Below are 71,890 nucleotides of genomic sequence, written 5' to 3'. Positions count from 1 at the left end.
AACAGCAGACACCGGCTCAGGAACAGCAGACACCGGCTCAGGAACAGCAGACACCGGCTCAGGAACAGCAGACACCGGCTCAGGAACAGCAGACACCGGCTCAGGAACAGCCACAAGAACTGTAATAGTCACAAAAACAGACACAAACTCTGGAACAGACACTGGCTCTGGAACAGACACTGGCTCTGGAACAGACACTGGCTCTGGAACAGACACTGGCTCTGGAACAGACACTGGCTCTGGAACAGACACTGGCTCTGGAACAGACACTGGCTCTGGAACAGACACTGGCTCTGGAACAGACACTGGCTCTGGAACAGACACTGGCTCTGGAACAGACACTGGCTCTGGAACAGACACTGGCTCTGGAACAGACACTGGCTCTGGAACAGACACTGGCTCTGGAACAGACACTGGCTCTGGAACAGACACTGGCTCTGGAACAGACACTGGCTCTGGAACAGACACTGGCTCTGGAACAGGCATTGGCTCAGCCTCCGGCTCTGGAACAGGCATTGGCTCAGCCTCCGGCTCTGGAACAGGCATTGGCTCAGCCTCCGGCTCTGGAACAGGCATTGGCTCAGTCTCCGGCTCTGGAACAGGCATTGGCTCTGGAACAGGCATTGGCTCTGCCTCCGGCTCTGGAACCGGCATAGGCTCTGGAACAAGCATTGGCTCTGCCTCCGGATCTGGAACGGGCAATGGCTCTGCCTCCAGCTCTGGAACAGCAGACACTAGCTCCGGCTCTGGAACAGCAGACATGGGCATGTCCAGGATCCGAACCAGACGCTCCAGATAGTCCAGATCCAAGAAGGCAGACGGCACTGGCTCTGCCTCCGGCGCTGGAACGGATACTGGCTCTGCCTCCGGCTCTGGAACAGGCATTGGCTCTGCCTCCGGCTCTGGAACCGGCAATGGCTCTGCCTCCGGCTCTGGAACCGGCAATGGCTCTGCCTCCGGCTCTGGAATGGGCACTGGCTCTGCCTCCGGCTCTGGAACGGCCATTGGCTCTGCCTCCGGCTCCGGCTCTGGAACAGCAGACACTGGTTCCGGCTCTGGAACAGCAGACACGGGCATGTCCAGGATCCGAGCCAGACGCTCCAGATAGTCCCGGCCCAGGAAGGCGGACGGAACGTGAACAGTCTCTCGCTGGGCAGACGTGACGTGAACAGTCTCTCGCTGGGCAGACGTGACGTGAACAGTCTCTCGCTGGGCAGACGTGACGTGAACAGTCTCTCGCTGGGCAGACGTGACGTGAACAGTCTCTCGCTGGGCAGACGTGACGTGAACAGTCTCTCGCTGGGCAGACGTGACGTGAACAGTCTCTCGCTGGGCAGACGTGACGTGAACAGTCTCTCGCTGGGCAGACGTGACGTGAACAGTCTCTCGCTGGGCAGACGTGACGTGAACAGTCTCTCGCTGGGCAGACGGAACGTGAACAGTCTCTCGCTGGGCAGACGGAACGTGAAGATTCTCTGACTGGGCAGACGGGACGTGAACAGTCTCTGACTGGGTAGACGGGACGTGAACAGTCTCTGACTGGGCAGACGGGACGTGAACAGGCTCTCGACCACCTCCTCCACTGCGACCTCCACGGGTTCCACGAAACTTAACTAATCGGGTCCCCTTAAAAAACTCCCTTCTCTCCCGCTCGGTGGCTGGGGAAGAGATATTGAGAAACATACCGCTGGATCTTGTGTGACGGAGTCCTTCTGTCACGGAACACACACTGGAGGCAGAAAATCCAAAAGCAGTAGTTTAATATAAAAGGGCAATCCAAACTCTTAGTCATCCAGGCAGGGGTCAAAAGTCCAATAAGGCAATCCAAAACATAAAATACAAACGAGAACCAGTATGATACCAATAACGGAAGTGTGGGGACATAATACAAGGACTCCGTGACACATACTGAAACAGACAGGGTTATATACACAGGGAATCGACAATGATAATGGGGAATTGGCTGAAAGCAATGATCAGTGATAAGAAACAGCTGAGTGCAATGATGAGACAAAGGATCGTGGGAAATGTAGTTCATAAGTGAAGGACACCGTGGGAAAGGAGGACATCTAGTGGACATCAGGGGAACACAAACCCAACACTGTGACACTGTTTTTCAGGCAGGGAAGATTAACGTACATGTTAATACTGGGTACCCTCTGCTTTGCCAGGGAAGTGTTTTATCCTCTATAAAGTTAGGGAATATTAGCATCAAGTGCTAATATATTGTACCCTCTGTTTTTCAGGCAGGGAAGATTAACGTACATGTTAATATTGTTTTACCCTCTGCTTTGCCAGGGAAGTGTTTTATCCTCTATAAAGTTAGGGAAGATTAGCATCAAGTGCTAATATATTGTACCCTCTTTTTTCAGGCAGGGAAGATTAACGTACATGTTAATATTGTTTTATCCTCTGCTTTGCCAGGAGGGTGGCAAAAGTTTTTTTCAGGCAGGGAAGATTTTAGCATAAATTGCTAGTAATTTGTGTATCCTTTGCTTTAGGCAGAGAAGGTTAGCTTAACAACAGTAATGTGTGTTAACGAGTGTACCCTCTGTGGATCAAAGAAGTTTTAGTGTCTGTTTGTGTTGGCAACAAAGAAAACTCACAACAATGTTTAGAAGGAATGCTAGACTAATCCTCACAACAGAAAAAGGTGGTCTTGCTACTCCTTTATGGACAGACAGTGAGTTCAGGTCATTGTTAGGGGAGCAGATGGACTCCATAGTGACTGAATCAGTCAGATTGGATTTGAGAAAGAAATTTGGTATTCACCCAGAAAAAGTATGGTCTATTGAAGAATGCAAGAAGGTGTTTGGTGTATCAGGAAGAGAAACATAAAAGGTATTATTTTCTGTCACATGGAATTTAGCTTATCCATTGCACAAGAACAATCTAGGTGTATAGCTAAATTAAAAGAGCAGAACAAACAATTGCACACTAAGGTGGGCCATAACAAGGCCTCAACCAAATGTGACTCAGAAGACCAACAGTCAGATGAAACTTATCCTGACTTACAAGCATTCTTTGAAACAGATGTAGACATCCCATCAGTAACTGATAAGCCTGTAGATTCAGTAAAGGTATGTGTCGCAAGAAGATCTCAGGGAATTGGGGGGACTGAAAGTGTTCCTCCCAACTCTTCTGTTGTCCAAAACCAAACTGTTGCCAAAGCACTCGGACCTAGAGACATAGAATCTCTACCCCAAAGCTTACCTTCAGTACGCACAGATTTTTCTGAATTTAGAAGGGCATTGATCAGTAAAATGCGTCTTTACGACATGTCGTTGGCAGAAGTCACACAGCTGATGTCACAAATTCTAACTGAATCTGAATTCAACAGTTTTGAGTCTGCTGTACTTCTGAACTACAACATGCCAGAAAAGATAAATTGAGAGAGGGAGTTCTAAAAAACATTAAAGAACATTGTTGGACCAAACATGGACTGGTCAAAGATCACTAGTTGTGTACAGAAGAAACATGAGAATGTTAGTGAGTACACTGAAAGATTTTGTCAGTCAGAAGCAGCATACAGTGGTATAGCTGACACTTCAGAGAAGGTGCTAGAAGATAATGGTCCCCTAGTTCGCACATGGTTTGATGGTCTGTTGTCAGAGCATAGAAAAGCATTGCCTTTCTTAGAAGTCACATGGTCCACTAGAACCCTGCAAAACAACTTGGACAGGTTAGCTACTTGGGAAAGAGATTATGATGTCAAGGCAAGAGTAAAAATTGCAGCAGCATCCTTTAAGGTCAACACAGAGAATCAGCAGAAACGCAAATGTCCTAAGAGAGAGGGCAGCAGTTGTTATTACTGTGGTAAACATGGACATTGGGGAAAAGAGTGTAGGGAAAACAAAAAGAACTTTAAACAAGTTAACAATGTTACTCAGCTCCTACTCAGTCTGCTTGCTACTCTGAAGCAGCCCCTCCCCTCATCATTAAACTGGGGCAGCTGGTTGATGTGTTAACCATTTGGGCTGTGAGTGCTTAATTTCCCCAGTAACTTACAACAGAGATAAAATACTTATCTTTGTTTAATAGAACAAAAGGAAAGTGACTGTCTCAGCCTTCCTTTTGGGGACACTAGTTAAGTAGACTCACAGCCTTAAATGTTATGCTACAGCACAGGCCCTTCATCAGTAATGGTGTTAGGTCAGACTGTAAATGTAAAATGCCTTCATGCAGTCTCCACACTGATGAATGACAACGTGCACCTGTCACAAACCCATCCTCATGTATGATGTCTGCAATGACTGAATTTGTGTTAGGGGATGAAGGAGAAATGACTCTTGATTGTGTTACACTTACATACACACCTTCGAGGGAAGTAAAAGAAACTCCCATAGAGAATTCAGAATTTGAGTTGTTTGTTGATGGATCAGCTCAAGTAATTGAAACTAATTCAGAAACAAGCCATTAGAGTGGTATGGACCACATTAATTGATGTTGATTACAGCAGCTGCAGGATTGTGTCAGGGAAGGAAAAACCTGGACTAATGTCGCACTGTAAAGTGTTCCCCCACCTACAGGGATAGGTTAGGACACAGAACCAGTGAGGAGCCCCGGGAAGAACCGAGTGCAACAGGCTTCGGGGTTAACCCTGGGGTGAAGACTTCCCTTATAGGCCCTATCCTAGTCCATCCTTACCTCACTGTTCCTTAGGTGTCAAAGGAATTAAGAAATAGGGAAAGATGGAACAAAAATACCAGACTCAGAAAAAGTTCACAATCCTAGTGCTTGAACAAAAACTGCTCTCCTGTCTTTTATTTTCTTTCTTACTCTGTGCAGATACCACTTGATGATGGCTGTCCAGGACCCATACGCACTGACCTCGTCATCTGCGTATGAAGCCACAAGAAAACCTCAAGAAAACGACTAGACCCACTGCCGAACCAACTATCACGAAAGAAAAAAGAAAACACAACGCAGAGACTCACATATGAAACCTTCAGTCATCCATCAACATGATCAAGATTGTCGTACCAGTAACATCACAGACACTCTCGCTTCGCACAAGATAATGATCTTACAGAACAGAGTGGCCTTGGATTAAATTCTAGCAACGCAAGGAGGAGCCTGCACCATCATCGGACCTGAGTGCTGCACCGGGTTAATGGACCCAACAGAGAACTTGAACAAAATCCAACAAGACATTCTTGATCTTTCAGCAAAATTACTCCAGATGACTGAAGATAATACTTCATGGTTCGGAAACTTGTAAGGTAAACTGTGGATATGAATAAAGGAAATAGAATTAAGGAAATAAAAAAATTCTGCTGTTGTTTCTTCTACTAGCGTACCATCTATACGTCCACAGTATCAAGTGTTTCATTCAACAAATGACTCACGCTCACAAAGAAATGACAGTTCCAAACAGAAAAGACTATTACCCTTAAGAACTTCACGGACCCTAAAATTGCATGTTTGTTTCTGTGTCAGCATGCAATTTGCAGAAACAGCAACACAGAAGCATGTGCCTGTAATGATCACAAGTTACGAGAATTAACTTTTACGTGTCTAAATTTGTATTTTGTGAGAGTTATTTAGAACTCTCAAAGGGGGAAATGTAGGATTACAAATTTTATTTAAATGTTTAATTTAGATTTCCAATACAATCGTATTTTATATTGAGAAAGTTTATAAATGATGAGACCAGGAAATCTCTGCAAACGGTAGGGGTTCCGAGCGGGATATTCCTGAGTGTCCCGTCTCAATATGAGAAGGCTAGGCTTTTCCTGTTCTCATTGTTTTACCGGTTGAGGAGTCATGCTGAGCAAGCACCTGCTATATTATTACTGAGACCGTTTGTCTTGGAGTTCTTTTCTCAGTGCGAGAAGTCCTGCACCGTTCTGTTCTCATGTCTCAGCTCATTAACATGCTTTGTTCATCACAATGTAATCCCTCCCCCTTGAAATGTATATAAACTACAGAGTAAAGTTCCCTTAGTTAGACTTGACTTGACTTGGGTAAGATTTTGGACGAACCAGACTACAGCAAATAAAGAATCCTGCTTAAATAAGTCTCCTGGTTTTCGCTTCTGAGTTTTTCTACACTGAAGAAGGAAGAAGTTTACAACACTATATTCACATCTAGAGTGTATTCAACCATAGCTATGTCATATGACATTACATTTTGTTTGTTTTATTGAATTATATTTTCAGTAAAAAGTAACATAATTAAGTATTGGTCAGCATTTATCGTTGTTATAATTGTATGTTTTGGGGGTGGGATAGTAATGCAATTTACTCTGGGGTAATATTAATTTTTAATATTAATGATACTTAAATTTTTCGAGTATAAACTCAACAGTTCCCTTTCCTGGGAACTCCTACGTCTCGTCGGAGGAGTTTCCAATGAATTGGGATCACGCTAGGGAGACCAACTGCCTTCGAGTGAACTAAAACGAGCCAATAAACATTGGCATGCAAGATTTGCATTCCGCACGCCGCCTACCAGTGCTGGTATAAAGCGGAAGCAAGCGCATACACATTTGCTTTTTGCTTCGGAGCCGACCGGTTGTGTCCTCTGAGTGAATGAGTTTCAAGAAAGTGTTTTCTTTGTGCTCAACGAGTCTGCTCTTTTTCTGGATCTCTCTGTGTTGGTGTGACGGCGCTTCAGTGATCTTCGCGAGCTCCCGGCAGCCGGTGGTGATTCACGCTATCTACATCTTTCAAAAGAGCTGGGCTTGCAGTTTCCCCGCTGTGTTGCCGCGTTGATCCCTGCGTGCTTCAGCACAATAAGAGAGCATTCTCTAAAAGAGTAACACGGGTGAAGACACGTTTCATCCGTGTGTTTCTGGATGCGGTCGATATCTGCCACCGGTTGATGGTCACGATCGCTGTCTCTCGTGCTTGGGCCTCGCGCACGCTGAGGCAGCGTTCGTGAACGAGTCATGTTCTCACCGCGGGAACATGACCGTTGCGATGCTTAGATCGAGACTAAGATCCCTCAAACGAGGGGGAGTCCCTTTGGAGATTCCCTGATCTAGTTCTTCTTCTGGTTCACTTCAGAAGAAGGCTACTTCGGCTAATCCCATTGGTGGTCTGAGGGTTACAGTAAGGAATGTCCAGCCGGGTGAAAGACCCCCGCAGGCACCTCACTCCTCCGCATCACTGCCATTGGAGCCTCCGGAGGAGCGCACTGGGCCATCTTGTGTGGTCCCAGTCGTTTCCTTCGGGGCTCCGCCGGAGGACCAGACGTCGATCGCTGCATCGGAGGGAGAGCGGTCATCTTCTGGAGATGACGACCCGACTGCGTTGCCCCCTTCTGGTGTGGTAGCGTTAGCCGAGCCGGATCCGGAAATGGCCGCTATGCTTTCCCGGGCGGCTGCGAGTGTCGGGCTCGAGTGGAACCCTCCACCACGTCCCGAACCCTCGCGGCTCGACGATTGGTATCTCAGGGGGGCTTGTGCTGGTTCTCATTGCCCCGCCCCGGTTCCTTTCTTTCCGGAAGTGCATGACGAGGTGACGAGGTCGTGGATGGACCCTCTGGCGGCCAGACACAGATCGACTCCCTCCTCCTCCCTCACCCTCCCTCCCTCCTACCGCCGCCTCCGCCCCTGCCCAGCCTAGGCAGCAGCCCCCTAGGCAGCAGCCCCCTAGGCAGCAGGGTGCCGGCCGCAAGAGAGCTGCCCAGCCCGCTCGGGAGTCGTCTAAACCTCCCGGGAAGAGGAGAGGCAAGCGACCCTGAGACGGGCGACCCAGAGGATGCAGTGGCTGCTCATCGGGAGGGACCCTCTGTTCCTCTCCTTCCCCCGGAGGAGGGCCGGGCGGAGAATCTTTTTTTTCCTTTTCTTTCTGTTCTGGCGCTGACCATGCAGTTTCAATAAAAGATCAGTTTCTACTTCCTCTGGGTCACTCACGGTCGAGTCTGACAGCCGAGGTCGGCTAAGTGCCTCGCCACTCCCAGTCTCCTCCGTCCAAGAGGGTCAGAATGACAGTGTGCGCCGCCACGCAGCCTCGTCGCTCTCATTCCCCTCACCCCAGCACTCGGACGCCAGTGACGCCGCTACGGCCTCGTCGCTCTCGTCTCCCGCTGGGCAAGGAGGTGCGGAAATCGGGATACGACGCCTCTGGGCCTCCCTCCCCGTTTTCTCCTCCTTCCTTCGCCTCGGGACAGCCATCAGCTGAGCGCCTCCGGACCTTCCCTGTTGCCTGCCCCCGGTGGAAGCATGTAGGTGTTGCCCCGCACACCCAGACCCCTCTCTCGGCCGCAGTAATGCCTCCGGAGTCCGGTCCCTGCCTTCCACCTCGCTGCCCCTCCGCGGGTACGCCGGTGGTTCGCGTGGGCTCGTTGGTACGGTCTCTCGAAGCCTGGCTAGCGCTTCCGAGACCGTCCCGATGGCTCATTCGTACCATTCAGCTCGGCTATGCAATTCAGTTTGCCCGCCGGCCTCCCAAGTTCAGGGGCATCCGCTTCACCAGTGTGCGGAGTGTCGATGCCCCTGTTTTGAGGAAGGAGATCGACGTCCTGCTGGCGAAGGACGCGATCGAGCCGGTCCCTCCAGCCGAGATGAGGTCTGGGTTCTACAGCCCTTACTTCATTCTACCCAAGAAAGGCGGTGGGTTACGGCCGATCCTGGACCTGCGAGTTTTGAATCGGGCCCTACACAAGCTCACGTTCAAAATGCTCACGCAGAAACGCATTTTCGAATGCACCCCCCCCCCCCAGGATTGGTTTGCAGCGATCGACCTGAAGGACGCGTACTTTCATGTCTTGATTCTTCCTCGTCACAGAACGTTTCTTCGGTTTGCGTTCGAGGGTCGAGCATATCAGTACAAGATCCTACCCTTCGGCTTGGCCCTGTCGACCCGTGTCTTCACGAAGGTCGTGGAGGCGGCCATTGTTCCCATGAGAGAACATGGCGTTCGCGTTCTCAACTATCTCGACGACTGGCTTATAATTGCTCACTAATTTTTTCTAGATTGCCTTTTGCCTCTTGAGGCACATGAGCAAAATGTGCCAATGTGCCACTGATTACATTGAGATGTCAGAAGGTAAAAGGGCAATTCTCATCGGAATCGATGGTGAGTCCAGTGTAGAAAAAACTAATATTTTAATGATTGTTTGTTTTGTTATATTACAAATACATTATACATACACTGTTACATACAATGTCAGCTTGCCACACTTCACATGTCCAAAATGTCTTGTGAGCAGATTAACCAGCATCCCGCAACTGATCAAGTCTGGGTACTGGCCTGCCACAGCAAGCTGTGAAACATTATATAAAATAGATGTAATTGTGTCCTATGACCACATGAAACTGACTGCTCCTGGAATGTCTAGACAGTCCTTCACCAGTTTACTAGAACAGCGGACAGAGTTCTTTGGCCGAGTATTAATTGAATTAATAACCGATTATTTATTTTTCATCTTTTTTTTTTTGGAGTGAGCTTTTTCTTATATGGTTTTTGATTGTTTTGTTTTATAGAATGGAAAGATATGCGCAGATGCTTTTCAAAGAAGTTTTTTTGGAATGGAGATACTGCCAATTCGAAATCGATCAGCTCTGTGGACTGAAAGTGTTTGACTATCCAGCCTGTTCTCCATTTATGCTTGCTGTGGCAGTAGATGGTAACAGGAAAATGTATCGCTTCAAAAGAAGGTAGGGGAAGTTATATAATTGTCTTTCAAAAAGCATTTCAAAATAGTATTTTATTCCAGTTAGTTTTTCATTAGATAATTAAATGAAGCCCTTCTAAATATTTTCAAGGGATGAAGATCATGGTCTGTTTAATGGTGTCTTTGTCTGTGAGGATGAAGATGTTTCCAAGTTTGTGGACTAAATTAATGATAAGACAAAGCATGTAAGTAGTATTGCTGTTTTGTCTTTATGATCTTTGAAATTGTATTGTATATCCTGAACAAAAATAGGAATGCAAAGTTTCTACAATAACAAAATTAAAACTACAATAGCAAAATTAAGAAAAATGAATTGAATTGTAAAATATTGACATCTTGCATGGCTTGAAATTGCAGTAAAGCAAAAATTCCCTTGTGGCAATTTGAAATGTGTAAAAAAAAATGCTAACAGACTGACATGTTTTTACACATATGTATTTAGACTTTTATCCATATAGGTAATTTAATACTGTGTTGTTAAATAATCACATTGTTTTTCTTTCACTTTGTTCTCATCTTGATAGTCAGTTGGAAAAGGTGTCTGTGGATCAAGTCAGTGGACTGCAGCACGGGAGTCCGTCCCAAAGACAATCAACAAGTTTGATGAGGAGGGCATGGAGGTGGCTGTCTGTTGACATGGTGTGCTTCCGAGAAGTCTCAACATGATGAGGGCAGAAATATTTGCATATCCCATGTTTCTACAAAAGGAGTTGACTCGAAGGAATGTGCAGTTCATGTGCACGGATGTAATATGCAAGTACTGGCCATACCTGAAGAGAGTTGTTAATGATAGTCCAGAGCTCTCTCCTCTCCTGGACATGAAGCCATTCCTGTCAGTGATGCATGCAAAGGCCCACTCTTGGAAATGTGAGGTAAACTGCTTTCCAGACAATAAAGATACCAATTTGTGACTTCTGTATTTATTTTCAGTAATTGCTGCTTATATTCTAAAACACATTGTTGAGATTATTTTAACCCTTTTAAATATATGTGATCCATGCACACGATTAAGTGGGGTGGTCGAAACCAAGATGGAGCAGTCACCACCCTGGGTGAAGAGGTCGAACAAGTGAACAGCTTCCTGTCAAGAACTGCAATATGCAGCAAATACATGACCAAAGGAGGTAAGTGTATGCTGCAAACATACAATACAAAGTTACCAAATATAAGTTAAAGGTACACACAAAATACATTAGTTTTTGAATGGCATTAGTATTAAACTTTAAAAAAAAGTCAAGACCATTTTCATATTTGCATTCTAAATAAATAAAAAATGAAAAAAGTAACATTTATTTATTTTTTAACACTATTTTTTTTTTCATGTATTGTTTAGCTAGAACAGACATGATTACTATCCAGGCCATGGCATGGAACCAACGTAAAATTGAGAACCTAGCAAAAGTGCTGTCCCGAAGATTAATGAAGGTATATTTCTAAATAACCCTTATCTTTCACAGGTGAAAGATATTTTTTAGTGTTTAACTATGTCTATCGCAGTTTGTAGTGCAAACAAGTACTGTAGGTAAGTGTTATAGAACAAACACTAAAAAGTCAAAACCTTTGCTACTTATAAAATTGTTTTATGCTGTTTTCCGTGCCCATTTTCATTAATCATGTATCCATCTGTCAGTACTTTTAATGTTTTAATAAATGCACTTAATGGTGTTTTGTTATTCATTAGACAAAAGCAAAAATTCCGGAGGAGTCCTTAAACCTTGATGCAATGAAGACAGATTTGGCAGTAACGGATGATGAGCTTCAAGGCTGGATCAGTGAAATCAAGCAGTGGGCTGATACAGGTAGTCATGTTTTAGATTACCTTAGCACTGTACTTAAAAAAAACTGTATGATTTTTCTGTTTATACTTGAATTTAAGCTTCATCCTTATACCTCTGATGTAATCATAGATGTATATTTTTATTTCTATTGTTAAAAGCATATCTTATCAATAATTTAGCAACAAGTGAGGAGAACACACGCAGTCAACAGGGGCTGTAAAAGATGATTGAGACGCTTTATGTGAGCATCAGGCAGAGGAAGCAAAACCTTTACCGTCAAACAGGTTAGAGCACTTTAAACATTAAATAGTTTTAAAGCTTTTAACAATTTCAACATTAGGTTGCATTGTTTTATAATAGTGAGACCCTGGATGGTACTAAACTCAAGAACTTTGGGCAAAAAAAATAAATTGTATGTATTTCAAACATTCATTATTAGAAGGCAGTATCCAGCAGCAAAATACATATTTAAATACATACCTTTTTTTGTCTTTATATAACTTTTACTCTAGAAAAGTCTTAAATAGAACATATTATGGCATGCTTTTGTCTTTTTAGATGGAAACAAGAGAAGACACAAACTCCGCAGAAAATTTTTTGAGGAAAAAGCCAAACTTAGTGCAGCTGTAGATGAATACAACAAGGCAGCACTTGAAAAACTGCAGTCAGCTGATGCAATTCTGGCATCTAAGAGTTATGCATGGCCATGGCTACTGAATGAGCATGGTATGTCTTGTCTATCTAAAAAGACAAAAGCATGCCATAATAACTCATTTAAATTCTTATATATGTATCGACCTATCTGCTTACAGTGGATATTGTTTATGCCTATTGTTCATCAGCATTTGTCTCAGCTGTACCAAGTTATTACTTGCTCTGCAGCAGTGTAAGCATATCTAGTCCCTCAAGACCAAATGCAGTAAACTTACCCATCATAACTTATATCCATAATATCTAAATTATATACTAAAAACTTATTTTGAAAGTTGTCATTAATGAAATGTAATATATTCACTAAAACTCAATTGTAGTCATTAGGATTGTTTCTGTTTATACATGCAAGTGTAAAAATATTTATGTTGATTCATTTATCATTTAAATATTTAACATACTTTGTACAAAGTAAATTGATACACTATTCCTTGCATTATTTTTGAAAACATCTTCACAGATAATCTTATCACCAAAAAAAAAAGGCCTTTGACCAACTGATGTTCCTGAACCGGCTTACTGAAGAGGAGTGCATTGTCCTAAAAGAGATCAAAAATCACTGGAAACGCCTCAAAAGAGAACATTCTGTTCTAAACGATCATTCAAGCCATATTGCTATTGAAATGAAAAAGAACAGTAAGTACTACATAATTTCCTGTTTATCTTGTGTAAGCAATAATAACATCAATACAGTATATTCACAATATCATGCTCTTTAACTGAACCTGTGGTAATTAGCCATAACTGCTGCTCTATACTGGTGAATAAGTTAATTGATGCTGTAAATTCAGTAGAAAATTACTGCAGAACACAACATTACATAATTTATTTTGTGGTTTTTGTGTTACTTGCAGAACAGGACTGTGGATTTTCTGAAAGTGGAATTCTAGGACTTCACTCTCTTCTTATAAAAAAAATATCCTACCGCAAAAAAGTCACATCTCCTCTGTTCATCAGCTGTACAGTAGTGTACTAGACAATTGTGACCTGAAAGAAGATGATTACATGGAGGAGGAGGATATCCAGTATGGTTTGGAGGAGGAGGAGGAGGAGGATGAAGACGAAGAGGATTTTTGAGGACAAGCTAGTTTTCAATGGATTTTACCTTCTCACCTTGGCCTTTTATTTTACTGAGGATGGAATACACTACACCAGGGATGGGCAACTTTGGTCCTGAAGGGCCACTGTCCTGCAGAGTTTAGCTCCAACCGGTACGGCTCGCTTCGGCTCGCTCTAAATGGTACCACCTCTGTTGAGGTTCCAAGCGTACCGTACCAATACTAAAATTTGACGTGAACACACTGCAGATCACTGATTGGTCAGACAGAATCGTCACTACCAGCGTCATTGTATTTGTGAGACATCAAACCCACTAGATTTAAAGAACAGCCAGTAACAGCCACCGCTGTAGCACCTGTTTTAAAACTACTTGCTTGACTTGCTTGAAGAAAAAAGAAAGAAAAAAACCTTCCAAAAAAGAAATGGCTGAATCGTGTTCAGTGGACGAAGTGCAGACGTTCCTCTCGTTTGTTTGCCGAGGAGGGATAAACTATAACGGTCAGACTATAATCCCACCCACTATGAAGCGGTACTAACTGCAGTGGAAAAGCAAACCGCTAAAGCGAGCCGTGCCGAGTCGAGTCGTACCACGCAGTGGTAAAGCGAAGCGAGCCAAGTTGTACTGAGCCGTACCATGCAGTGGAAAAGCGCCATAAACTCTGCAGGTGGCCCTCCAGGACCGAAGTTGCTCATCCATGCACTACACAATATTTTTTAAATCTGAACAGATTATAAAACTTCTGACTTTTGGCAGCTAGCATCAACTTGTCCAGACTTCAAATCAACACAAACATCTAGCCAAAAGTTGTATTGTGTATTGTGTGTTATGTTTGTTAAAACTTATATTTAATACCTGTTTTCTTTTATCATATTTTGACATAATGAGGCTAACACATGAGACCATGAACACACCCTGAACATCAAGAATATACTGTAATTTCATTTCCATTAAATCTCTACTGTCTTTGTTACATGATGAAACACAGACAAGGTGTGCTAATATGTAATTCTACAGTTAAGTGCTTATGTTTGCATATTAAAATTCATAATTGACATTGTAAAACATCACTAGAATTGCACTCACTATTGTTATTTTACTCAAATAACTTTGAAAAATGTAATTTACAATTCATGACCCTCTGCACAATGTTTTACCAACATGTCATTGTATATTCATATTCTCTGTCACAAATAAAAATAACATCTAAAAAAGTGTGATGCTTAAAGTTTAGATGTCTAAAAAAACATGTACTGTATTTATTGTTGGGGGGGGGGGGGGGGGTTGGGGTTCAACATTAGCTTATTTCTACATCAAGTTAAACACAAAAAAGGGATTTATAATTTTAAAATGTTAGTTTATATTTAATGGAGAGATGTATTTTAGAAACCTATAAGTTCATATAAAACCGGGAGATCCTGTCAAAAATTACCATATATGGATAAGGAAGTGTGGCGTCCCTGTTAAAACCGTGTTGTCATTGGCTGTCCAGCACTGGCATGACTCTCTCTGGATGTATTGTCTTTAAAACCCATTTTAAAAAGAGCCTCGTGCTCCAAGGTACGTTTTGCTGTTGTTATTAGGTCAATAATACGGTCAGTTAACAATATTGCGTTGTATGTTATAAAGAAATTATCCCTTTACCGAGATCCTAACTCTGAGCCTACATACTTCAAAAATTACAAGTATCAGCGCAATGTTTTCCCGTTCCAGTAGTAGAATGAGAGAGGCTTATGGGTAAGGTAGTTTACAATATGTAGGGATTAAATTAAATAAACTATATCCTTAATGAAGATTTTTTTTCCATAAATATGTTAATTGGACAAACCTCTGTAAGATATATGAGAGGTATGCTGTAATTTAGTATTTTACTGTGCACACTTTTTAAAACACATTTATACCACCTTTCCATACATGTCTGGCAGCTGTGTCCAACATTATTTATCAAGCATAGTAGTAGTAGTGTTACAGAAGCAGACGTACAACAAGGTAAGTAGTGAAGATCAAGTTTAATTAAACAGCAGAGTGACAGGGTATCTCAACGTGCAGAAATGACTGAGTATCCGAGTTCCGATATGGATAAATCTTGAGTGCAGTCCGTGAATGAATGATAGATATTTCATTTGCAGGAACGGCGAGAGGAGATTTCCAGAATGGATACACACTCCGTTAGAAGAGGCTGACAGGCTGACGGTACACACTCACGCACCACTTGGCTAGACTGAATGGCTTACTTCCTCTTCGTGGCCAGGTTCTGTGGAGGGAATAAGAGGTTCGTGAAAGGGTTTGAGTAAGGAAATGTGAAATGTGGGGTGAATTCTGTATTGCGGTGGTAGCTGGAGTTTGTAGGTGACGGGATTGACCTGTTCTAGGATGGTAAAAGGGCGAACAAACCTGGGTTTTTTGGAGGGCAGACGCAGACGCATATCTCGAGTGGAGAGCCAAACCTTATCTCCCGGAACATAGACTGGGCCCGAAATCCTCCTCCGGTCAGCGATCGTCTTGGATCTGCGAACTGCCCTCTGCAGATGATGGTGAGCTTCGTCCCAAACTCTCTCGCTCTCCCGGAACCAGTAATCCACTATGGGGACCTCAGATGGTTCACCATCCCAGGGAAATAGTGGAACCCAAGAACCTAATAGTATTAGTGGAAATAGTTGGAACCCAAGAACACACTGGAATGGTGTGAGGCCGGTCGTGGGTTGCCGCAGTGAATTTTGGGCATACTCTGCCCAGCCCAGAAACTGGTTCCAGGAGTTCTGGTGGCCATTACAGAAGGTCCTGAGGAACCGCCCCACTTGCTGGATCTTCCTCTCCGTCTGGCCGTTGGTCTGAGGGTGGTAGCCAGAGGAGAGACTGACTGTCACACCTAGGAGCTTGAAAAACGACTTCCATACCCGGGAAATGAATTGGGGTCCCCTGTCCGATACAATGTCTTCTGGGAACCCATAATAGCGAAAAACATGATTGAAGAGAAGTTCGGCGGTCTCCAGGGCAGTGGGAAGACCTCTTAGGGGTAATAGCCTGCAGAACTTAGAGAATCGATCTACTATGACGAAGATGCAGGTGTTTCCATCCGATGAAGGTAGGTCAGTCATGAAGTCTACTCCTAGGTGTGACCAGGGGCGGTTAGGAATTGGCAAGGGATGGAGCTTTCCTGCAGGTAGATGTCTGGGACTTTTGGACATTGCACACTCCTTACAACCTCGTACATACCTCTTCACATCCCCTACCAAACCCGGCCACCAGAAGCGTTCAGATAACAGTGAGAGAGTGTTGTTGGCCCCGGGGTGCCCAGTGCCCAGAGAGGTGTGAATGAGATCTACCCGTTGTGCCCTGGGGATGAACTGACGATTAGGTGGGCAGCCCGGCGGAGATCGTGGATTAGGAGTTGCGACGGCTAGAGGAGCAGACACTTCGATGGGACTGATGATGATATCTTCGGGTGTAATGTTGGTGGTTGTCTCGAAAGTTTCTGTAGAATCATGTAACCTGAATAAAGCATCGGCACGGACATTTTTAGGACCAGGACGGTAAGTAATGGAGAAGTGGAATCTTGAGAAGAATAATGACCATCTGGCTTGATGGGGACAAAGTCGTTTTGCATCACGGAGATACTGGAGGTTCTTATGGTCAGTGATAACTTGGAATGAATGGGTGGCACCTTCCAACCAATGTCGCCACTCCTCCAGGGCGAAATTGATGGCCAGGAGTTCACGGTTGCCAATGTCGTAATTCCTCTCTGCCGGGTTGAGCTTCCGGGAGAAGTAGGCACATGGATGGAGAAATTTAGGTGTCCCGTGAAGTTGAGAAAGGACGGCTCCAACTCCGGAAGTCGAGGCGTCCACCTCCACTACGCAAGGAAGCTCAGAATCTGGATGCGTCAGGAGGGGTGCTTGTGTGAAGGCAGATTTGAGGGATTGGAAGGCTGCGGCCACTTCAGGAGTCCAGAGGAGACTTTTCGGTTTACCTTTGAGCAAGTTGGTGAGTGGAGTGGTGATGATACTGTAACCTCGTATGAAACATCTGTAAAAGTTGGTGAATCTAAGAAATCTCTGAAGTTCCTTGATCGTGGTGGGTTCTGGCCAGGTAGTTACTGCAGTGACCTTCCTCTCATCCATGCGGACCCCCTGACGATCAATGAGGTAACCTAAGAACTGTACTGATGGGAGATGAAAAGAACACTTCTCTGCCTTCAGGAAGAGGTGGTGAGTTCTGAGTGTGTGGAGGACCTCCGCAACGTGGTGACGATGTTCGACTTCACTCCGGGAGTAGATGAGAATGTCATCTATATAGACGACCACGAAGCGATGCAGAAACTGGTTCTGGTTCTGGAGGGCTGGCGGTTTCAGATGGGCGGTTTCTAACATGGCAGTCATGTTAGAATGGGACTAATAAGATTGCATACGGTCTGAGCATCTGATGGATTGTTGAATAAACTTTTCGAGCCTCATATTATCCAATGCGGCCAGTTGTAGACGGAGTTGAGGTGTGAGACCAAGCCTGTAGGTGGTCAGTAAGGACCGCTCGTTCCACCCACTGGCTGCAGCTAGAGTGCGAAAGCGAAGGGCATATTCATGAGTAGACATCTTTCCTTGAGATAAATGATAAAGTTGCTCACCGGCTGATATCTCTCCATCAGATCGACCGAATACTTCTTTGAAGTGGGAAACGAAGGCTTGTATAGAACTAAGGGCTGGGCCAGCTTGCTTCCAGATCGTTTCGGCCCATTGGAGAGCTGGACCGGTGAGTAGTGATGTGATGAATGCTATTTTTGATTGGTCGGTAGGATATAAAGTGGGTTGCATTTTAAATATGAGAGAGCATTGAAGCAAAAATCCGTTGCACTCCTCCGCCCTGCCAGAGTAGGGCGCTTGTCGGGTCATGGGACTGGAACATGCGGTGGCCGAAGAAGTGCTCGGTGGTGGTGGTGCTGGTGGTGCGGGAGGCATGATGGTAGGAGAAGATATTAATACCCTCTTCAATGAATCCACCAGGTCTTGAAAGGGATCTGGAACACTGTTACGGAAGCAGACGGACAACGAGGTAAGTAGTGAAGATCAAGTTTAATTAAACAGCAAAGTGACAGGGTATCTCAACGTGCAGAAATGAGTGAGTATCCGAGTTCCGATATGGATAAATCTTGAGTGCGGTCCGTGAATGAATGATAGATATTTCCTTTGCAGGAACGGCGAGAGGAGATTTCCAGAATGGATACACACTCCGTTAGAAGAGGCTGACAGGCTGACGGTACACACTCACACACCACTTGGCTGGACTGAATGGCTTACGGCTCGCACACCTCTGAAGAGAAGATCTAGACAGACCGGAAACAGCACAGAGAACTAGTGAGTAGACACAGGATAGTTGGGTTAGTGACACTCGTAGAGAAGAGCACTATGAGTCCGCTTTGTATGAACGAGCCCGGACAATGAGAGGTGCGTGGTGTGTGCTTATGAAGCAGAGTGGCTCTCGTTAGAACTCAGGTGACTGTGATCGCTGAGTGATTGTGGTGGAAGAACCTGGCCAATCCGTGACAAGTAGTTGTCTTACCAAGTTTCTTTTAAATACACTAATCAGACTTTGATTTTAGTTTTTTGGCTCTTCTGTGGGGCACTACTGGGCCCCTGGGGGTGGAAGGGCACTAAAACCGACATGTAGGCCTATTCTACTCATTGTGTACAGGAAACTGTTAAATCACATTTATATTGAATAAATTTATATTATATATGTCAAAGGCATTTTCTGGAGTCTGGTTACTACTGTGCAGGAGGTTATGTGGGGCACTAGAGATTCTTAGTTATAGTGGCCATAGGGAACAGAACGTCACACTCTCAGAAAAAAGGTACAAAAGCTGTCACTGTGGCGGTACCTTTTCAAAAGGTACACCTTTGTACCTAAAGTGTGCATTTTAGTCCCTAAAAAGTACATATTCGTACCGGTGAACGTGATTTCACCAAGTACCACATGTTCCTGGATCAACTTTCCAATCAACCAATCAGATTTGAGGGACAAGTTTACAGTTTATTTCAAGTTTAGGCTTAGAACCAGGGTGAGGTACTTAAACATCAGTGTTATTCACCTTTCATTACCCTATGCTTTTAGGGAAAAGTTATGGGTAGGGGTAGGTTTAGGGGTAGGGATTGGGTAAGGACTACATTTTGGGACAGGAATGTTAATCCAGGATCAACAAAATATGATGATCCAGGACCGTGTCTTACTTGGCAAAATCACGGTGACCTATTGGTACCAAAAGTGTACATATTAGAACCCTTTTGAAGGGTACTGTCCCAGTGACAGCTTTTGTACCTTTTTTCCTGAGAGTGTACCCAACCTAGAGTGGGGTCAACTTGAGGATAAAAGATTGAGCAGCATAACATCTGTTGTGTCTGGGACAGACACCTGCTAGCTTAAATCATGAGAATATGTGGAATATTTATTTAGCAAAAATGAATATATAGGCTACAGATTATCTCTTTATATTTCTTTCTTTGTTTTCTTAAACGGTGGTAATGGATGAACCTGCAAGAGCTTCTTGTTATCCAATTCATAGTTAACAGAAATCAAGTCACCTTTATTTCTATAGTGCTTTATACAATACAGATTGTTTCAAAGCAATCACTCTCGCAGTAATAAACTAATAACAATACTGCAAAAATAACAGAATGCTGCATTTCAAATATGACACAAATTCAAATTCTGCTGAAAAGCAGCTCTAACAATAAGTTTCATTATTCAGTTAAATTAATTTAAATAACTGTGAAATTCAGCAATTATGAACTGATTTCAAAGACCTTGCTTATAAAAAAAATACCTCTCCATATCCATGCTCTTCCTCAAGTGCTGGACATCAATAATATACATCCTCTTGATCAGTGGCGGAGCCAGAGGGGGGTCCGGACACCCCTGACATGCGATTGGCCACCCCGGGTGCCACCCCAAAATTTTATTTGCTACTGGCAGTTGCTGATGCTGATTTTTTTTTAAATTACGTTCGCCGGCAGCGCGGCGCGCGCAGTTTTCAAACGGACGAGCAGAGGACGAGAGACGGTTGCAAGATACCGAACTTCACCGAATAAGAAAACATCATATTTGAAGTAAGCTTTTAAGGTTTAGCATCAGGGTGGTTTGCTCCCAATAGCCTACATTAGGCCTAATACACGCATACAGTACCTTGCCGTGTGTAGCCTACGTTACAGTATACAAATGTTCTAGCTAATGTGAGGATAGGAGATCAAAACGCAGGCAAAGAAGAGCAGAAACAAGCGATATCATAATGCGATCACTATAGGACTATGAAGCTTTATGGGTGTAGGTTGTTGATGGACTCGATCTACTGTGTTTTGATCATCATTATGAATCTTATCTAGATGTAGTCTTTGATAAAAATGCGATTTTCTCAGCTTTTTGCTCATGTTGCTTTTTATGAAACTTGCCAACATTCAAGTGTTGATTAAAAAAAAAGATGCACGAAGCTAGAATAACATTATTTTTTTGTTTTTGTTTTAAAAGCACAGGGTTTGTTCTTTCTTTTGGTATGTACAGATATTCATACAACAAAATATTCTGGGGTGCCATGAAATTGTGAAAATTACCAAAACCACTTTTTTTTTTATACTGGCAAGAAAGAGTTAAATGTTGGTAATTGGATGATGATTAGAATGTGATTATGATTGGAATCATATTTTAAATTTGTCATATTTTTGAACAGGGTCAATTAAACATGAAAAGAAAGGGAGAGATATCAGTTATTTTAAAATAAGCACAAACATAGTCCAGTCATTTTATGAAAAAAAGTTTGAACAAATTGCAACAGAAGCAAACTCAAATAATTTTGTATCCTCATTATGTCCTGAGTAAGGAAACAAAGTCCCTAAGAATCCCATTAGAGGAAAGTTTCAAAATCTGTTTCTGGGGATTCACTTTTTATTTTACTTACCTTTTGTCTTCTGCATTCTCCTTACCCTTGTCTCCTGTTCTTCCCTTAGACTCGTCCCCCAGAAACAGTCGCACAGACCCAGCCCCAAACCCCATCTCTTAATAATTAAAAAAGGCTGGTTTCTAAAGTACTTCTTCCTGCCTCTACGTATTAATGCTCATGGGTAGCCTAAATGGGTTCCATTCAGACCTTATTTACTAGTATTTTACTGTTATGTGTCAACAAGATTCAACAAGACATTTTCACCTGGCTAGACCCAATGTTTAGATCTGTTGTGGTATTTATGCAAATTAGCACATACGTAATTAGATTATGCACCGTTTCTCCATCTTAACAAACAATTAAAAAAAAACTTGGAATACATTTTTTTGTTTGTCTTGATGTAAGTAATCAACTCAGTAATTTTCATGGTGATATCTAAAGGTTAATCTTTTTACCCTATTCTCGTAAGAAAAAGAATGAATAGGCGTATGAATAGGCTATATTTGTTTTTTTTTCTAAACTTTCCCTAATGGGATTCTTTGGGACTTTTTTTTCCCTTATTCAGGACATATTGAGGATACAAAATCAGTTGAGTTTGCTTGTTGCAATTTGTTCAAGGTTGACCCCGATTTTGTTTTAAAATGACTGGACTAACAGGCAGATCAGGTGCAAACGGTCAGCCCTTGCATCACCACTGGCTAGTCAGAGTCAGTGTGGTCAGACTTCAGAACCAGCAACAGGTCAGAGCATCTACCAGACACAGGCAGTCAATCACATACCCAAATCAGGAATTTAAGTTGAGATGATTTTGCCAGATTAAAAGGATAGTTCACCCAAAAATGAACACAAAAAATAATAATTATAAATTAAATAATTAGAATTAGAATTATTATAAATTATTATAAAGAAAGAATTATGTTGTATTTAATCTTCCCAGGATAAGATTTTATATTGATGGGCAATAAAATTGTTTAACTTTTTCAAGGACATGTCTGCTTGATGCCTGCTATATCTAATAAAAGATAAAATAAAATAAAAAAATGTAAATGTGAGTTTTTTTGTAAATAAATGCAGCAGTTCATAACAGACACATGCGGTATCTTATCTACTTGGTGGTTCAGCTTTGTTTTCTGCAAATATGTTGGATGTTCAACACTTATAGACACAAACAGAGTGACCCAATTCCTTCCACAAGCTTTTCCACTGTGTGTGGGTGTGTGTACTGTGTACCCCCGAAAGTAGCAGTGGCCACCCTCTGGCCACCCCATGTATAAAACTCTAGTTCCGCCACTGCTCTTGATTGTATAGGTTCCATGTTGATGATTCAAGTTGTGCCAAACGTGTAATTTTAAGCACCATTTTAAGCACCTTCCCTTCATGTAACTGAAATTTGGCGTATTTGCCACAGCATGTTTGTTATAAAATGTTGGTTTATTATTGTCCCAACTGTCATTAATATGACAAAAAAATAAAAAAACGTTTCAAGTAAAAAAATCATGGTTAACGTTTATATATCTATATACTGTATATATATATATATATATATATATATATATATATATATATATATATATATATATATATAAAGAAATAAAAAAACATTATGGCTGTACAGGTCCTTCTCAAAAAATTAGCATATTGTGATAAAGTTCATTATTTTCCATAATGTAATGATAAAAATTAAACTTTCATATATTTTAGATTCATTGCACACCGACTGAAATATTTCAGGTCTTTTATTGTTTTAATACTGATGATTTTGGCATACAGCTCATGAAAACCCAAAATTCCTGTCTCAAAAAATTAGCATATCATGAAAAGGGTCTCTAAACAAGCTATTAACCTAATCATCTGAATCAACTAATTAACTCTAAACACCTGCAAAATATTCTTGAGGCTTTTAAAAACTCCCAGTCTGTTTCATTACTCAAAACCGCAATCATGGGTAAGACTGGCGACCTGACTGCTGTCCAGAAGGCCATCATTGACACCCTCAAGCAAGAGGGTAAGACAGAAAGAAATTTCTGAACAAATAGGCTGTTCCCAGAGTGCTGTATCAAGGCACCTCAGTGGGAAGTCTGTGGGAAGGAAAAAGTGTGGCAAAAAAACGCTGCCGAACGAGAAGAGGTGACCGGACCCTGAGGAAGATTGTGGAGAAGGACCGATTCCAGACCTCGGGGGACCTGCGGAAGCAGTGGACTGAGTCTGGAGTAGAAACATCCAGAGCCACCGTGCACAGGCGTGTGCAGGAAATGGGCTACAGGTGCCACATTCCCCAGGTCAAGCCACTTTTGAACCAGAAACAGCGGCAGACGCCTGACCTGGGCTACAGAGAAGCAGCACTGGACTGTTGCTCAGTTTTGCATGTCATTCGGAAATCAAGGTGCCAGAGTCTGGAGGAAGACTGGGGAGAAGGAAATGCCAAAATGCCTGAAGTCCAGTGTCAAGTACCTACAGTCAGTGATGGTCTGGGGTGCCATGTCAGCTGCTGGTGTTGGTCCACTGTGTTTTATCAAGGGCAGGGTCAATGCAGCTAGCTATCAGGAGATTTTGGAGCACTTCATGCTTCCATCTGCTGAAAAGCTTTATGGAGATGAAGATTTCATTTTTCAGCACGACCTGCCACCTGCTCACAGTGCCAAAACCACTGGTAAATGGTTTACTGACCATGGTATTACTGTGCTCAATTGGCCTGCCAACTCTCCTGACCTGAAACCCAAAGAGAATCTGTGGGATATTGTGAAGAGAAAGTTGAGAGACGCAAGACCCAACACTCTGGATGAGCTTAAGGCCGCTATCGAAGCATCCTGGGCCTCCATAACACCTCAGCAGTGCCACAGGCTGATTGCCTCCATGCCACGCCGCATTGAAGCAGTCATTTCTGCAAAAGGATTCCCGACCAAGTATTGACTATTGAGTGCATAACTGAACATAATTATTTGAAGGTTGACTTTTTTTTTGTATTAAAAACACTTCTTTTATTGGTCGGATGAAATATGCTAATTTTTTGAGACAGGAATTTTGGGTTTTCATGAGCTGTATGCCAAAATCATCAGTATTAAAACAATAAAAGACCTGAAATATTTCAGTTGGTGTGCAATGAATCTAAAATATATGAAAGTTTAATTTTTATCATTACATTATGGAAAATAATGAACTTTATCACAATATGCTAATTTTTTGAGAAGGACCTGTATATCTCATGACATCTATGAAATTGTTTTACACTTCAATACACAATATTCACCACACTTACATAACAACACTCCACAAACAGAACTTTATTGTAGGATACACTGTATAATACACATGTTGTTTAAATAATGCTAACCAAATGTATATAAGCACAATTAGTACACATACTTTGTTAATTTCTTTATATGTATCGCCATATTTGTGTAAGAATTTAAACAGACAGTATTGCCCTATAGTAACTACTGCATAGCTTCCTCCGAGACCCAGGTACTCCTCCACTTCTTGCCACTATGGAGAAAAAAATATGGACAGAATTGTTATTATGAAATCACCCCATGCGGTATCTTATCTACTTGGTGGTTCAGCTTTGTTTTCTGCAAATATGTTGGATGTTCAACACTTATAGACACAAACAGAGTGACCCAATTCCTTCCACAAGCTTTTCCACTGTGTGTGTGTGTGTGTACTGTGTACCCCCGAAAGTAGCAGTGGCCACCCTCTGGCCACCCCATGTATAAAACTCTAGTTCCGCCACTGCTCTTGATTGTATAGGTTCCATGTTGATCATTCAAGTTGTGCCAAACGTGTAATTTTAAGCACCATTTTAAGCACCTTCCCTTCATGTAACTGAAATTTGGCGTATTTGCCACAGCATGTTTGTTATAAAATGTTGGTTTATTATTGTCCCAACTGTCATTAATATGACAAAAAAATAAAAAAACGTTTCAAGTAAAAAAATCATGGTTAACGTTTATATATCTATATACTGTATATATATATATATATATATATATATATATATATATATATATATATATATATAAAGAAATAAAAAAAACATTATGGCTGTATATCTCATGACATCTATGAAATTGTTTTACACTTCAATACACAATATTCACCACACTTACATAACAACACTCCACAAACAGAACTTTATTGTAGGATACACTGTATAATACACATGTTGTTTAAATAATGCTAACCAAATGTATATAAGCACAATTAGTACACATACTTTGTTAATTTCTTTATATGTATCGCCATATTTGTGTAAGAATTTAAACAGACAGTATTGCCCTATAGTAACTACTGCATAGCTTCCTCCGAGACCCAGGTACTCCTCCACTTCTTGCCACTATGGAGTAAAAAATATGGACAGAATTGTTATTATGAAATCACCCTTCGCCAAAAGGTGTCCAAACAGAGGGTCTCATTCATGAAACACGAGCAGAACAAATTTTTGTGTAAATCGTGTGTAAAGTGGTTCTGGCGTAAATTTTCCGATTCATTAAAATGTTCGTATTTTCCAAATGTTAGTTGGTACGCAAGAAATCTACACCTGCTCCCAGCCACGCGTAAATAGTGCGCTTAACACCCGAACGTTTTGCTCATTAATAAGGCTGCATTTTAATTCACCTTAATCGGGTACATATTTACACAGCATTTTGAAAAAATATTATATATAGGAGGACATACGGGTTTTCTTATTATGAAAGCCAGTAATAGCATCTGCGATGGTGGTCCTTCTCCAGTTTTACGATTTTTCCGAAGTGAACTAATTCGTTTTTTGCTCTCAAGCTTAATGTCGAACCATTTTCTTCTCACTTCTGGGAATGTTCGATTAACAGATGAAACTCCATTGACTGCAGCTGTAATATGCTGCCAAGCTTCCTTTTTTTTTAGGACCCGATACGCCACTATGTACGCTTGAAAATAAAATGTGCCGTTTTGAATGAACGTCCCGGGTTACGTATGTAACCCTAGTTCCCCGAAGGGACGGACGCTGCGTGTAATCGCAGTGGGAACGCCCCCCAGCGTAACGCGTCTGAAGCATGAATGAAATCAGTCAAAGGAGAAAATGGAGCGTCACAGCAAGTGACGTCATTGACCAGGAAGCTATAAATATCCCCTGAATACACAAGCCGCCAGCTTCTAATGTTACTGAAGCAAGCGACCCAAGGGGATGCCGGGAGTATGGCAGGACACGCAGCGTCCGTCCCTTCGGGGAACTAGGGTTACATATGTAACCCGGGACGTTCCCCTACAGGGACTACCGCTGCGTGTAATCGCAGTGGGAACGCAATACCCACATCCCCATACGAACAGGTCCCCGTCGTGTGTGACTAGGAGACACAAGCCGAAGAGAGAACCTGAGCCCCAGGAGTGGAGCTAAAATCGAGAGAATAAAACCTGACGAAAGTGTGCGGTGAGGATCAGCCTGCCGCATCACAAACGTCCTGAAGAGAAGCCCCTGAAAGAAGAGCTGTAGAGGCAGCCATACTCCTGGTAGAATGGGCCCTTACAGCCAAAGGTGAAGGCTGACCGGCCGAAACGTAAGCGAGTGAGATGCCCTCGACCACCCACTTGCTCATCCTTTGCTTAGATGCAGGACACCCCTTCTTAGGTGACCCAAAACAGACGAACAACTGTTCCGATTTCCTCCACAGGGCAGCTCTGTGGACATAAGCATCTAAAGCCCTAACGGGACACAGCAAATTCAATTTCTCCTGGTCTGACGTCAAAAAAGGCGGCGGACAGAAGGCCTGCAGTACTATAGGTCTAACAGAAGTGGTTGGCACCTTAGGAACATACCCTGGTTTTGGACAGAGAAAAGCCTTAACCGAAACCAGGAGCAAATTCCAGGCACGAGGGAGCCACCGAGAGTGCTTGAATATCTCCAATTCTTTTTAGAGACGAGATAGCGAGAAGAAGGATAGTCTTAAGTGTAAGGAACATTTCCGAAACTTCCTCGATGGGCTCGAAGGGAGCTAGGGAGAGACCCTCTAAGACAATGGCCAGAACCCAAGACGGTACCCTTGTGCGAACTGCAGGGCTCAGCCTCAGGGCGCCACGAAGGAAGCGAGATACAAGTGGGTGTCTCCCGAGAGAACCTCCGCTTGAAGGAGCGTGGTAAGCAGCTAAGGCCGCCACGTACACCTTCAGTGTGGAGTGAGATAACCCTGTGGAGAGACGGTCCTGCAGGAAATCCAGCACTGTACCAACTGGGCAGTTAACTGGGTCCTGCTGGCGCTCTCTGCACCAAGAGGTGAAAAGTTTCCACCTCGCGGCATATAACTTCCTTGTGGCGGGAGCTCTGGATTGGAGGATGGTCTCAACGACCTCAGTCGAGAGACCAGAGTCTACGAGCTGGGCCCCCTCAGAGGCCAAGCCCACAGCCTCCATAGTTCTGGGCGGGGGTGAAGGATCGACCCACTCGCCTGAGGGAGTAGATCTCTCCTGATCGGTGTCTCTAGGGGAGAGCCATCGAGGAGAGACACTAGGTCCGCAAACCATACTCGGGCCGGCCAGAACGGGGCTATTAACAGAAGACTGAGCCCGTCCCGGCGAACCCTCTCCAGAACTCCCGGGAGCAGAGCGATTGGGGGAAAACCGTACAAGCGTGACCTCGGCCATGGATGTACCATCGCTTCCAACCCCAGGGGGGCTGGTTGGCTGAGAGAGAACCAAAGTGGACAGTGAGATGTCTCTCGGGAAGCAAATAGGTTCTACCTCGGCACGACCGAAATGCTCCCATAGGAGCTCCACCACCTCGGGGTGAAGACTCCATTCTCCGGGCCTCGGCCCCTGCCTCGACAGGATGTCTGCCCCCTGATTTAAATACCCCGGGAGATAAATAGCTCTCAGAGAAAGAATTTTCCCCTGGGACCATCGAAGGATCTGACGTGCCAGTTTGTACAGCGGGTGAGAACGCAGACCCCCCTGATGGTTGATATAAGAGACCACCGACGTGTTGTCTGTTCGGACAAGGACGTGGTGGCCCCTTAGGTCTGGGAGGAAGTGTTTCCGAGCCTGAAATACTGCCAACATCTCTAGACAATTTATGTGCCATAGACGGTGATGGTCCTTCCACAGACCCGAGCTGGGCGACCACTCATGATCACTCCCCAACCCGTGAGAGAGGCATCTGTCGTTAGCAAAACGCAACGACAAGGAGCTCCCAACACAGGTCATTGGGACAGAAAGCAAGGATCTTTCCACATAACCAGGGCGCGATGACACCGTCGCGAAGTCATGATCATGCGAAAAGGATCTCCCCTCGGGGAGAAACCCTTGGTTCTGAGCCACCACTGTAATGGTCTCATTTGCAGGAGGACAAAGGGTATCACGTTGGACGCAGTCGCCATGAGACCTAACAGTCTCTGGAACTGTTTTACGGTGGAGGAGTGGCCTAGCTTGACTTGGTATACTGCGGCGAGAATCGAAGCAACACGAGCAGGTGACAATCGTGCCTGCATCATCATCGAATCCCATACTACACCGAGAAAGGTGGTTCCCTTTCAGTCGATAACGTCAGACGTAGTCGACGTCGACTGAATTGGGATCTCGCTAGAGGGCCTATCCTCTTCGAGTACTACTGAACGAGCCAATGTAATTGGCGTGCGTGATTCGCATCACACACTCCGCCCCCGCGGCGCGGGTATAAATACGGAAGTGGATGCACGCACTAGTTGCCTTTCGCTTCGGAGCCGATCGTTTGATGTCTCTGAGAGTGCTGTTGTCTACAACGAGCGAGTGTGTCGGTGTTCTTCAGGAAGACTCTCCCAGTGCTAGTGTTCTACAGCGCGAGTGCAGCGTTGATCGCGAGCTTTGAGCTCTCAACTGCTGTTTTAACAGCAATAAATTTCTAAATGTTTGTGTGTGTTGATGGCTGGTTAGAGGGCGGAAAAGTGAGTGCTTCACTGTTTCAGTTCTCTGTTCAGTGTTGCCGCGGTCATTCCCCTGTGTGCTCCGGCACTGGTGACGGTCCTATTTTCTGAAAGAGCAACACGGGTGCGTTTGCGTCTTTTTCAAGATGTCATTCCGCCCGTGCGTTTCTGGGTGCGGTCGTTCCCTGTCTCTCTCTGATGGTCACAACTGTTGTGTCACGTGTCTGGGCTTACAGCACGCTGAGACAGCTTTTGTGGACAGCTCATGTTTTCACTGTGGGAACATGACTGTCGCAGTGGACTGGAGGATAGTGTTGGATGTCCCGCCCGGTAACCATTCCCTGTGGGCTCCTCACTCCTCCCTTCCACTGCAACCAGCGGAGCCTCCTGTGTTGTCTGCTGGTCCATCTGTAATGGGTGGGCCAGCGGTTTCACTCGGGGCTCCCCTGGAGGACAGGACGCCGATTGCAGCATCGGAGCGTGAGCTGACTTCTAGAGATGATAACTCGGCTGCATTGTCTCCCTCCGGGAGTTCAATGTTGCCCGAGCCGGATCCAGAATTATCAGCTATGCTGAAACGGGACGCCGAGGCTGCCGGGCTCGAGTGGAACCTCCACCGTGTCCCGTTCGGTCTCGGTTGGAATCTGGAGTTTGGTATCTTGGGGCGGGCCGCGCTGGTTCTCACCTCGCCGCCCCAGTGCCGTTCTTTCCCGAAATGCAGCTTATCAGGTGGTGAACAGCATCTTTCTCTGCCAGAAACTGCCTGAATAGCTTTTCCCCCTCATTACCCTTGATGGAGGAAAGGTGAAGGGTTGCGAGGTGTCCCTCCATTGGAGCGGTCTGTCGACACAGGTGCACCTGTGTCCGGCGGCCGCTGCCTTTTGGGGGGATCCTCGTCTCCCCCCTAAGGCCTGTGAGTTTTCGTCCGTTCCGACGGGCAGAGCTTACAAAGCCTGTGGGCAAGCCGCTTCCTCTTGCGTGCCATGGCGTTGCTGCAGGCTAGGGCACCCATGGCATGCACGAGGGTAATCCAGACCGTGCGCTCATAGGTGAGCACCGCAATGCATCCGACCTCACCCTCCGGGGCACGAGTGTCGTAGTGTGCGTGATCGGTCTGGCGGTGTCCACCTTGGTGGTCCAGTAGCGCCTTCGTTGGCTCAGCCTGGTTGGTATGGCGGATGCGGACAAGGTTCGGTTCCTGGTCTCCCCTATTTCCCAGGTTGGGCTGGTCGGCGACGCGGTGGAGAACTGCATCCAACAGTTCTCTGCCGCTCAAGCGCAGACGGAGGTCATCCGGCACATCCTGCCCCGGTGGCCAGCTGCTGCCTACACCCGCCGCCGGTGGCAGCTCCTCCGCCTGCTTGTCGCCGTGGGCGTTCCCCGGCCGCCGCTCCTGCTGGCCCTCCGCAGCAGCCTCCACCCAGGCCTCAGCATGGAGCTGGCCGCAGTAGAGACGCCCAGCCCGCTCCAGGCGCTGCCAAGCCAGGTGGCAAGCGACAGCGAAAGCATTCCGGAGCGGGCCGCCCAGGAATGGATGAGATGCTCTTGGAGTGGCACGATCACTCCCTCCCCCCGGGTGAGGGCCGGGTGGAGCCTTTGTTTGTGTGTGTGTCTGTTCCGCCGCTGGCTCCCTAAAAAAAAAAAAAAAGCGGGTGTGACCCTGTATAGCCTTATACCCCTCAGCTCCCCCTTGGTCGCCAGCAGGCAGCTTGGTGCGTTCGAGGACCCGGTCATCCGCCTTCTCATGCGCCCCCTGCCGCTAGTGGAGACAGGTAAGTGTTGCACAGCACACTAACACCACTCTCTCTACTTTGCTGCCCCACCTCAGGCTCGGCCACCCCGCTCAAGTCAGTGATGATCATCACATTAGGTGTTGAGCAGACGTGCTCCTGAAAATTCAGTGATATTCATCACACCGAGTGTTGAGCAGTGCTCCTGACTTTTGCGTGCTTATCTTATCCTGCTGACGAAGGATTGGATATAGCCGCTCCTCCAGCCGGTACGAAGGCCAGTTGTAAACTCGTTCTTCGTGCTACTAGGTGGTGGGTCGTGACCATCTTGGCCCAAGATTGGTCTGCAGCTCCGACCTGAAAGACATGTGCTTCAGATCTCTACCTTCCGCACCGCAGGCCATCCTGTGTGTTGCGTGTAAGGGTGGAGTATCAGTACAGTGTCCTTCCCTTCAAGTGCTCCAGAGCCCATTGGGTCTTCAGGTCAACTGGAAGAGAGTAATCTCGCCCACGGGCTGAGTATCTCTTTTTCAGTTTTGGAGATGGACTCGGTCTAACACGTCTCTCCAATGAGAATGTGTTCAGCTGGTGTTTGAAGTGAGAAAGGGTCCCACTGAAAGAACTTTCAGAGGCTCCTGGGGTATATGATAGTTGCAGCCATTGGCTTCCTCCATATGTGACCGCTTCAGCGCTAGCTTCATGATCGAGTCCCGAGGTGACCGTGGCAGAGCAGCTCACCCTGTGTGACGATAGTTCATCCCGGTCTGCTGCCAAACCCTCTTCAACAGAGGGGCCATGTACAAAGGGCGTGTTTTAACGGGGGCCTGGGCGACCCTCGACTACACGGGCATTCGTGCCTCGAGCTGTTAGACATTGCGACCGTTGCGCAAGCTTCCCTTGCATGTCACAACTCACCCGTCACCTCCTCCTTGGAGTCAGAAGCTTCTGAGGACGCTTTGTTCCACTCTTCCCGCTCTACTCAATCGTGCCGCCATCGGGCCTCACGATAGTTATAGCCAGGGCAAGTGGAGACTCCATCCCCTGGGTCCAGCTGGGTCATGACCATTCCGGGGCCGCTCAGTTGTCCCTCCGGTTTCGTCTTCCTGCCAGTCTTTGTATAAACCGAGCGGACTACCCTTGGACAAACACTGGCTCTCAGCTGCCCCAGGGGCCTGCAGAAATGTGTTTAACCCCAGTGAGCCTTCTAAAAGCGACTGCGACTCATGGTTGCCTTGCGCCTGCTCAAGTCAGTGAATTCATCACACTTCATGTTGAGCAGAAATGCTCCTGAAACTCAGTGAAGTTCATCGCACTCAGGTGTTGAGCAGCAATGCTCCTGTAGCTCAGTGAGTTCATCACACTCAGGTGTTGAGCAGAAATGCTCCTGTAGCTCAGTGAATTCATCACACGCAGTGCTGAGCAGAAATGCTCCTGTTGCTCAGTGAAGTTCTTCACACTCAAGCGTTGAGCAGAAATGCTCCTGTAGCTCAGTGAGTTTATCACACTCAGGTGTTGAGCAGGAATGCTCCTGAAGCTCAGTGAACTTATCACACTCAAGTGCTGAGCAGAAAATGCTCCTGAAGCCCAGTGATCTTCACATGTTGTGTTGAGCAATGCTCCTGTATTTTTGCGCCCGTTGCTTGCACCTACGTGCCAAGTCAGGAGAGGAACAGGTCTTCATAGTTGCACCTTATTGGCCCAACTAGACCTGGTTCCCATCGACAGCCTTCCTGACTTCCCCTGAAAACTCTTTCAGGGACGGGGCACGATGGCACCCACGTTGTTCCCCCGGAGATTCCGGGCGGTGTTACATCTGAACGCGGAGGTTCAGGTGGCTATCACAGGGACATGTGATAGTTACCATCACTTCTGCGAGCACCCCCTAGAAATGGGTAGCGTGCTTACGCCTTTACAAGTGGAACCTAGTCGTTGAGTGCGTCTTCCCTCCAGAGGAGATCCTGAAAGCTTTCGATCACTTCAGTGCTCTCTTTCCTGCAAAATGGGTTGGAGTAGGCTGTTTTCCTTCACCCTCAAAATGATGTTGCCTCGGTGTTTAAACAACGCTCATCGTGTTGCAGAAGTTTGCAGAAGCAAATTCTGATCGTCAGGTTCCTGAGGAGCAAGGTCTTGTAAATCCTTGCGTCCCTCTTTATCCTCTTGGGCCTTGTCCCTGGTGCGACTGCACTGCAGAGACCGCCCCTGAGCCACTGCAAGCAGTGAGTTAAAATTTCTGTTATATCAGTTCTCCTGCTCGCGTGGTCTCTACTAGAGGGTAGGGACTTGCTCGCTTTCGGTCAACGTATTGTGCTTGGAGTCTGGGCCGGCTAACTCTCACAAGCTGAGACCCCGGCTCGGATTGTGCCCAAGGTTCCTACCTCTCCCGTAATAGGAGCAGGTGGTGAGCCTTCAAGCGCTGCCCTGGAGGAGGCAGATCCAGCCCTGGCTTCTCTGTCCGTTCGCTTGGACGTGTACAGAATGCAAGCCATAGACCTCAGACCAGCTCTACAAATATCTGTTGGAACTCAGCAGAGAGGGAAGGCTGTTTCCATGCGAAGTTGCACTTAGTGCTTGCCTTCATTTCGGTAAAAATCCGAGATGCAACATGTCCACTTAGGTGTTGAGCTCCTCTATGATGAGTGTAAAGTGCTCTGCCTGGGCGTTGACGATATGCTTTGCTAAACAGATTCTAGAGTTGGGGGCTGGACGACACTTAGTTGAACCGCTGCTTCCCGTGGGCTCCCTTCTCATGAAGCCAGTTTCACCGTGAGCCCGATTCAAGTGTCGGCTTGCTGCGCCATTCCCCTCCTATGGACTGGATACGTGCGCCTTTCTACTCCAGTTGAATTCCCTTAAAATTGAACCCTGTTGAGTTCCTCCACACCCCTCCGACGTCGGACGTGCGGAACGTCTGGTGTTAGGCCTACCACTCGTAAGCAGTGTGGAACCTGTGTTAGGCTGGGTCCATATGTTGCGGTCCCTACGGCGACCCCATATGTGTATTCTTCCACGATACGGCTCCCTGCGGCGAGCCCGTGTCTTCCCTCGGCAGAGTCTCTCTGCCATCACTGTCCGGTGTGTCTCCCCCCGTCTTAGGCTGGAGCCACCCCAGTGACATTCCATATGTTAGACTGCCCGGTTTCCGCCCAGTTCATATGTGTATTCTCCACGTTACCTCGCTCTGGGTTGGATGTGGCTTCCGCAGCGTCCCTTCCTTCCAATGTACGGGGAACGCTTTCCCAGTGGTCCTGTAGGAACAGCAGTGACTTCCCTGGCCTAAGCCCTGTCCTTCCCCGCCTTAAATTTGCAGGGGCATCAGGAGGCTTTTGTTTAGGCACTGGAAGGTGGCAGCTTTAGTGGCGTTTTTAAAGGGTATCCCAATTCAGTCGACGTCGACTACGTCTGACGTTATCGACTGAAAGGGAACGTCCTGGTTGGGTATGCAATTCACCGTTCCCTGAAGGAGGGAACGGAGGACGTAGTCCCCTTGCCACTACCGCTGGACCACAGCTGACCCCGGATTACTCTCGTTTCCTCAGCGAAAAAGCAACTAGTGCGTGCATCCACTTCCGTATTTATACCAGCGCCGCGGGGGCGGAGTGTGTGATGCGAATCACGCACGCCAATTACATTGGCTCGTTCAATAGTACTCGAAGAGGATAGGCTCTCTAGCGAGATCCCAATTTAGTCGACGTCGACTACGTCCTCCGTTCCCTCCTTCAGGGAACGGTGGGTTGCATACGCAACCAGGACGTTCTCTGTAATGGAGAAAGAACACTCTTCTTGGCGTTGAGCCTCAACCCCAATCTTTTGATGTGAGCAAGTACAGCATCTCGATGCCGAACCGCCTGCTGTTCCGACTGAGCTAGAATTAACCAATTGTCTATATAGTTCAGAATACAGATGCCCTGCAGCCTGAGCGGAGCCATAGCTGCATCCATACACTTCGTGAACGTGCGGGGTGACAGTGCTAGGCCAAACGGAAGAACCCGATATTGGTACGCTTCGCCCCCGAAAGCGAACCTCAGGAACTTCCTGTGTTGAGGGAGGATAGAAACATGGAAGTAGGCGTCCTTTAGATCTATCGTGACAAACCAGTCCTCGAATCTGATTTGTGACACGATCTGCTTGAGAGAGAGCATTTTGAATTTGAGCTTCCCAACAGTGCGATTTAAGAGACGCAGATCTAGAATGGGACGCAGCCCTCCATCTTTTTTTGGAACGATGAAGTACCGGCTGTAATATCCTAACTCCCTGCTGGGTGGAGGAATCCGTTCTATAGCCTCTTTCTGCAGCAGAGTTTTTACCTCCTGTTCTAATACCAGAGCCTGCTCAGGGCCCACCACAGTAGGCAGAACCCCTCTGAACCGAGGTGGACACGTTCTGAACTGAATAGCGTAACCGTTCTTTATGATATTCAGGACCCACTGAGAAACATTGGGAAGCATTCCGCCAGGAACTCTACTAAGGGAACCAGCCTCTCGAGGCTGGCCTCTGGATGAACATCCCGAGTGACAGACGCAGCGCCCTATAACATACTGGCAGGAAACAGCTGGTCTGAGCACTTCACAACCCTCCTCAGAGGGGGCGAGCGTCCCTCGGGAAACCGCTTGCCGAGTCTCTCTACGCCCTGTATAGGCAGGGTTAGTAGAACAGACCCCTGAGGGCATCGAGAAAGACAGGGCACCGTGTTTTTGTGCGGTGAACTCAAGTCTTTCCAGATTGGGACCACCCTCAGAGTCCTGACGTTCAGCCCGTCAGGATTTTTTCGACGCGGCCTTCCTAGCGACAATGACTGTCCTCAGATCAGTCCTGCCCCGGGAAGGCCGCGCCGGAGAGCGCCCCGCCTCGTCCCTCCAGTCTCTCTGCGGGGGGGCACGAGACGTGACACTCTGCTTCTGCTGTGCTCTTTTGGAGGACGAACTCGACGGCTGGGACTGCCCACGTTCAGTGACACGCACTTTAAGAGGGATGTATTTATGAAAAGCAGCTGCCTGTTTTTTCTCTTCCTGGAACCTCTCCGTGACAGAAAGAAGAGCGTCACCGAAGAGGCCAGCAGACGAACGGGAGCATTTAAAAGGAGAGATTTGTCTTTTTCTTTCATGGAGGTCCGACTCAACCATAAGTGCATTTCTGTGGCCAACTTGGCTGCCACAGACCGACCGATAGATTTTGCGGTCTCTCTGGTAGCACGAAGAGGGAGATCGGCAGTCTGCCTGAGTTCGCTAATCATATCAGCGGAAATTTCCCCCCCCTCACACGCATCTTTTAGCAGGTCGGCCTGATAAGCCTGCATAATAGCCATCGTATGTAGACAAGCAGCCGCCTGCCCAGCCGCCGAGTAAGCCTTGCCCACCAGCACAGAGGTATTTTTTAGTGGTCTCGATGGAAGAGCCGGTGCTTTAAGTGAAGACGACGAAGCAGGCGAGAGATAGCTCGCGAGCGTCTCCTCTGCCTTCGGCATCGTCACATAACCAGCAGATTTAGCACCAGAAATGTTACCATAAGCATTAGACTGATTTGTGTAAATCCTGCTAGAAACCGGTCTAACCCAGGTCTTTGAAACCTCAGCATGAAGGTCTGGGAAGAACGGTAGGCACCGGCGAGAAGGTCGAGGTGATGCAGACAGAAATCTATCGTCTAGTTTACTTTTATTTCTAGACTGCTGTCTATCAGCTGGCCAATCGATACTAAGCTTTTCAACAGCCCGAGATAACACATCCATCAAACCTTCATCATTTGCAGTATAATGTGGCAAACTAGTTTCCTCAGATGCAAAGCTTTCGACATCCAACTCCTCAGAACTGGACAATCTTAAATCAACATCATCATGTGCCTCCACCCGGGCAGAAGTAACCGCCGCAGCGCGTGCTTCCAGAGCCGAGTGAGAGGCACTGGATCCCGCGGGAGAAAGCTGAGATAGGGCGGGGCCCGTCTCAACGTCGCCGGTGAGATCCATCTGCGAGCCCCAAGACAAACGCCGCCACTCTGCCTCAACAGAAGCGGGACCCGAGCCTCGGGGTGCTCGCAGCATACCGCTCTCCTCGAAGAGCGATCGCCGCGAGCGCAGAGTTCTCAGAGGAAAACGCTCGCAATGCTCACAATCGACTCCCTCGAGAGCCGACTGGGCATGCTGAACTCCCAAACAAGCCACACATAGCTGGTGTGAATCCCCACCCGTGATGTATCGTGTACAGGGGGAAACACACTTCTTATACTGCTCGCTCATATTCTTTGGTTTTTTTATATATATATATTTAGTGATAAACTCCTGACAGAACAGACAAACACAATCGAGATTTCAGTTCACACACACAGAGTGCTGCTGAAGTGACAGAAGCTGGCGGCTTGTGTATTCAGGGGATATTTATAGCTTCCTGGTCAATGACGTCACTTGCTGTGACGCTCCATTTTCTCCTTTGACTGATTTCATTCATGCTTCAGACGCGTTGCGCTGGGGGGCGTTCCCACTGCGATTACACGCAGCGGTAGTCCCTGAAGGGGAACTTCTGATAATAAAACTTCAATTTCTGCATCTGATAAATGTTTCTTTTTCATTCGCATTCATGTCATAATATGATGCCCATATATAGTTGTCAGTCGGATTTAATGGGCGGGATTTATGGTAATTGAGAATGAACATGCACGCGCATCCCTTTTACGACTGATTGGAATTCATTAACACACAAAACACATTTCACTATCACATCTGACGTTTACGAAGTATTTGTGGATCAGGAGAAGAGTTTTCGGGAAGGTCTCTTTACGCGCAAATAACTTGCATATTTACTCGTAGCCTACATTACGAATGTTTCATGAATGAGACCCACTGTGTATGCTTTGCCCTTTTTATTTTCCTATTAGGAAAGTAACAATGAGAAATGAACAGACATCTTGTTTTTGCTTTGTTTTTTACAATGGGGGAATTACAATTTGGCTTAATTTCTCAGTTTTCTTTTTTTTTCTACAAGTTGGTTTATTGTTTTATTGTCCTAAATTTCATTCAGACATGTACAGTAGGAGACATAATTACACTTATCTTATTGGTCAAACTGCCCCATATTCTCTACAGCATGAATTCTCTCATGTAAATGGGGGATGGTACGGCATTGCCAAATCATAATTTATGACAAACGTCACCTTTATTTGTGTAGCACTTTATACAATATGACTTGCCAAGCGTTGCCTGCAAGTATGATGCACAAGACATCGCAAGAAATAGGCTACAGTAGTTTGTAGTAGGCTAGTTTTATATTTAATAACATGTTATGATTTTTAAGTAGTTCAATGTGTTTCCACTGAAAAATGCAATGCAAATAGTTCCTTCACATTGGATAAAAGTCATAATTAATGTTATTAAATATAAAAATAATAATAAACAATATACAAAACTCTGTGTCAGCATGATGGCTTGCAATCTCTTGTCTAATGTGAAGATGCTGTGCAAGTTGCAGAAGCACTAATTATGTGCCCAGCAACATATTTCTGGTGTGCATAGTTCTTCAGATGGCATATGTAATTAACAGTGAGTGGTGGTCCACAACAATATTTTATTAAATTATAAGCATACTGGCAGTGCCATAATGACTCTTCGTGAAAATAAAGCTGTTTGACCAATCAGATGAAAGAGGCATTTTAGTACCTCCTACGTGTGCAAATGAAAAAACTAAGCTTTCTGAATGATTGTTTTCCATTTGTAAAACTAAACAAAAAAATAAAATGAAACTTTAAAAATGTGTTCACACCAATACTATTATTTCAATACTCCATCAGTATTTTTAAAATACTACTTCTCATTATTTACAAAACATTCTTTTTTTGAAAGAAAGTGATAAACATTTTAGGTCAAAATTACCCTAAGGATCATGGAAGGGTAGTTTCCTAGGTGAATAATAAGGTTTTTAATTGTTAAATTAAAGGTGCTCTAAGCAATGTCACATGTTTTTTAGGCCAAAACATTTTGTCACATACAGCAAACATCTCCACACTAGCTAGCTGCCTGTCCCCTGAACACACTGTAAAAACACGACCTCTGCAGACACCACAGGCTCCACAAACGGCAACAAAAACAAACAGGGCCAACCCTCACCTTAACTGTTCCAGCCAGCCCGATCTCACGGCAATTCGTACGAATTTTACGAGGTGGCTAATTCGTACGAATTCATACGACCTCACTCATACGAATTAGTATGATTTTTGCTAAATCGTACATATTTTACGAGTTGCCCAATTCGTATGAATTTGTACGAATTACCTACCCTGACCCCGCCCCTAAACCTACCCATCACGTGGGTTCAGACAAATCGTACAAACTCGTACGAGTGAGGTCGTACGAATTCATACGAATTAGCCACTTTTTAATCACTCGTACAAATTCGTACAAATTAGTGCACGGATGAGGAGGAGGGAGGGTCTAGCTAGCCTCCCTTTTGTTTGACAATACTTTAAACGTCAACAAGAAGTGACGTCACCCGACATCGCTTAGAGCAGCTTTAAGCTACTAAATTTATGTGTATACTGACCAGGATGCACAAGGCTGCCATTGGAAAAGAAATTATTTTCTTCCCTAAGAACAGATAGGCAAAAATGTATCAACATCTGTTATATAATAAAATGTAAGCCCTTTTCAGGCTATACAGCATAAGGAATAAAAGGAACTGATTTATTATACTTATATTTTCATGTACTTTTCTACCTAACAATAATTCAAAAATATGGATAATATCCTGGATTGGGATTTTCCTAATTACAATTATTTACTGAAACTGCTTCAGTAAGAAAAGGCATATGTAATATTATAATTTTTAGGGTTCTAAAGAGGAATAATCTGTAGTAATGAAGGGGCTTTTTTCTTTCTTGATTTTGACCAACCTCCCTTACTCTCTCCCTTACAACCTCTCCATGGTACACATCCTGGCTGTTGTGTGGGCATTCTGCAATGCAACAATACACATCTGTAATTACAACTGAATTAAACAACAACTAAAAGAAACTAACAAATAACATTGAAACAACTTTAAGTCAAGTCATCCTCATTTATATAGCGCTTTTAACAATGTAGATTGTTTCAAAGCAGCTTTACAGAGATAAACATATAATTTAAGGTAACAGAGATTGGTTTAGTTTTATTGTGGTTCTTGAAAAATGTTTTTTTCCAGCTAAAGTTAGTTTTGATTGATTCATTTCCGTCTAAATGATCATTTGTTATTAAATTAGGGGCCGCTAAGACGACACCGTTCTCTCTAAACAGACTTTAAACGTGAACCTGTGATAGACGCTGATGGCGTTCACATGCGCATTAAGAATTGATTCAATAGTTATGTGCGTTTGAATATATGTGCGCAGGTTTGTAATTCCTTACAAACCATGCCTAAACAAACTACTTGTCTTGTGTATAAATTTTGATGCAGAATTTTATTTTTATCTTATCACTTCGGGTAGGTACGCGAACCAAAAAAATCCACAACGCTTTATCTGTAGAGTGGTATAGGGATCCTCCATAGGGAGAGGCTAGTTGGCACTTCAGCACTGCATTGTCATCGGGTCAATCAAAATTGTCACTTTAAACATTTTTTTTTTCAAATAGGCTGAGTCAGTTTATTTAACAATTAACAACATTATAAAGATGGAAAAATAATTACCATTTCCATTATGTATTTGTCTACGCTTCCTTTGCGTTGGCATGTAGAACACATTGGCAGCAGAGGTGGAGTCACTGGCAGCAGAGGCAGAGTTGTTGGCTGAAGAGATTTAGGGAAAAAACACTTAGAAAAATACTGTTACATTTATAATTAAAACTATTATATTTAAATTTATTACAATTATACATTTTACAACAATTTTTACATTTCGGGCTGGTGGCGGCAGAGGAGTCGTCATTGGTCACAGAGACGGGCTCCATGAAAGAAGAGGCGGAGCCATTGGTCACAGAGACGGGCTCCACGAAAGAAGAGGTGGAGCCATCGGCCACAGAGACGGGCTCCACGAAAGAAGAGGCGGAGAAATTGGCCACAGAGACGGGCTCCACGAAAGAATCGGCGGAGCCATTGGCCACAGAGACGGGCTCCACGAAAGAAGAGGCGGAGCCATTGGTCACAGAGACGGGCTCCACGAAAGAAGAGGCGGAGCCACTGGCCACAGAGACGGGCTCCACGAAAGAATCGGCGGAGCCATTGGCTGTAGAGGTTTAGGGAAAAAACATTTTCTTAGGAAAAAACTGTTACATTTATAATTAAAAATATTAAATATACACATTACAATTACACATATTACAAAAATTGTCACAGTCCGGGCTAATGGCAGCAGAGAAGTCGTCGGCCGTAGAAGCAGAGATGTTGGCCACAGAGGCCGAGTCCATGACCACAGAGGAGAAGTTGACTTGAGTTGACTCCAGGGTTGTTCCAGGTGGAAAAAAAAAATCTTCTTAGAAAATTATAAAAGCATTATTCATTATAAAAATATTATTCTAGTGGTGATTTAATCATTTCAAGCACCTTCAGCATGGTGTCGGCTTAACTGAACACATGTTTACTACTAACCACAAAACATGTAATACATTATAGCTGAATATTCCTGTCATATGTCATACATTACTTTGACACAATTACCCATGGCTGATAACTGAAAGTATCCTAAGTGCATCATAATTTTAAATAATATGTATTGTGAAATGTGCTAAACAAATAAACCTGAATTAATTTATAAGGAGAAATTCTATTTATGTTTTACTGTAAGTTATGTTTTGTTCAATGATAAAAAATAAGACATCTGGACCACCAGTAATTATGCCACTGCATGCACTCTTTAAAAATATATTGAGTATGACATCATAACAAACTTCTCGACAAGTCAAAGAGTAAATGAGGACCCTTTTCACATTTATGGGGTTCTCAGAAGCGGAAGTCGCCATAGTTGGGTAAATTTCAATATTGGTGAATGGAAACTACAACAAATAAATTTTATAATATAATTATAAAATTGCTTTTCCATTTGCTCCAATAGCAAAATAAAAAAATAAAAAAATCCATGATAGCATTTCTGACTTTCCAAAAGAGGAAAAAAATATCGAGATTATATTGGTCAGAAGAGAGAAAGATGTCTAAATTTGCCATCTCTCCCTCAGCCGTTGTATTAGAAATACTCACACAGCAGTGTTAATTATTTTTTTGAAATTTCATTCACGGTAATATTACACATATTACAGAGTATATACACCGATCAGGCATAACATTATTAACCACTGACAGCTGCCTTAAGTGAATATCACTGATTATCTCCTCAGCACGGCACCTGTTAGTGGGTGGGACATAGCAAGTGAACTTTTTGTCCTCAAAGTTGATGTGTGAGAAGCAGGAAAAAAGGACAAGCATAAGGATTTGAGTGAGTTTGACTAGGGCCAAATTGTGATGGCCAGACGAGTGGGTCAGAGCCAAACTGCAGCTTTTGTGGGGTGTTCTGGGTCTGCAGTGGTCAGTATCTATCAATGGTCCAATGAAGGAACAGTGGTAAACCAGCGACAGGGTCATGGTCGGCCAAGGGTCATTGATGCACGTGGGGAACGAAGGCTGGCCCGTATGGTCCGATCCAACAGACGAGCTACTGTAGCTCAAATTGCTCAAGAAGATAATGCTGGTTCTGATAGAAAGGTGTCAGAATACACAGTGCATCGCAGTTTTTTACGTATAGGGCTGCATAGCCACAGACCAGTCAGGGTGCCAATGCGGACCCCTGTCCACCGCCGAAGAAACCAACAGTGGACATGTGAGCATCATGAACTGGACCACCGAGCAATGAAAGAAGGTCGCTTGGTCTGATAAAGCACATTTTCATTTACTTCACGTGGATGGCCGGGTGCGTGGAACACATGGCACCAGGATGCACGGAACACATGGCACCAGGATGCACTATGCGAAGAAGGCAAGCAAGACAAGATGCTCACGTGTCCACTGTTGGTTTTCCACATGACGCTGCTGACGTGTGTCTGGTGCGCCCGAGCTTCGTTTACAGTCTGAGGGAGACGCACGCTATAAACAAAACAATCTTCACAAACATGTCTAAGGATTTCGACACAGAGGAAGACTTGCATTTTTTTGTGTGACAGCGTTCGTCTCCTTCAGACTGTAAACGAAGCTCGGGCGCACCAGACACACGTCAGCAACGTCTTACGCCATCAGCGTCACTGTGGAGTCGTGAACACGGATCCACAACAGAACCGGAAGACAATACAACGCTGAATAAAGTCCTAGTTTTTGTTAATTTTGGACCAAAATGTATTTTCGATGCTTCAAAACATTCTAACTAACCCACTGGTGTCACATGGACTACTTTGATGATGTCTTTATTTCCTTTCTGGACAAGGACAGTATACCATACACATTTTCAGAGGAGGGACAGGAAACTCTCGGACTAAATCTAAAATATCAGAAATCAGAAATCAGAAAGAGCTTTATTGCCAAGTGTGCTTGCACACAGAAGGAATTTGTTTTGGTATTGAGGCTTCCAGTGGACATATACAAATACAAATACAACATGAAACATAATACTACAAATTATAAGAATAAAAAATAAAAATATAAATATATGAGAATAAAACTATCACAGTTGGGTTTAGTCAGAATAGACATTTTCAGATTTACAGATTATGAACCTATTTACAGTGTTTGGAATATTATAAATAAATAAATCTACATATAAGTATCACCTGAGTTGTAGGATATTGCACTAAACAGTGGGAGTATTGCACTTACAGGCATATGCCTTGGGAGGAGTGTTAACTGTTCAGGAGGGAAATGGCCTGTGGGAAGAAACTGTTCCTGTGCCGAGATGTTCTTGTGGCCAGTGATCTGAGTCTCCGTCTTGACGGTAACAGTTCAAACAGGTGGTGTCCAGGGTGAGTGGAGTCTGTGATGATTTTACCTGCTCTCTTCCTCACTCTGGAAGATTACAGGTCCTGGAGGTTTGGCAGGGGGGCACCAGAGATCCTCTCCGCAGTCCGGACTGTCCGTTGTAGTCTCCTGATGTCTGATTTGGTAGCTGAACCAAACCAGACAGTGATGGAAGCGCACAAGACAGACTCAATGACGGCTGAGTAGAACTGAATCAGCAGATCCTGTGGCAGGTTGAACTTCCTCAGCTGGCGAAGGAAGTACAGTCTCTGCTGGGCCTTTTTCACAGTGGAGTCAATGTGATTGTCCCACTTCAGGTCCTGAGAGATGATAGTGCCCAGGAACCTGAATGACTCCACTGCTTCCACAGTGCTGTTCATGATGGTGAGTGGGGGGAGTGCTGGGCTGTTCCTCCTGAAGTCCACGATCATCTCCACTGTTTTGAGCGTGTTCAGCTCAAGGTTGTTATAACTGCACCAGGCAGCCAGCTGTTCAACCTCCAGTCTGTAAGCAGACTCGTCACCGTTTTGGATGAGACCGATGACAGTGGTGTCGTCTGCAAATTTCAGGAGCTTGACAGTGGGGTCTTTAGAAGTGCAGTCATTAGTGTACAGGGAGAAGAGCAGTGGGGAGAGAACGCACCCTTGGGGGGCTCCGGTGCTGATTGTGAGTGTCTTGGATGTGTGTTTCCCCAGTCTCACTTGCTGCTGCCGGTCCGTCAGGAAGCTGGTGATCCACTGACAGATCGAGGATGGTATGGAGAGCTGGGTCAGTTTGGCTGTGAGAAGACCAGGCATGATGGTATTGAAGGCCGAACTGAAGTCCACAAAGAGGATCCTTGCATAAGTCCCTGGTCTGTCGAGATGTTGCAGGATATAATGCAGTTCCATGTTGACGGCATCATCCACAGACCTGTTTGCTCTGTAAGCAAACTGAAAGGGATCCAGCAGGGGTCCAGTGATGTCCTTCAGGTGGGCCAGCACCAGTCTTTCAAACGACTTCATGACCACAGACGTGAGAGCGACAGGTCTGTAGTCATTAAGTCCAGTGATTTTGGGTTTTTTGGGGACAGGAATGATAGTGGAGCGTTTGAAGCAGCAGGGAACTTCACACTGCTCCAATGATCTGTTGAAGATCTGCGTGAAGACCGGGGCCAGTTGGTCAGCGCAGGCTTTTAAACAAGCAGATGAGATGCCGTCTGGGCCTGAGGCTTTCCTAGTCTTCTGTTTTTTGAAGACTCGGCTCACGTCCTCCACACAGACCTTAAGCTCAGGTTGGATGGCAGTAGGGGGGAGTGATAATTGGAGTGCAGGAGGTGATGGTGAATGTGTGAAGTGCAGATCAGACCGGGTGTGTGGTGTGAATGAGGGCTTTTCAAACCGGCAGTAAAATGAATTTAAATCGTCAGCCAGGTGTTGATTGTCCACAGATCGAGGGGATGGTGACTTGTAGTTGGTGATGTTCCTCAGGCCATTCCAGACTGATGATGGGTCGTTGGATGAAAACTGGTTTTTCAGTTTATCAGAGTAGTTCCTTTTAGCAACTCTGATCTCCTTTGTCAATCTGTTTCTGGCCTGGTTATACAAGATTTTATCCCCACTTCTGTAAGCATCCTCTTTGGCATGACGAAGGTGTTTGAGTTTCCCAGTAAACCATGGTTTATCATTAGTGAATGATAAGAATGTCCTGATAGGAATGCATGTATCCTCACAGAAACTTATATATGATGTTACAGTATCTGTGAGCTCATCCAGATCATTGGTAGCAGCTTCAAAAACAGTCCAATCAGTGCAATCAAAGCAGGCCTGTAGATTCTGCTCTGCTTCATTAGTCCATCTTTTTACAGTCCTTATTCCAGGTTTAGCTGATTTCAGTTTCTGCCTGTAGGTCTGTATGAGATGAACCAAACAGTGATCAGAGAGCCCCAAAGCTGCCCGTTGGACGGAGTGATACGCATTTCTTATTGTGGTGTAACAGTGGTCCAGTATATTACTGTCTCTGGTGGGACATGTAACGTGCTGTCTGTATTTTGGTAGTTCACGGGAAAGATTTGCTTTGTTAAAATCCCCAAGAATGATTAAAAGAGAGTCTGGGTACCTTTGTTCCGTTTCAGATATTTGTTCAGCCAGCTGTTGTAGCGCCGCGCTCACGCACGCGTCTGGAGGGATGTAAACATTCACGAGAATGAAAGAGGAAAATTCCCGAGGCGAGTAGAAGGGTTTACAGTTTATGAAATGTGCCTCTAAATTAGGAGAGCACATCTTCTTCAGTGTTGTTACATCTGAACACCAACTTTCGTTAATGTAGAAACACAATCCACCACCTCTCGTTTTCCCCGTTAGCTCCGCGATGCGATCCGCTCGGAACAGCTGGAAGCCCGGCAGATGTATTGCGTTGTCCGGTATGGCTTCACTCAGCCAGGTTTCAGTGAAGCACAAAGCAGCAGAGTTTAAAAAATCCTTGTTAGTGTGGGTGAGGAGAAGAAGTTCATCCGTTTTGTTAGGAAGGGATCGGAGATTCGCGAGATGAATACTGGGGAGTGCAGTGCGCAGGCCGCGCTCGCGGAGTTTAACCAGCGCGCCGGCTCGCTTCCCGCGTTTGCGTCTGAACGCGCGTTTGAACAACACCGCTGCCCCTCCGACGAGAATGTCCAGCAGAACGTCCGAATAATCAAAAACTGTAGAAAAGGTTTCTGGTGTGTGTTTCCTAATGTCCAGTAGTTCGTCTTTGGTGAAACTAATAGGAAAAGAATGACTAAACGCAGAACAAACGAACAAAAACAACACAATAGCTGGAGAGCTCCACACCGAGGCAGCCATCCGCGGCGCCATCTTGGAAAGACATATCTTAAACTGAAATATCTTAAACAGAAATATCTTAAACTGTGTTCCGAAAATGAATGGAGGTCTTACGGAATTGGAACGACATGAGGGCGAGTCATTAATGACAACATTTTCATTTTTGGGTGAACTAACCCTTTAACCCTTTAACTTTGGACCACTCAGCAGCAGTCCAGTCCTTTTTGTCTTTAGCCCAGGCGAGACGCTTCTGACGCTGTGTTTTGTTCAAGAGTGGCTTGACACAAGGAATGCGACAGCTGAAATCCATGTCTTGCATACGTCTGAATCTCTCTCACATTTTTGAATGGGTTTGTTTCACAATCCTCTCAAGGGTGCAGTTATTCCTATTGCTTGTACACTTTTTCTACCACATCTTGTGTAGATGTGTAGCCTACAAAACTAGACTGAGAGACCATTTAAAGGCCTTTGCATGTGTTTTGAGTTAATTAGCTGATTAGACTGTGGCACCAGGGGTCTTCAATATTGAACCTTTTCACAATATTCTAATTTTCTGAGATACTGATTTTGGGGTTTTCATTAGTTGTCAGCAGTGTTGGGGGTAACGCGTTACAAGTAACGTTACGTATTATTTTCTTTTCTGGAGTAACGAGTAAAGTAATGCATTACTTTATAAATTTACAAATTAATATTTTAGTTACTTTTTAACAAAAGTAATGCGAGTTACTTTTCAGTTTAATTAATTTGCATTAAAAAAAAAAGTACTGAATTAAAATGAACGTAGTCACGTAGAACACGTGTGCGCCCTGCGCTGGAACAAACGCTAGTCAGAAACGGAGATGGCAGGCCAGATTACATTACTGCGATGGAAGTAGGCTATGCTCATTATTTTGAAATCGTCGAAGAAAAGGAGAAGGGAATAATCGTTAAGTGTAAACTATGTGTTGGTGAAAAGCTCTTTTAAACTACAAAAAACACCAAATTAAATTAAAAAAAACATCTGCACGCAAAGCACAGCACTGCAGAGTTGGAAGATAGAGGGCCGCCGAATGATACCTGCACCCCGCCTCAAGCTAAACAACAAAAGCGTGATTTCAGTTCATCATCATCATCACCAGCTAAAACAATTAGTTCCACTGAACTCTACAAATTGGTTTCTGCTTTTATTGTTGAGGAGATGCAGCCGCTGTCCACTGTGGAGGCGTCCACATTTAGAAATATCATCAGCAAAATCTCTGTGACAGGGAAAAGGCCCGGGAGCCGTGCTCCCCAAACGTAAAACCTTTGCAAGCTTTTTGGACAATGCATATATGGAAATGGAGACCGAACTAAAGAAAACTTTTGCCGATTTGGAATATGTTTCAACACTGCAGATCAAACCGTCTCACAGACCAGCGTTTTGAGAAACTACTCCTGCTGCGCTACAATAGTTACTTTGAAAATAAAACCCAGATGAAGTAGTGAACTCTTATTAAGATAATACTCTAATATTACATCTGCAATACAATGCAAAAAAAATTATTGTCAAAGTGATCTGACTTTGTGCATAAAATAATTTTGTTTTTGAGGACACTTAATAGAAAGCTGACAGATCTGTTTAATCGGTGATGTTGTTTGTTCCTAAGTATCATCTTATTGTCCTCTAATAAGTTAGTAAAACATTTTAAATGTTTGAGATATGTCTTTACCCTAATATAACTTATTTCATAATGGCAATTTGCTAGTATTACACTCCTTATTATTACAATGGATAGTGAATTCACTTTATATAGTCTACCCACACAAAAAGTACAAAAGTAAAAAACACATTACTTTCCATAATCTGTAATGTTTATTGATATTTTATATAGCATGCATAGCTCTGGGATCAGGACGTTCTCCGAAAATAATATTATTCTATATTATTATTCAAAATATATGTGTTTTTAAAAGAACATTAAGGTGCCTATATAGGCTGTTGTTGAATATATTACTGCTTTAAACACTAGTACAATAACTTCTCAGTCGAAAAAACACCTGTAAGACCTGAGAGAGATCAAGCCTCAGCCAGGTAAGAAAAAGAAACGCAAAAGTAACGCAAAAGTAATGTAACACATTACTTTCCATAAAAAGTAACTAAGTAACACAATTAGTTACTTTTTTGGGGAGTAACTAAATATTGTAATGCATTACTTTTAAAAGTAACTTCCCCCAACACTGGAATCATCAAAATTAAAAGGAATAAACACTTGAAATATATCAGTCTGTGTGTAATGAATGAATATAATATCCAAATTTCACTTTTTGAATGGAATTACTGAAATAAATCAACTTTCTGACTACTATACTTTTTGAAAACTTTATATTAAAAAACAAACTTTGTTAGATTTACCATGTTAATAACTGTGGAAATGCATCATCACAGTCTGTGAAGAAGGATCGTTATAATAGGAAGAGCTTTTCAATTGGTAAATGCATATGTACAAATAATACCTCTTACAACAGCCTCATAAAGTCTCTGCATGACTGGTACTGGCTCTGAATGTTGACGTTTTTAACTAAAACTTTTGTGGAGCGATTTTGGCCTTTCTGTGTTGTAATAAAGAGCATTGGTGAGAAGCCCAGTAGTTCCAATTTATGAAGCTGAGAAGAGAGAACAAAATGTTTAAGGCAAGAGTACACAGTCAAATTAAAAACTATGCTCTTATCCACTATCTACTCAAATAAAAATTAGTTTTTTTTGTTTACTGAATTGTAGTTGTAATATTTATTATAATACTTTAAAATAATTGTTTATTTTATATATTGAAATGAAATGATACTTACAAGCAAGTCAACACAAATCATAATTTTGCAAGAATTGCAATCTTTTTTCAATTTGGTTTCCCACTGATCGGCAAATTTTACTTTTTTGGATTTCAGGTTTTTCTTTTGAATAATCTTTATTCCACAGTGTTTGCAGGTTTTGGAGGCACTGCCGATTTCTTTGTAGCAAGCACTACACTGCCGTGTTGTGGATCCAGGTGCCATGAGAGAGAGAGAGAGAGAGAGAGAGAGAGAGAGAGAGAGAGAGAGAGAGAGAGAGAGAGAGAGAGAGAAGAGAGAGAGAGAGAGAGAGAGAGAGAGAGTGAAAGAGAGAGAGAGAGAGATAGAGAGAGACACAGAGAGAGAGAGAGAGAGAGAGAGAGAGAGAGAGAGAGAGAGAGAGAGATGTGAGGTAACTACAAGACAAAAACATAGTGAATTACAACTTTTGGATATTTTTTTTGTGATTCTTTATTCATTAAACATTTTATGTGTCTAACTATTTACAACAAAGCTCAAGATCCACCCACAATCATATGACTAAATAAAAATAAATAAATAATATGACAATACAATAAAATAAAACTGTGACCAAAAAAGAAGAAATTATCTCGAAGTCTCAAGATTTCTGGATTGAACATCAAATGTATTAAAAGCATGGTAGGTGTTATTGTAACTGGGTTTTTATGGTAAAAGCAAGGTTGCTGTTACTGAACTACAAAATACCACAGTAGATTAGAAATAGGCTAACTGTGGTAAAAACATGGTAAGATTTGTGTACTATAAACACAAAATACCACAGAAGTAGAACAGTGGTAGTTACTACTTCCATTAATTATGAATATAATAAAATGATCGAAGATCTGTCATGTTATGTGGAAGCTTATGCTAGTGTTTAATCACCCGCTAATCACCAGTAGCCTATCATGTGTTGGGTTAAACTTATTTTGAGCAAAAAAGAATGTAAGATGACCAATTCAATTCAGAGAACATTTAGAAGCCGATCTGGATTAATATAGAGCATATAATTAACTTTATATCGAACACCAAGACACCGCCTGATAAATACTCACCGAGATGTGGCGTGTAAAACTGTTGATAAATATCGCGATGTTGTGCGAACGAGAATTGGGCACGCTTCTTGAGTGCGATTAACAAAATCGTAGGATATAGTACGTTTTAATCCATTCGTATGGATTAGTACGAATTCGCCGTTACACAGGGGTGTGTTAAATGGGATGAACAAATCGTACGATTTCGTACGAGCCAGCTCGTATGATTTCGTACGATTTAGCCACTTGGTTAAATCGTGCGAATTAGTACGAATTCGCCATGATATAGGGTTGGATTTATCTGACCTCAGTGACGTGAGACAGCTAGCAGACGGTCAGTTTAGCCAGTTTGTCTGCTTCCTGACCTGAGCCCCAGTTTGTCATGTTTGAGCTCTAAGACTATGTGCCATATTACTAGAGAGAAGAGCAGCACCATCCCAGGAGGGATGAATACCCTTTCTTTTCAACAGGTCAAGTCTGCCCCAACAACTTTTCCAATTGTCTATGAATTCTATATTATTTTGCAGGCACCACTTAGACAGCCAGCCATTGAGTGAGGACAGTCTGACTATCTCATCACTCCTTCGAACAGGAAGGGGGAGCATGTCATGAACCCATGAACTGTTCCGCATTTGTCATTGAGAGCAGATGTTGTAATTTAGATATATTTTTAAGATGGAAGAATGCGGTTTTACAGATACTAGAAACGTGACTTTCAAATGAAAGATTGGTATCAAAGAGCACACCCAGTTTCCTAACTGACAACGAAGACTTGACAGAGCAGCCATTAAGTGTTAGACAGTTTCGTCTGGGCTTGAAGAAATATAGTATTACTATAAATATATAGTAAATGAGTATCATCAGCATAACATTGAAAACTAATCCCTTGTTTCCTAATATCTCCCAAGGGTAGAATGTACAGAGTGAACAGCAACCGTCCTAGTAATGAACCTTGTGGTACTCCATACTGAACTGATCGATATGACATCTCTTCGTTTACTACTACAAACTGATAACGCTCAGATTTATGATTTGAACAAATGCAATTTCACTAATGCCAACATAATTTTCGAGTCTATTCAAAAGAATGTTGTGGTCGATAGTGTCAAATGCAGCACTAAGTTCGATTAACACTAATAGAGAGATACAACCGCGATCGGATGATAAGAGCTAATCATTTGTGACTTTAATGAGAGCTGTCTCACTCCTATGGTACGGTCTAAATTCTGACTGGAAATCCTTGCAAGTAATATTTCTTTCTAAAAAGGAACATAGTTGTGATATATATATACTGCTTTTTCTAGTATCTTTGACAGAAAAGGTAGATTCAAAAAAGGCCAGTAATTGACTAATTCTGTAGGATCAAGTTGCGTTTTTCAACAAGCGGTTTAATAATAGCCAGCTGAATAGTTTTTGTTACGTATCCTAATGACAAATATGAATTAATGATCTTAAGAAGAGGATCTATGACCTCTGGAAGCATCTCTTTCAATAGCTTAGTCGGTATGGGGTCTAACATACATGTTGTTGATTTAGATGAATTAACGAGTTTAGACAATTCTTCCTCTCCTATAGCAATGAATGAATCAAATTTTTCATCAGGGAGACTACAATGCACTGTCTGATGCAATACTTCAGTAGACGGTTGCATAATTTTCTCTCTAATATTATCAATCGTGTAAGTAAAGAAGTTCATAAAATCATTACTGATGTGCTATTTGGAAACGTCTGGGGTTAAAGCTTTATTTCTCGTTAATTTAGCCACTGTTTCAAATAAATACCTTGGGTTGTGTTTGTTTTCTTCTGGGAGCCTACTGAGCCTCTTTTATTTCTTTATTTATTATTTAGGCCTACTTTAATGTATTTTTATTTTACTTCTTTATTTACATTTCTTTCTTATGCTATGATGCTTGTATTTTGTCTGATAAAGACATTTCGTATTTTGTAGGGGATGGGCATTTCAAGCAAAAATAATATTCGACGATCGCTGGCAATAATTTGATCATTATTCAAAACCCCGCCCCCCCTTTACATTTCATTTCATTACATTACATTTCTCTGTACTGTAGGCCTACGTGTTGTAGCTATTAAAAGTAAAGTTAGTTTCATATTTATGTTTAAATAATATGTTATTTTTTCCATTTCATCTATGTTGATTATATGAAAAGTGATCAGCCTATCAGCAAGTATGAGTAGCCTAATCATGCGTAATACCGAGAGACATCATTTTGACCGCTTTATTAAGTTTTGTTTTGTATAAAGCCTTTCTTTAAAGTGAATTTCGTTTTGTATAAATTGTATCTTAGTTTTAATCAATGTTTTAACCAATTGCCTGGATTTAATAAATAATAAGCAAATATAGCAGCCTATAATCAGGACATGGAGGCGCCGTCGCGATATAACTTGCATCCCACGTGAACTGGGGCTTGTCTCATAAATGAACAGAAACTCAGAAATATATCTAAGCTTGAAATGTCTACTTTTAAACAAAACAATTCAAAACAAAAAGAAACAGACAACTCTCTTATAATCCGTATGAAGTGTGCATTTCTCTCTCTAGGCACCTTCACACTACTGCGAAGGTGCACGAGTCAGCATCTTCACAGAAAACACAATTTATTAAGAAACAATTAAAATGTCTCCTTGTTATATTTGACACATTCATAATGATTAGGCTACATTTGCCGGTTCTTTGTGGCAAGCTTTATGCGTCTTCTAACTGATAGAATATCGTGACGTCCCTATTTTGTACCGGGCCATTTATGTTTTTTCACATTGTTCAATAAAGTTCTTGGTAAAAAAGAAAAGAAAAGAAGCTACTGTGCCTAATATTATTGTATACACCTTGTATTTACAATAAGTCTTCTTCTCTGTTTAACAAACGGCTCTTAGCCACCAATTACATTAAACTAATTAAGGACTTATAGTTTAAAAGTGTATATAACATGGATTTAAAAATAATATGAAACACACAACCATGAATGTTGAAAATATTTTTGTGCATTTATTTAAAATGATTAAAATGTATTTAAAACTGATTACAATATTTATATACATAAAAAATAATAAATAATAACTTTTTTTATTAATAAGCTAGTCGATGAAAATGCTTGCATAGCGACAAAACTTACTCTTACTCTTTTACAGAACATTTACAAAAACTTGGTTCCAACAGGGCCTTTAACGCCAACATGTTGAACAAGTCTGCTGGCTCCAGCATTAAACAGACAGACGTGAACGTGGTTCCTCACTGCACTTTGGTTCCCTTTCAGTCGATAATGTCGGACGTAGTCGACGCCGACTGAATGGGATCACGCTAGGGAGCCTATCGTCTTCGAGTATTATTGAACGAGCCAATACACATTGGCGTGCGAGATTTGCATCTCACACTCCGCCCCGCAGCGCGGGTATAAATACGGAAGTGGATGCACGCACCATTTGCCCATTCGCTTCGGAGCCGAGCTTCATGTCTGGATCTGAAGAGTGTTGTTGTACAACGAGCGACTGTGTCGGCGCTTCTTTGGGAAGTCTCTCCTGGTGTCAGTGGTTACAGCGCGAGTGTAGCGGTGATCGCGAGCTTTAAGCTCTCAACTGCTGTTTTCACAGCAACCAAATTTCTGTTTGTGTTTGTTTGTCTGACGGTCGGTTGAGGGCGAGAAAGTGAGTGCTTCACTGGCACAGGGTGCACCATTCCTGTGTCAGTGTTGCCGCGGTCATTCCCCTGTGTGCTCCGGCACTGGTGAGAGTTTTTCACTTCCTAAAAGAGCAACACGGGTGCGTTTGCATCTTTTTCAAGATGTCATTCCGCCCGTGCGTTTCTGGGTGCGGTCGTTCCCTGTCTCTCTCTGATGGTCACAATTGTTGTATCACGTGTTTGGGCTTACAGCACGCTGAGACAGCTTTTGTGGACAGCTCATGTTTTCACTGTGGGAACATGACTGTCGCAGTGTTGAGGGCGAGACTCGCCTTCGTCCGCGGAGAGCGAGTCCCCATTACCATGCCGCACCCCCGGGTGCTGCATGGGATGGGTGACCGGAGGGTAGTGTTGGATGTCCCGCCCGGTAACCATTCCCTGTGGGCTCCTCACCCCTCCCTTCCACTGCTACCATTGGAGCCTCCGGTGTTATCGGCTGGTCCATCTGTAATGGGTGGGCCAGCGGTTTCACTCGGGGCTCCCCTGGAGGACAGGATGTCGATTGCAGCATCGGAGGGTGAGCTGATGTCTGGAGATGACGACTCGGCTGCGTTGTCTCCCTCTGGGAGTTCAATGTTGCCCGAGCCGGATCCAGAATTATCAGCTATGCTGAAACGGGCCGCCGAGGCTGTCGGGCTCGAGTGGAACCCTCCACCGTGTCCTGTTCAGTCTCGGTTGGATGATTGGTATCTCGGGGCGGGCTGTGCTGTTTCTCAGCCTGCCGCCCCAGTGCCCTTCTTTCCCGAAGTGCATGAAGAGCTTACTTGGTCGTGGACGGCACCTTTTACTGCTGAAAACGACTTAAGTAGTTCTTCCTCCCTTACTACCCTTGTCGGAGGAGCCGTGAAGGGTTATGAGGCTATCCCTCCAGTGGAGCGGTCTGTTGCGACTCATTTATGTCCAACGGCCGCTGCATCCTGGGTGGGGGATCCTTGTTTCCCCTTGCAGGCCTGTGAGTTCGCGTCAGGATTGGCGGTCAGAGCTTACAGAGCTTGCGGGCAAGCCGCTTCCTCTTTGCATGCCTTGGCGTTGTTGCAGGTCTACCAGGCCAAGACACTCTTGGACATGCACGAGGGTAGTTTGGATCGGGCGCTCATGAGTGAGCTCCGCACCGCCACTGACCTCGCCCTCCGGGGTACGAGCGTCGCGGCGTGTGCGGTCGGTCTAGCGATGTCCACCTTGGTGGTCCAGGAACGCCATCGTTGGCTCAGCCTGGTTGAGATGGCGGATACGGACAAGGTTCGGTTCCTGGACTCCCCAATTTCCCAGGTTGGGTTGTTCGGCGACGTGGCGGAGAGCTGCGCCCAACAGTTCTCTGCCACCCAGGTTCGGACGGAGGCTCCACGACACACCCTATCCCGGCGGCCCGCTGTTGCCTCCACCCTGCCGCCGGGGATAGTCCCTCCGCCCGTTCGTCGCCGAGGGCGCCCCCCTGCCGCTGCCTCCGGTTCCGCGGGGTCTCCGCAACAGCCTTCACCCAGGCCCCAGCGTAGAACCAGCAGCAGGCAGGCCGCCCAGTCTGTCTCAGTCACTGCCCAGCCAGGGGGCGAGTGTCAGAAACGTTCCTGAGACAGGCCACCCAGGGATGGGGGGACTAACTCTTCAGGTGGTTACCGTTCCACCATTCGCTCTCCGGAGTCCAGTGGTACCCAAATTATCAAAAGAGCGAATTTCTCCGTCCCTGGGTCCCAAGAGGGCGAGGCTGGCGGTTTGCGACCCTGTGGAACAGCCTTGCTCCCCCCAGCCCCCTCTTGTTCGCCAGCCGGCAACACGAGGCGGTCGAGGACCCGGTCATCCGCCTTCTCTCCCATCCTCTGTTGCCCCGTGGAGACAGGTAAGTGCAGCACGGCTCACTCAGACCCCGCTTCGGGCCGCCCACGGGCCTTCCGAGCCGGGTCCCTGTCCTCCACCGCGCTGCCCCACCGCGGGTATGCCTGTGTTACCTTTGGTCCCCCTGGTCCGGTTCGTCGAGGCCTGGAAAGTGCTCTCCAACCCGTCCGGCTGGCTCCTCCGTACCATCAGGCTCGTCTACACGATTCAGTTCCGCCGGAGTCCGCCCAAGTACAGTGGCATTCGCCACACTTCGGTGTCGAGCAAATCTGCTCCTGTCATGCGCGCGGAGATCGCGGTCCTGCTGGCGAAGGACGCGATAGAGCCGGTGTCGGTAGCCGATATGAAGGCCGGCTTTTACAGCCCGTACTTCATTATACCCAAGAAAGGGGGTGGGTTACGACCAATCCTGGACCTGCGAGTCCTGAATCGGGCCCTTCACAAGCTCCCGTTCAGAATGCTGACGCAGAAACGCATCTTCCAATGTGTCCGTCCCCAGGATTGGTTTGCAGCGATCGACCTGAAGGACGCGTACTTTCATGTCTCCATCCTGCCGCGACACAGGCCATTCCTGCGTTTCGCGTTCGAGGGTCAGGCTTATCAGTACATAGTCTTACCCTTCGGGCTGGCCCTGTCACCCCGTGTCTTTACGAAAGTCACGGAGGCAGCCCTCGCTCCCATGAGAGAGCAGGGCATTCGCATTCTCAACTATCTCGACGACTGGCTGATACTAGCTCAGTCTCGGGAGCTGTTATGCGAACACAGGGATTTGCTGCTCAAGCACATCAGCCAGTTGGGTCTTCAGGTCAACTGGGAGAAGAGCAAACTCGCCCCTGTGCAGAGGATCTCTTTTCTCGGTTTGGAGCTGGACTCGGTCCAACACACGGCGCGCCTCACAGAGAATCGCGCCCGGTCGGTGCTGAACTGCCTGAATTTTATCAAGAGCAGAACAGTGGTTTTTCTGAAACATTTTCAGAGGCTCCTGGGGCATATGGCAGCCGCAGCCGCAGTTACGCCGCTCGGCCTGCTTCATATGAGACCACTCCAGCACTGGCTTCGCGACCGATTCCCGAGGTGGGTGTGGCAGAGAGGCACGCTCCCTGTGAAAATCACCCCGGCCTGCCTCAAAACCCTCAGCCCGTGGTCGGACCTTTCGTTTCTCCGGGCCGGTGTGTCCCTAGAACAAGTGTCCAGGCATGCTGTGGTTTCCACAGACGCCTCCAACACCGGCTGGGGGGCCACGTACAACGGGCATGCAGTAGCTGGCACCTGGACGGGGTCCCACCTGCATTGGCACATCAACTGCCTCGAGTTGTTAGCAGTGCTCCTTGCTTTGAGACGCCTCAAGACGACGCTGCTCGGCAAACATGTACTGGTCCGTACGGACAACACTGCGACCGTTGCGTACATCAACCGCCAAGGTGGTCTACGTTCCCGTCGCATGTCACAACTCGCCCGCCAGCTCCTCCTATGGGGTCAGAAGCATCTGAGGTCGCTTCGTGCCGTTCACATCCCTGGCCTGCTCAATCGTGCCGCCGACGAGCTCTCACGACAGATTGTGGCCTCGGGAGAATGGCGGCTCCATCCCCAGGCGGTCCAGCTGATATGGGACCACTTCGGGGCCGCACAGATAGATCTGTTTGCCTCTCTGGACTCGTCCCATTGCCAGTTGTTTTATTCCCTCGAGGCGGATGCACTGGCTCACAGCTGGCCCCGGGGCCTCCGCAAGTACGCGTTTCCCCCAGTGAGCCTTATTGCACAACTACTGTGCAAAATCAGGGAGGAAGAGGAGCAGGTTTTGCTAGTTGCCCCTTATTGGCCCAACCGAACCTGGTTCTCCGAACTTTTTCTCCTCTCGACAGCTCCTCCCTGGCCTATTCCTCTGAGAGAGGACCTACTCTCTCAGGGACGGGGCACCATATGGCACCCGCGTCCAGACTATTGGAGACTCCATGTGTGGTCCCTGGACGGGACGCGGAGGTTCTAGGTAGTCTACCACAGGCAGTCGTAGATACCATCACTTCAGCGAGAGCTCCCTCTACGAGGCTTGCTTACTCCCTGAAGTGGAAACTGTTCGTTGAGTGGTGTGCTTCTCAAGGAGAAGACCCCCGAAGGTGTTCGATCATTTCCGTGCTTTCTTTCCTGCAAGAGGCTTTGGAGCGTCGGCTGTCCCCCTCCACCCTCAAAGTGTATGTCGCCGCTATTGCCGCACATCACGATGCAGTAGACGGGAAATCCCTGGGGAAGCATGACTTGATCGTCAGGTTCCTGAGGGGAGCGAGGAGATTGAATCCGCCTCGCCTCCCCTCTATACCCTCTTGGGACTTATCTCTGGTGCTAACCGCACTGCAGAGACCGCCCTTCGAGCCTTTGCAGGTAGCAGAGTTAAAAATTCTGTCCCAAAAGACAGTTCTCCTACTTGCTTTGGCCTCCATCAAGAGGGTAGGGGACCTGCACGCATTTTCGGTCAGCGAATCGTGCCTGGAATTCGGGCCGGCTAACTCTCATGTTATCCTGAGACCCCGGCCTGGATATGTGCCCAAGGTTCCTACCACCCCCTTTCGGGACCAGGTGGTGAACCTGCAAGCGCTGCCCCCGGAGGAGGCAGACCCAGCCCTGGCTTTTCTCTGCCCCGTTCGCGCTCTGCGCTTGTACGTGGACAGAACGCAAAGCTTTAGGACCTCAGAGCAGCTCTTCGACTGTTATGGAGATCAGCGGAAGGGAAAGGCTGTCTCCAAGCAGAGGTTGGCCCACTGGATAGTGGATGCCATCATCTTGGCGTATGAGTCCCAAGGTGAACCCTGTCCCCCCGGACTGCGAGCTCACTCCACAAGGAGTGTTGCCGCTTCTTGGGCGTTGGCGCAGGGTGCCTCGCTGACAGATGTCTGTAGAGCTGCGGGCTGGGCGACACCTAATACGTTTGCTAGATTCTATAGCCTACGTGTCGAACCGGTTGCTTCCCGTGTGCTCTCTTCTCATAGAAGCCAGTAACACCGTGAGCCCCGGTTCAGTGTCGGCTTGCTGCGCCATTCCCCTCTTACGGACCGGATACGTGCGCCGTTTCGCTCCGGTTGAATTCCCTTGTTCGGAACCTGTTGAGCTCCTCCGTACCCCCCCCCAACGTCGGACGTGGCGGAACGTCTGGTGTTAGGCCTACCACTCGTATGCAGTGTGGAACCCGTGTTAGGCTGGGTCCATATGTTGCGGTCCCTACGGCGACCCCATATGTGTATTCTTCCACGATACGGCTCCCCAAAGTGAGCCCGTGTCTTTCCCTTGGCAGAGTCCTGCCGTCACTGTAAATTGGTGTGTCTCCCCCCTCTCTAGGCTGGAGCCACCCCAGTGACATTCCATATGTTATACTGCCCGGCCCTCCGTCCAGTTCATATGTGTATTCCCCCCCTTTCGGGTTGGTTGGGCTTCCGCAGCGTCCCTTCCTTCCAATGTTGGGCACGCTTTCCCAGTGTTACCAAGTCTAACTGAGTGGGTCTTGTGGAACAGCAGCGACTTCCTGGCCTAAGCCCTGTCCTTTTCCGCTAGAACGTCGGGAGGATCAGAAGGCTTTTGTCTAGGCACTGGAAGGTGGCAGCGTTAGTGGCGTGTTCAGTGGTTGATCCCATTTCAGTCGGCGTCGACTACGTCCGACGTTATCGACTGAAAGGGAACGTCCTGGTTGCGTATGCAACCCACGGTTCCCTGAAGGAGGGAACGGAGGACGTAGTCCCCTTGCCACTACCGCTGGACCACCGCTGACTCCGAGTTACGCTCGGCTCCTCAGCGAAAAGCAAATGGTGCGTGCATCCACTTCCGTTTTTATACCCGCGCTGCGGGGCGGAGTGTGAGATGCAAATCTCGCACGCCAATGTGTATTGGCTCGTTCAATAATACTCGAAGACGATAGGCTCCCTTGCGTGATCGCATTTCAGTCGGCGTCGACTACGTCCTCCGTTCCCTCCTTCAGGGAACGGTGGGTTGCATACGCAACCAGGACGTTCCTCATCCCGTTCCTCACTGCACTTCCTGTGTGAATGATACTGTGTGTCTGTGTGCGTGCGTGCATACATGTGAGGAAGAGAGAACAGGGGGCAGCTGACAGCACTGCGAGGATAACAAGCTTACTAACACCCCTCACAGTCTTGTCAGCTGCACCCATAGACAGTAAAAGAAAGGCTGCACCCCGTTCCTCACTACACTTCCTGTGTGAATGATGACAACCTGTTCCGCTCAGAGCTAGCTGTTAGCCAGTCATAGCGGTCATAGTTGATAGTGAAGTGCCGCACAAAACCTTTTCCGGCCTTGGTCAGCCCATCCAGCTTAGGTGTAGATCTTCCTTTTTAAATGATCTCTTTCTTCTCTCCAAACATACGCCTTTAAAAAGGCACAGGAAGGTGATCGTCAACTGGACCGGTAAGAGGTGTGAAGGCAGCGGCCATAGCTCAGTTCACTGACATTGCTCACAACCCGCCAACATTTCAAACGGTTGATGACATCAGTGGGGGCTAGCGCCGACACATCGCTGGGCCCTGAGGGCGTTCTGTCACTGCGCATCGAAATTTGATTGGCTAATGATACACGTCAGTCAAAGTTATGATCAAATGGGAAATGGCAGCTTCAACGGAAGGGTAGCTATACTTCTAGTGCTGGTCCACGGAGCTGTGATGCGTTTAGATGACCATACGGAAAATCCAGCTCAGCCTCACAAAAAATAACCATATTCAAATTTTCAATTCCTCCAACATTTCTACATTTCTTCCATATAGCACCAACATCATCTAAAGACCTCCCCATATCCCCTGGAAGATTTAAATAAATATCAGGATGGAGAAGACTAATCACACTCCCCTGTGGTGTCCCATTTTCTACAGTATATTGCTTTGATAAATCTGACCCAATTTCCACCTGTATATTCCTTCTATTTGAGAAATCCATAATCCAATTAAACTTTTTCCCTCCAACTCCCATTAAATGTAGTTTGAATAGGAGACCCTGACCCTCCTTCCACAGCATATCATATGCTTTCTCCACATTAAAGAATACTAATACTACAGTTTTTTTTTTTTACTTGCGCTTTCCTTATTTCCTCCTCCAAACTTATCACAGGATCCATTGTATTTCTACATTTTCTAAAACCGCTTTGACATCTAGCCATTTTTATTTCTACTCTCCAATGGTTATATTAGTGTTTCATTTATCATGTATTCCAATTATCTTTTATATATGCAATGTTAATGCAATTGGTCTGTAATTGCCAGGATTACTTGGATCTTTTTCAGGCTTTCTTATTAGAATAATTACTACCTCCTTCCAACTTTGTGGATCCCTTCCCTTCTCCCACACCTTGTTATATAACGTCAATAATTTCTCCAGACCTTCTATATTTAGATGTTTACAGCAAAAATCACACCACAGAAATTATTTTATAACATGAATAAAACATACACAAACCTGTAGGCTTTTTCACTAAAGAAATGCCCCAAGTCGGCAGCACTGTGAGAACTGCTCTCTGCTGAAGATGGTGCAAAAATCCAGTCTAGGTTACACAAAAACGACCCAAAGCAGAAAGAAAAAAAAAGAAAAATTAAAATGATCAATTGTCATAAGGAATTGTGGAATCTTACGCTTGTCAAGCATATATTTGGATTATTTTTCTTGGTTAATAACCGTCCCTAATGTAAAATAATTTTATGTAAACTACATGAAATTTGCACATCATATTTAATTGTGGAAATTGCTTTTTCTTTCTTCAAGCCGTCATTTTATTTTTTTCCTCATAGGATGACACAAGACCATTTCAAATGAATGGGAAGATAATTTGCAGCTCAAAACCTTATTTATCCGAAGCATTTTTCTTTACCTTTTCATTTTTATAATATATTTCTGGGTTGCCTCACCTTATGCTGGCAAATGTTTGTTTTATTATTCATACCACCACAACAACAAATTACATTATAGTAAAAAAGACAACATTGTCTCTTCATTTTAAATGGACAGCATTATATTTAATTGTGTCTGCCACCTTGAATGTGTTTTATTGGGGTCTAAAAAAGTTAAATTTAATTATCTAAATGCATTTCACAGATTCAGTCTACTGTCAGTACACCATATATTCAATTCAATTCAATTCAAATTTATTTGTATAGCGCTTTTCACAATACATATTTTTTTAAAGCAGCTTTACAGAAAGTGCATTTCAGAAATGTACATAGAAAAATACAGTTAGTTAATCATGTATTAATTTAGGGCATAACATATCGCAGGCGTTGAGTCGTCTCGTCACAGTCGTCGAGTTGTCTCTTCACAGGCCTTTAGTCATCTCATCGCAGGTGCTGGGGCATCTGAGGTCTCCGTGAGAGGCTGGATACAAACTATAACAGCAGAAGAGCAGATGGGAGATAATTAGCATAGCTGCTGTTCATAATATTAATGCATTCGATCTGATTCAACAGTTGTATAAAAGGTAAGCATTATGTGAATGCTTGGCTAAAGAGATGTGTCTTTAATTTAGTTTTAAACTGGGACAGCGAGTCTGAGCCTCGACCAATATCAGGAAGGCTATTCCAGAGTTTAGGAGCAAAATGTGAGAATGCCCTCCCTCCTTTAGTGGACTTAAATATCCTAGGAATGACCAGAAGCCTCAAATTTAGTGATCTTAAAGAACGCGATGGATTTTAAGGCGATAGAAGGTCCATTAAATACAGGAGCTGAACCATTTAGGGCTTTATAGGTCAGTAGTAATACTTTGTAAATGATATGGAACTTAATAGGTAACCAGTGTAGAGATGATAAAATTGGTATTATATGATCATATTTTCTTGACCTAGTAAGAACTCTAGCAGCTGCATTTTGCACTAACTGTAGCTTGTTTATTGAGGATGCAGGACAGCCAGCTAATAAACCATTACAGTAATCTAGTCTCGAGGTCATGAATGCATGAACTAACTTTTCTGCATCAGAAACAGATAGCATGTTACGTAGCTTAGCAATGTTTCTAAGGTGGAAAAAGGCTGTTCATGTAACATATGAAATATGATTTTCGAAAGACAATTTGTGGTCTAGTATAACACTCTTTTACTGTAGTGGATAAAGTAACAGGACATCCTTATAAAGTAAAGTTGTATTGTACAAGGTTTTGTGGGTAGTTTTTTGGACCAATAAATAATACCTCCGTTTTATCTGAATTTAATAGCAGGAAATTACACGTCATCCAGCATTTTATATCTTTAAGACACTCTGTTAATTTAGATAAGTTAGTGTTTTCATCTGGTCGTGATGAAATATATAATTGAGTGTCATCAGCATAACAGTGGAAATTAATTCCATGTTTTCTTATAATATTACCAAGTGGCAGCATATATATTGAGAATAGCAGAGGGCCTAACTCCGATCCTTGCGGCACTCCATAGTCTACTGACGTTATCTTCGATTTTTCCCCATTGAAACAGACAAAATGTCCTGTCCCTGAACAACAGTGTAGTTCTGTAGTCGATTCAAGAGTATTTTATGATCTATAGTGTCGAACGCAGCGCTAAGATCGAGTAGAACTAGTATTGAGATACAGCCTTGGTCAGAAGCTAAAAGTAAATCATTTGTAATTTTAACTAGCGCAGTTTCTGTCCTATGATGCGGTCTGAATCCTGACTGAAATTTTTCATAGATATCATTTTCTTGCAAGAAAGAGCATAATTGAGCGGGCACAATTTTTTATAGTATTTTAGACATAAATGGAAGATTTGAAATAGGTCTGTAATTTGCTAGGTTATTTGGATCTAATTGTGGTTTCTTAATGAGAGGTTTTATTACTGCCAGCTTGAATATTCTTGGAACATGACCTAAAAATAAAGACGAGTTAATAATATTGAGAAGAGGCTCTTTCACTGCAGGTAACGTACTCGGTTACTAACGTAACCTCGGTTCCCTTTCGTTGTCACTCCGAGTTACGTCGGATGTGCCAATGGCAAAGAAATGCCATGGGTCTGCGGAATTTGCATAGCGTAACTCCGCCCCACCTCTTGGGTATAAAAGGAGGAAGGCGGCAACATGCAGATATGTTTTCGCTTTGGAGCCAAGAGTATTTCTTCACTCAACTGTCATCTCTGACTTTGCTCTACGAGACGAGCTTCTCTCTCCGGTGTTGGTGTGACGGCGATCTGCAGCGAGCTCATAGTGCCTGCTGATCTGTGCAGTGATCTGCCAGTGTGTGTGTGTCTCCCTGTGTGCTTCAACATCGCAGAGTTTTTTTCTCCTCTCATAAAAGAGCTCGCACGTGGCACGTCTTTTTAAAGACGGCTCGTCCGTGCATTTCTGGTTGCAGCGGACTGGTATCGCACTCTGATGGGCACGAGCGCTGTCTAGTGTGTTTGGGCTTTGATCATGCTTGAACAGCGCTCGTGGATGACCCAATGTTCTCTCTGGGAACGTGATCATCGCGTCATATATAGGTCGAGACTCAGTGAACTCGCAAGAGTGAGAGTCCCCTCATCCACCCCCCGATCTTCGGCTGGTGGCCAGGGTGACCTGAGGGTGTTGGTCTGGAACAAGGCGCCCACTCTGTGTCCGCGACCCCAGCCCCCCTCTTTAATGACGGTGCCCGCTAGCGAACTGATGATTCCACGAGTCTACCCTCGGGTGGCCCGTGTGTTTTCATTTGAAGCTACAGAGGATGATGCTGTGTCTGTAGCAGCATCACTAGGTGGGCTTGATTCTTTTGGAAATGACGACTCGTCACAGCTGCCACCCTCTGGTGTGCACACGGCTGTTCCTGAGTCTGATCCGGAGATGACCGGCTCAGAATGCTGAGTTTTGCTTGTGCATCGCTCACTGATCGATAGAACAGCTCCATGGGTATTAAAAACCCGTACTGCCACCCAGTTCAGGCTGAAAGCTTTCACCCTGGCAGCGTGGTGCAATATTAATATGGTTAGCTCCCGTGGGATGCTATTTATAGGGAATGACGCTTCTAGCCTCTCTTCCTTGACTCTCTGTGAGTCTATGGTGATTATCCACTATATGAGCCCGGGCTTCTGCCCTTGGGACTTTGGTGTTGGATCCCAGTACGCACGGCGTGTTACACTGTGTTCCCCATAGCGTAAGATATTACGCAGTAGGAGAGATACTCTCGTAAGAGAACATACTCGGTTACTAATGTAACCTCGGTTCTCTCTAGAGAGGGAACGAGTACTGCGTATCTTGCCGTGCTTACAACACGCTCTGGTTCGCTTCGGCGACGAAAACCTGGGGGGGGGGGGGGGGGGGGGGGGGGGGGGGGGATATGACCCGGAGGGATGCATATGGAGAACACTGGGGTGTCCAGCCGCAGGTGGAATATTTCAACCCCAGGGGTGGCAAGGTGGCTTGCCAAGGAAAAGACACATGCTCAGAGAGGCTTACAGTGGAAATACACATGTGGAGGTCGCGCACCTTGCCGACACGCAGGCAATAGACACCGGCGCCGACGTCAGGAGTGCTGAAGGAACTCAGGGCTTTCGGAGAAGCTCACCTGAGGAGAAATCGCACGTATCCAGTCCGTGGAGTGGAATGGCGAGCAAGCGAAGACACCTGAGCGGGTCCAGTACTAGCTGGTTGAAGCGAGTACATGAGAGGACACTGGCTCCACTCGGAGATTGTAGAATCTGGCGAATGTGTTAGGTGTCGCCCAGCCTTCAGCTCTGCAGATGTCTGTTACCGAGGCACCATGCGCTAGAGCCCAAGAGGACGCACCAAGGGGGCACGGTCGACCTTGCTGCTGGTATGCCAAAGCAATGGCGTCCACTATCCAGTGAGACAACCTTTGCTTGGAGAGAGCCTTTCCCTTCAACTTCCCACCATAACAGACAAAGAGCTGGTCTAAGGTCCTGATTCACTGCATCATGTCTACATAGGCGCGGAGAGCGCGTACTGGACAGAGCAGTGCCAAGGCTGGGTCTGCCTCCAGGGGCAGCGCTTGCAGCTTCACCACCTGGTCCCGGAAGGGAGTGGTAGGAACCTCGGGCACATATCCGAGCCGGGTCTCAGGATCACGTGAGAGTAAGCCAGCCCGAATTCCAGGCACGCTTCGTCAACGGAGAAAGCGTGCAGGTCCGCTACCCTCTTGATGAAGGCCAATGCAACCAGGAGCGCTGTCTTCTTAGACAGGAACTTAAGCTCCACTGATTGCAAAGGCTCAAAGGGAGCACTCTGCAGGGCAGTTAGAACCACTGAGAGTTCCCAAGAGGGAACGAGAGGAGGGCGAGGAGGATTCAGTCTCCTCGCTCCTCTCAGGAAACTGATGATCATCATCAACTCCGGCGACAGACGTGCTGTCATGGACAGCGAGTCCAGCACTGTTCCCAGAATAGAAATTTTCTGACTGGGAGACAGCAAACTCTTCGCCCAATTGACTGTGAGACCCAGATTCTCGAGATGCTCGAGTAATGTGGTCCTGTGTTCAATGAGCTCTGAGTGTGATCGAGCTAGAATCAGCCAATCGTCCAAGTAGTTCAAAACTCGCATGCCCCGAAGTCTCAGGGATGCGAACGGTAGGACTGTGTATTGATATGCCTGGCCCTCAAAGGCGAATCTCAAGAATCGCCTGTGACGTGACGCTATTTGTATTTTGAAATAGGCGTCTTTCAGATCTATTGACATAAACCAGTCCTCCTGGTGAACTTGCACGAGGATTTTCCTGGTCGTAAGCATTCTGAACTGGCGCTTCACAAGCACTCTGTTCAGCTGCTGCAGATCTAGAATGGGTCTGAGACCCCTGTCTTTTTTCGGTACCAGAAAATATCTGCTGTATAGACCCCCTTCACTCTGAGCCTGAGATAAAGGTTCGATTGAGTGAGACGTTTCAAATATGGCCAGGCCCATGCAGACTAGCCTTAAAAGCTTTTTTCAGAGGGCAGACGATGGTGAATCAAGAACATCTCATTATAGCCAGCTAGATCAGTGGTTCTGATTTCTAGATCAGTGGTTCTGATTTTGCACTATCTCGTACAGTTTTTTCTCTCTCATCAAAACTGAATAGCCTATGTTCATCAGTGCATGGTTACAGTCTATATCAAGCAGGGACACGTTTGTGTGCATTTTATTTTGTGATTTCACCGGAATGAATAGAGTCTCCGCAACGGCGATAGATTGAAAAGCGCGTCCGAGTGAAGATTGCGCAACTCGCGCAGCGCGTCGTTCATGCAATAGCAGCGGACACGAGCGCTCAGCTTGATTTAAAAAACAACAGATTTTAGCTCTAGATCTCTTATTTAATAGCGAACTAAGTGAATGATCTGCTAGTTAACTGGAGATGTTTTTAGGTGTTAAAGCACGAAGTGCTGAAAACCTATTGTAATTGCTATTTGAAAAAAAAATCCCCATAAAACGCATCGTGCAGCCCAAACCGTAAGACTCAGAGACTTGAAACTCAGCCAGATGGTAGGCCTCAATTTGGGGACAACCTATCAGAGTATGACCCCTATTGGCCCATAGGTGGCGCTACAGCAACCAAAAGTACTAAATTGCTGTTAACTCCTCGACCGTTGGTCCTAGCCTTGGCTCAAGACGGACAAAATGTATATCTCCAATTTCGATTTAGGCTAGAAAAACTTTCAGCTATGTCGAATTTTGTCCAAAACCTACTTTTACAAACTAGTCCCTGGTTTTTCGCCCGATCGGAACCAAACCAGTCTAGGCCGATTCTCTGGACTCTCTAGATCAATAATTATCGAAAAAAAGTTGAAATTTTGCATTTGGGTGGCTGTAACAGGGTCATTTAAAAAAGGGGCGGGGCAAAATACTCTCAAAAGCCTATGAATCCTAAACGAAAAGTCAAAACTTCACAAAAATTGATGAGCATATGTGTCATAACATGGTGAAGAAGCAAGCAAAGTTTCATGGAGATCGGACCATAGGTGGAGCTATAACTGTCAAAAAGGTCTCATTATTATTAGGTGTTCAAGCACGAAGTGCTGAAAACCTATTGTAATTGCTATTTGAAAAAAAAAATCCCATTAAACGCATCGTGCAGCCCAAACCGTAAGGCTCAGAGACTTGAAACTCAGCCAGATGGTAGGCCTCAATTTGGGGACAACCTATCAGAGTATGACCCCGATTGGCCCATAGGTGGCACTACAGCAACCAAAAGTACTAAATTGCTGTTAACTCCTCGACCGTTGGTCCGAGCCTCAAGCTTTTTACACCACTGTGATCCTTGGCTCAAGACGGACAAAATGTATATCTCCAATTTCGATTTAGGCAAGAAAAACTTTCAGCTATGTCGAATTTTGTCCAAAACCTACTTTTGCGAACTATTCCCTGGTTTGTCGCCCGATCGGAACCAAACCAGTCTAGGCCTATTCACTGGACTCTCTAGATCAATAATTATCGAAAAAAAGTTGAAATTTTGCATTTGGGTGGCTGTAACAGGGTCATTTAAAAAAGGGGCGGGGCAAAATACTCTCAAAAGCCTATAAATCCTAAACGAAAAGTCAAAACTTCACAAAAATTGATGAGCATATGTGTCATAACATGGTGAAGAAGCATGCAAAGATTCATGGAGATCAGACCATAGGTGGAGCTATAACTGTCAAAAAGGTCTCATTATTATTAGGTGTTCAAGCACGAAGTGCTGAAAACGTCCCGGGTTACGTATGTAACCCTAGTTCCCCGAAGGGACGGACGCTGCGTGAAATCGCAGTGGGAACGCCCTCAGCGTGACGCGTCTGAAGCATGAATGAAATCAGTCAATGGAGAGAATGAGCGTACGGCGAGTGACGTCATCGACCAGGAAGCTATAAATATCCCCTGAGTACACAACACGCCAGCTTAAAAGTTACTGAAGCAGCGACCCAAGGGGATGCCGAGAGTATGGCAGGACACGCAGCGTCCGTCCCTTCGGGGAACTAGGGTTACATACGTAACCCGGGACGTTCCCCTTCAGGGACTACCGCTGCGTGAAATCGCAGTGGGAACGCAATACCCACATCCCCATACGACCAAATCCCCGTCGTGTGTCATTAGGAGACACAAACCGACGAGAGAACCTGAGCCCCGGGAGTGGAGCTAAGATCGAGGGAATAAAATCTAACGAAAGTGTGCGGTGAGGACCAGCCTGCCGCATCACAAACGTCCTGAAGAGCTCCTGAAAGAAGAGCTGTAGAAGCAGCCATACTCCGGGTGGAATGAGCCCTTACAGCCAAAGTGAAGGCTGATGGGCCGAACCATAAGCAAGTGGGATGGCCTCGACCACCCACTTGCTCATCCTTTTTCTAGATGCAGGACACCCTTTCTTAGGTGACCCAAACAGACGAACATTTGTTCCGATCTCCTCCACAGGGCAGCTCTGTGGACGTAAGCATCAAAACCCAAACTGGGCACAGCAAATTAATTTTCTCCTGGTCTGACGTCAGAAAAGGCGGAGGACAGAAAACCTGCAGAACTATAGGTCTAACTGAAACAGTTGGAACCTTAGGAACATAACCTGGTCTCGGAAAGAGAAAGGCCTTAACCAACCAGGAGCAAATTCCAGGCACGAGGGAGCCACCGAAAGTGCTTGAATATCTCCAATTCTTTTTAGAGATGAGATAGCGAGAAGAAGGATAGTCTTTAGAGTAAGAAACTTTTCCGAAACTTCCTCGATGGGCTCGAAAGGAGCAAGGGAGAGACCTTCTAAGATGACGGCCAGATCCCAAGCTGGTACCCTTGTGCGAACTGCAGGCCTCAGCCTCAAGGTGACACGAAGGAAGCGAGACATAAGCGGGTGTTTCCCGAGGGAACCTCCACTTGAAGGGGTGTGGTAAGCAGCTAAGGCCGCCACATACACCTTCAGTGTGGAGTGGGATAACCCTGTGGAGAGACGGTCCTGCAGGAAATCCAGGACTGTTCCAACCGGGCAGTTAACTGGGTCCTGCTGGCGCTCTCCACACCAAGAGGTGAAAAGTTTCCACCTCGCGGCATATAACTTCCTCGTGGAGGGAGCTCTGGATCGGAGGATGGTCTCAACGACCTCAGCCGAGAGACCAGAATCTATGAGCTGGGCCCCCTCAGAGGCCAAGCCCACAGCCTCCATAGCTCTAGACGGGGGTGAACGATCGACCTACTCGCCTAAGAGAGCAGATCTCTCCTGATCGGTATCTCTAGGGGAGAGCCGTTGAGGAGAGACACTAGGTCCGCAAACCATACCCGGGCCGACCAGAACGGGGCTATTAGCAGGAGACTGAGCCCGTCCCGGCGAACCCTCTCCAGAACTCCTGGGAGCAGAGCGATCAGGGGAAAAGCGTACAAGCGTGACCTCGGCCACGGATGTACCATCGCATCCAACCCCAGCGGGGCTGGATGGCTGAGAGAGAACCACAGCGGGCAGTGTGATGTTTCTCGAGAAGCAAATAGGTCTACCTCGGCAAGACCGAAATGTTTCCATAGGAGTTCCACCACCTCGGGGTGAAGACTCCATTCCCCGGGCCTCGGCCCCTGTCTTAACAGGATGTCTGCCCCCTGATTTAAATACCCCGGGAGATAAAAGCTATAGTATCCTAACTCCCTGCTGGGTGGGGGATCCATTCCGCCAGGAACTCTACTAAGGGAACCAGCCTCTCGAGGCTGGCCTCCGGATGAACATCCCGAGTGACAGACACAGCGCCCTGTAACATACTGGCAGGAAACAGCTGGTCTGAGCACTCCACAACCCTCCTTGGAGGGGGCGAGCGTCCCTCGGGAAATCGCTCGCCGAGTCTCTCTACGCCCTGTATAGGCAGGGTTAGTAGAACAGACCCCTGAGGGCATCGAGAAAGACAGGGCACCGTGTTTTTGTGCGGTGAACTCAAGTTTTTCCCGATGGGGACCACCCTCAGAGTCCTGACGTTCAGCCCGTCAGGACTTTTTCGACGCGGCCTTTCTGGCGACAATGACTGTCCTCAGATCAGTCCTGCCCCGAGAAGGCCGCGCCGGAGAGCACCCCGCCTCGTCCCTCCAGTTTCTCTGCAGGGGGGCACGAGACGTGACACTCCGCTTCTGCTGTGCTCTTTTTGAAGACGAACTTGACGAAAGACTTTGCTCTGGTTGAACATTCTGCGTGACAGACACAGTGCCCTGTAACGGCGCACCGGCAGGGAACGACTGGTCTGAACACACTAGAACCCTCCTTAGAGGCGGCGAGCGTCCCTCGGGAAAGCACTCGCCAGACCCTTCTACGCCCTGTTTCGGCAGGGTTAGTAGGACGGGCCCCTGAGGGCGCCGGGAGAGACAGGGCACCCTTAAGGGAGGTGAACGCAAGTCTCTCTCGGCGGGGACCCCCCTCAGATTTCCTTTGAGCAGGTCGGCCTGAAAAGCCTGCATAAAAGTCATCGTATGCAAACATGCAGCCGCCTGCCGAGCCACCGAGTAAGCCTTCCCCACCAGCACAGAGGTATATATATTTATTTATTTATTTATTTTTTTTTTGGTGGAAGAGCCGGTGCTTTAAGTGAAGACGATGAAGCAGGAGAGAGATAGCTCGCAAGCGTCTCCTCCGCCTACAGTATCGTCACATAACCAGCAGATTTAGCACCAACAATGTTACCATAAGCATTGGACTGATTTGTGTAAATTCTGCTTGAAACCGGTCTAACCCAGGTCTTTGAAACCTCAGCATGAAGATCTGGGAAGAACGGTAAGCACCGGCTAGAAGGTTGAGGTCGTGCAGACAGAAATCTATCATCTAGATTGCTTTTAATTCTAGAAACCTGTCTATCAGCTGGCCACTCGATACTGTTATTTTTTTTATTTTTTTTTTAGCTTTTCAACAGCCCGAGATAATACATCCATCAAACCTTCTTCATTTGCAGTATAATGTGATAAACTAGTTTTCTCTGATAATAAACTTTCGACATCCAGCTCCTCAGAACTGGAAAATCTCAATTCAACATCATCATGTGCCTCCACCCGGGCAGAAGTAACCGCCGCAGCGCGTGCTTCCAGAGCCGGGTGAGAGGCACTAGATCTCGTCGGAGATAGCTGAGATAGGGCGGAGCCCGTCTCAACGTCGCCAGCGAGATCCATCTGCGAGCCCCAAGACAAGCGCCGCCGCTCTGCCTCAACAGAAGCGGGACCCGAGCCTCGGGGAGCTCGCAGCAAATCACTCTCCTCGAAGAGGGATCGCCGCGAGCGCAGAGTTCTCAAGGGAAAACGCTCGCAATGCTGACAATCGACTCCCTCGAGAGCC

The 71,890-nt window shown here is 45.5% G+C and overlaps 2 protein-coding genes across 3 annotated transcripts; one reads left to right on the top strand and one right to left on the bottom strand.

Annotated features, from left to right (window-relative positions):
• Window positions 1–9,120: 9,120 nt before the first annotated feature.
• LOC143706739 (uncharacterized) lies at window positions 9,121–13,317 on the top strand. Of its 2 annotated transcripts, none has more exons than XM_077198984.1 (11): window positions 9,121–9,337; window positions 9,434–9,607; window positions 9,716–9,809; window positions 10,149–10,496; window positions 10,631–10,748; window positions 10,958–11,049; window positions 11,306–11,423; window positions 11,582–11,686; window positions 11,961–12,128; window positions 12,574–12,749; window positions 12,968–13,317. In XM_077198984.1, the coding sequence occupies exons 4-8, from the start codon at window positions 10,287–10,289 to the stop codon at window positions 11,620–11,622; spliced, it is 579 nt and encodes a 192-aa protein (XP_077055099.1). In that variant the 5' UTR covers window positions 9,121–9,337; window positions 9,434–9,607; window positions 9,716–9,809; window positions 10,149–10,286; the 3' UTR covers window positions 11,623–11,686; window positions 11,961–12,128; window positions 12,574–12,749; window positions 12,968–13,317. The 2 variants fall into 2 exon arrangements, with proteins under 2 accessions (XP_077055099.1, XP_077055098.1); XM_077198983.1 differs by having other exon boundaries at window positions 11,561–11,686.
• Window positions 13,318–25,207: 11,890 nt separating this feature from the next.
• Window positions 25,208–41,053, bottom strand: LOC143706772 (uncharacterized). Its single transcript, XM_077199055.1, has 5 exons — window positions 40,968–41,053; window positions 40,530–40,859; window positions 40,325–40,423; window positions 39,206–39,616; window positions 25,208–25,424 (listed from the first exon to the last, which is right to left on the bottom strand). The coding sequence occupies exons 1-4, from the start codon at window positions 41,038–41,040 to the stop codon at window positions 39,426–39,428; spliced, it is 693 nt and encodes a 230-aa protein (XP_077055170.1). The 5' UTR covers window positions 41,041–41,053; the 3' UTR covers window positions 25,208–25,424; window positions 39,206–39,425.
• Window positions 41,054–71,890: the final 30,837 nt, after the last annotated feature.

Source organism: Siphateles boraxobius, unplaced genomic scaffold (assembly GCF_051911475.1).
Source record: "Siphateles boraxobius isolate OS27281-9 unplaced genomic scaffold, OSU_SipBor_1 41, whole genome shotgun sequence".
Lineage (NCBI taxonomy): Eukaryota > Metazoa > Chordata > Actinopteri > Cypriniformes > Leuciscidae > Siphateles > Siphateles boraxobius.
Note: the sequence above shows the minus strand (reverse complement) of the source record. Positions and strands in the feature narration are given on the sequence as shown.

What these genes read in the sequence shown, in the direction of transcription:
- LOC143706772 (XM_077199055.1), bottom strand. Translation starts at nt 41,040, where the DNA reads ATGGACTCGGCCTCTGTGGCCAACATCTCTGCTTCTACGGCCGACGAC. An exon ending in TGCTGCCATTAGCCCGGACT is followed by an intron (nt 40,860 to 40,967) that starts GTGACAATTTTT and finishes AAACCTCTACAG; the next exon opens with CCAATGGCTCCGCCGATTCT. An exon ending in TGCCGCCACCAGCCCGAAAT is followed by an intron (nt 40,424 to 40,529) that starts GTAAAAATTGTT and finishes AAATCTCTTCAG; the next exon opens with CCAACAACTCTGCCTCTGCT.
- LOC143706739 (XM_077198983.1), top strand. Translation starts at nt 10,287, where the DNA reads ATGATGAGGGCAGAAATATTTGCATATCCCATGTTTCTACAAAAGGAG. An exon ending in CCCACTCTTGGAAATGTGAG is followed by an intron (nt 10,497 to 10,630) that starts GTAAACTGCTTT and finishes TCCATGCACACG; the next exon opens with ATTAAGTGGGGTGGTCGAAA. An exon ending in TGTCCCGAAGATTAATGAAG is followed by an intron (nt 11,050 to 11,305) that starts GTATATTTCTAA and finishes GTTATTCATTAG; the next exon opens with ACAAAAGCAAAAATTCCGGA.